The 72,089-nt window shown below is 36.8% G+C and overlaps 2 protein-coding genes across 2 annotated transcripts; both read left to right on the top strand.

Annotated features, from left to right (window-relative positions):
- Positions 1-20,807: 20,807 nt before the first annotated feature.
- Positions 20,808-27,513, top strand: LOC145306899 (uncharacterized). The gene is made up of 5 exons (XM_080149240.1): positions 20,808-20,904; positions 23,253-23,303; positions 24,503-24,581; positions 27,038-27,097; positions 27,407-27,513. Exons 1-5 carry the CDS (start codon positions 20,815-20,817, stop codon positions 27,511-27,513), a joined length of 387 nt encoding a protein of 128 aa, XP_080005366.1. The 5' UTR covers positions 20,808-20,814.
- Positions 27,514-28,316: 803 nt separating this feature from the next.
- LOC145307093 (beta-1,3-galactosyltransferase 1-like) lies at positions 28,317-66,591 on the top strand. The gene is made up of 12 exons (XM_080149428.1): positions 28,317-28,353; positions 29,688-29,767; positions 31,591-31,740; positions 33,013-33,095; positions 37,805-37,884; positions 58,241-58,332; positions 59,902-59,938; positions 60,503-60,541; positions 61,591-61,620; positions 63,348-63,424; positions 64,436-64,493; positions 64,936-66,591. Exons 1-12 carry the CDS (start codon positions 28,346-28,348, stop codon positions 64,997-64,999), a joined length of 798 nt encoding a protein of 265 aa, XP_080005554.1. The 5' UTR covers positions 28,317-28,345; the 3' UTR covers positions 65,000-66,591.
- The last annotated feature ends 5,498 nt before the right edge of the window (positions 66,592-72,089 follow it).

The raw sequence follows: 72,089 nt of genomic DNA, 5'->3' as shown, positions 1-72,089 counted from the left end.
TATTTAGGTTAGGTTAGGTTTTATCGGGCTAGGTGATTGCCCTGCAAGGTTAGGCAATTAGCCCCGCAGGGTTAGACCCCCCTTCAGGGGCTAGAAATAGGAGAAAAGCTATTGTGAAAAATACGAAGAATCGCTCCTGAAGGGGCGTTGCGAATGGGACTATACCCGATAAATGTCGTGTTAATCAAATGTTAGATCATCCTGTTTTACTAGTGACTAACAGAAATTATTTAATATTAACACAATATACATATCAACATTAATAAGTGATTATTAGATTGCATTAAAAAAAATATTGATAAGCTTTTAATAAAAACAAGGATGACAACATCCTAAAAGCAAAGCCCTGAAACTGTAGGACAAACAAACAATCAACACAAGTAGAGTGCCAGAACTGAATAAGTAGAATATTAATGCATAAGACTAAATATTAGTAGATTAGTAAATTAGTAAATTTAATTAAAACTTCTCAAATACAGGATACTGTTTAAGAACATACTTACATTTTTAGGACTTGATTATATAAATGCTTTGCTTATAATATTGTACCTTGTGGTAATAGGAATCAGTGTTCCAATAATCAGATGAATAGGATAAAAAAAAGAGCATGTTTTAAATAAACATTTTGGTAACGTTTATAGAGTTGCTACACTTTCTTAATCGTACCTAATTCTCATAGGAATCATCATGCAAAGTTTGATATCAATAGGACAAGTCTAACCTGTTTAGATCAAATTAAAGAGCTATTTGTTTTGGATGGATATACGAAAAAAGAACGGATGTACGGACCGATCCTAATTATAGAAAAGCTTTGATTTTAAAAAATGTTTATAATATAATTCAACTATCCAAGGACTAAAAGACGGCTAGGAGTGGTGTTGATCAGGGAGTAAGGGAGGGGACAATGGGCAATTAATTCAATTTAAGAGTTTTTAAAGAAAGGCCATGAAAACCAGAATAATCCCGAAAATATGGTGGAAATTGTAAAGTGATTGTTGATTAAATCTAGAAAACCATAAACTAAGAAAAAAGTTCCAAGAAAAAAAGCAATCATTTGAAAATAAGATTACCAGTATTACAGACTGACATAACCATTCTGTAATTAATTACTAGAAATATCTCCCTGGAACTCTTCAGATAACAGGGAAAGAGAAAAGAGATTTGGGGGCAAGTGATGTGAACACGGAAAAAAGGGGCAGGCAGGCGTGTAGCTGGATGGGCAAGTATATGACCCGCACCCCTTCCTGCCCCTTTTTATCCTGTTTATTTCCCCCACCCCCCTTCTCCATTTCCCTTTCTCGTCTACTTTTAAAAAGGAGGTGGGGATGAAGGGAGTGAAATATAGTATGGGAGGGGGGCCGTGTATTTATATTTGAACTACTTTCTGTCTGCAAAACTATATATATTCAAAACTAACATAGCGAGTAACGGCATTTCTTGCGCAAGTCCCCAAACTCAGTCAGAAACTGCTAAATTCTTGCACATTCCCTTTAAGCCAGTCCCCAAAGTCTGAGACTCCTAAAGATTGAATATTCGATCCATTGTCCCCTCCCTTACTCCCTGGGTGTTGATTACTTTATTTCAAACTAGCGGCTTCATCCCTAGAATCTTGACCCCCCCCCCCCGTAGTTGGGTACGATTTAGAAAGCGTAGCAACTCTATAATTATTACCAGAATGTCCCTACGTCTATTTTAAAGATGTGGATTTCTTTACTTTTTTAACAAATTAGTTTTACGTATCTAAATATCCAATTGACCTGATTGGTTTACAGATTCCTGGGACAACAAAGTACAATATTATAATCAAGTCCTAAAAATGTAAGCTTGTTCATAAACATTATCCTGTATCAAGGTTTTCAACAAATTTACTTACAATTTTGCTTCGACTTTTATTTATTTATATTCTGATTATTCAGTTCTGACACTATACAAGTATTAATGTCCGTTTGTCCTACTGTTTCAGAGCTTCGCTTTTATGGATTTTGTCATCCTTGTTTATAACAAAATTATTTTTTCTTGTACTTTAATTATTCCTCATGGTGCCTTCGAAAGTGCTTTGACTTTAGTGTCAGAACCTAAATTGGGACATAGTGCATTTCATTACCCTAGGTTAGGTAACTTCATTTCACTTTTCAATAAAATCTTAAATGCAGCGGTTTTTGAGAAAATTAGATTTAAAAATTTCAAGTTCAATTTTCACCCATTAGGAGTTACCGCATAATCATGACAAGAAAAGCAAAGATTATTTATTTAAAATTTTGAACAACTTTGCTTTTATAAAGTCAGTCATAAAACCTCTCTATATATGATTTATTTAAGGCTGAATTTCCGTGACCTTAGCAAAGCAATTGATAAAAATGACCATTAATTAACTTACTTCAGGAGTGGTTTTATGAAGAACTTTATAAAAGCAAAGTTGTTCAAAATTTTTAAAAAATAATCTTTGCTTTTCTTGTCATGATTATGCGGTAACTCCTAGTGGGTGAAAATTGAATTTGAAATTTTCAAATTTAATTTTCTGAAAAACCGCTGCATTTTAGATTTTATTGAAAAGTGAAATGAAGTTACCTAACCTAGGGTAATGCAATGCACTATGTCCCAATTTAGGTTCTGACACAAAAGTCAAAGCACCTTCATTTGCACTGTGTCCTAGGACAGTAAGGTACAAGGTTTATATACAATTTATTGTCTATTAGTATATCTACCTATCCATATAGATGAAGATTATGTTCAACAATGACGTCAACATGCTCAACAAGAGGTCTGAGATCAACATCAAGTGGAGACATAGGGACAAGTTCCTTATGATTGAACACCTGGCTGCTAATCATACCTGATACTGACGTCTCAACATAGTTTTAAAAAATCCTCAAAATTTTATTGAAAAAATCTGTAAATGCTATCTATCTATGTATCTAGATCTATATTTCTATTCTTATTTCTTTAACTTTATGGTCCGAAAAATATCACTTTTACAAATCCCATAAAAAAACGTTTTATAGGCATTAATTATTTTTATAGTTCTTACTGTTTAAAAATGAAGCTTTTATACATGTAATAAGGGTCAGTCCGTTAATTAGTTGTTAACTTGTCATTATTATTACTTACTGTTTTTAAAAATTCATTAAAATTTAAAGAAAAACAAAATGCAAGGTTTCGTGATTTTCAGATTGTATTAAAAAATTGGATATGGTTTGTTATATGGAGTTTCCATGGATTAGGGACGGAGAGGCAAGCAAGCGTACAAAATCTAGACGAACAAACATAGAATAGAGAAAGTCAAAACAGACGGACGAACAGAAGAAAAAACAGACAGACACAGACGGAAAAACAGACAGACAAACAGACAGATAGAGAGACAGACCGACAAACAGACAAACAAATAAGACAAAATAAACAGATAAACAGACAGACAAATTTACGGCAAACGAACAGACAGACAGTAACTAAGCTCCAAATACAAATGATATATTCAATGTTTATTTTCATGAAGACAGTTTTGTACGATTTAGGAAGCAGAGCAACTCTGTAATAATTAACAGAATATGTCAGTACATCCAACTAAAAATTTTTATTTTGAATACATTTATGTGGTATAATTATCCTATTTATTTCATTTCTGGAATACAGATTCCTATTACAACAAGGTAGAGTGTTATAAACATTGCATCTCTGTAATTAAGTCCTGAAAATATTAGTATGTCCTTAAACAGTATCCTGTATTCAAGTAGTTTTGGAACACATTCACTAACAATTTTGTTTAGACATATACATTTCTATTCTGCTTATTAAATTTTGACAATCTGCTTGATAATTTTTTGGGGGGTTGGGTCCCCCCCCCTCATTTTTCAATTTTACTTAAGAAACTTTCAATTTTTTTGATTTGGTTGGGGGTAATTTTTTCTAGGGGCGATTTCTCTTGGGAGGGTGGTGTTACCCTCCGTCAAAATAGTTATAAACCTTTCCCTGACCTATGAGAAGCTACCCTGTTAAGGAGAACCCGATCAGTTCAGCGGTTAGCGAGATCCTTTGGATTTGATAAGGAAAGAATATTTAAAATTAATGTTAAATATTTTTTCTTTTAAATTTATTTACCTTAGTTTAGAAATAGATCAACTATGTACAGTTGTGGTAATACGACACCCAGACGGACAGGCCGTTTACAGAGTTGCTTCGCTGTGACTTATGATAACAAACCCCCTGCACTAATCTTATTATATCACCATCTATCTCATGACCGCTGTTGACCCCGCACCCAGCGGTCAAACTGACCTGCCTAAATGTGGGGAGGGGACTCAAACATGCAACTATCACGAGTTCCTCACGCGCTTATATAACCGGGAGGCGTTGCCTCCCCTTTTACCACCGCTGCCCCCACAGCCTGTCTACCGTCGGGAGCTAAGCCCTAGCGCCCCACACCCCCTTCAAACCTAACCATTGTTATAATCTGTTGTATATATATAGTAAACATAACTTGTAAATATTATTCAGTTTAAATATATAATTTCTGTATGATTGAATCCTGCTTGTTTGTTTGGTAGAATAATTAAAGGCTAGGGCTCGTTGAATCCGAACTCGTTACCCCGTGGGCCGAGAACGCTCGGCTTACCAGAACTTGGTGTCAGCGTGTTTCAATCGAGCCTTACAGAAACTAGCCTATTCTACCTCTGATTGGACCCTTTGGCAAGTAAGGGGACAATCAGCCGCCAACTGACCCGTGAGACGGCCTTTTTAGGTCGAATTTCCATCATTTTGAACGCAATATGTGGGCCTCTGGCCTACGGCAAGCAGATTTAGCCTGCTAAAAGCGCCAGTTAAGACGCTTTTTCCGTGTCATGTAGGAGTAGCGCTAGGTGCGCAGCCACGGCAATCGGATAATTTAGCTCAGACGGCTACAGAACTGAGTCTAAATTGGCAAGTGTAGCTGGGACAAGCCCCAGGACACCCAGGCCAAATCTACGAGACAGACAGCTGGGTGCTGGTCTCCCTAAGAAGGCAATGTGTGGCTGCGAAGCTTCAGCACACAAGTAAGCCCTACCACTGCGACGGATAGCAGATTTTGAGCCACAGGCACGGCAGGACGGGACATTCCCTGCCGCTGCCTCCCAGGATTCGAACCCGAGGCGCTGCAGGACGGGCCATTCCCTGCCGCCATTTTCGGGATTCGAACCAGCGGCGCTGTAGGACGGGTCATTCCCTACCGCCGTCACCCCTCTGAACCTTGCAGGACGGACATTCCCTGCTGCCAGTGCTTCCAGAATCACACCTAGAGCTCCTAGTGATAACACCACATAAGTGTGTATAAATGTCAACCAAGTGATAAAAATAAATATAAAATTGTTGACCAAGTGATAATTAATAAGCTCTAGTGATTCGAAGCTACAGTCTAAGCCACCATGGTAAGCGATACCACCATAGCTGCGGTTCGGCCACCACCAAAGTTTCTGCCAACCCCAGCCGAACGAGAGGCCCCCTTGTCTCAAGGGCAGGACCTCCACTTCCCCTGCCATGTCAGGGTGAGGTTTCCTACCCCTGACCCTGCCCAGCATGTACAGGTTGATGCCATGATTGATTCTGGCAACCGTGTACCAGGGTCTGCTGTAATTTCTGAGCACCTCATGCACGCGATGGGCGTGCAACGCATGTTGATTCCGGACAACACCCAGATCCTGACTGCTAATGAGGAAGGCCAGCCCCTCCAGGTAATAGGAAAGTTAAAAGAGTTATATATGGCAGTCTCACACACTCTTATACTCCATCTATACCACGTGACTGTGGTCCGGAACCTCTCACACCCTCTGAACCTAGGAGGGTATTTTCTCAAGGAGTTCGGAACTAGGCTCTGTTTCGACATGCAACCACCTTGCTTGTGGGTGCGTGGGGAGTTTATCCCACTCCGTGGCGTCCCCATTGACCGGGAGACAGCCGAGAGAGAGCTAAGTTATGAGGGGCCCCTGCCAGGCCCCCTGCCTGAGCAGCCGCGTGTGGTTGAGAAAGGCACACACTGGGTGGACGCTGAGCTCAACGCACACAAGGGAGCTAACCTGCTAGCCATGGGGTTGCCCCCAGTGCCCAAGGTGCCGAGGGAGAGCCTGCCAACAACGTTTCCTGAGATTGCCAGCCCTCCAGAACCAATCTTCTCCGCCGACACCTTTATCAACGGCCAGCCGTGTCCACCTGGCCCCCTCTACCTGGGACCTCCAGCCAGTCCACCAGCCAAGCCCGAGTCCAGACCCGTCAAGTCGCGGTCTGATGTACCCGGAGCCACACTCAACTCTCAGGCCCCGGCCCCTCCCGGCGCCGTGCCCGTCAAGTCGCGGCCGGACGCCCACGGAGCCAAAGCTGGACCCAGCACTTTGGCCTCTCCCAGCGCCGAGCCCGTCAAATCGTGGCCGGACGCCCTCGGAGCCACGCCTGGCTCCGACACGTCAGCCCCTCCAGAAGCCGAGCCCGTCAAGTCGCGGCCGGTGGGTCCCGGAGCCAAAGCTGACCCCGCACCAGCCACGTATAGGCTAAGCGCTGTCACTCCAACTGATGGCCAGCCACCCCAGCTCCGCACAGCCAAGCGGGTGGTCCTGCCTGGCCGCGGGGTTATGGCGGTCCCTGTTGAGCTAGTAGGCCATCGCACCAAGGATGCCATCCAACTAGCTGCCCCAGAACAGAGGTTTGGGGAGGATCTTGTTATTCCAGAGGGCCTGTATGCCCACAGGCCTGGCTCTGCCACTGTGTTTAGAGTACTGGTGGTTAATGAAGGGGAGGTGCCCCTCTTGCTGGATGCTGGCCTCCCAGTGGCAGGGGAGCTGGTCAAACCTGACATTCTAGAGGTCTCTGATACGCCTCCCCCGCGTCTCCACTCGTTCCAAGAAAATGCTGAGCCTATAGACATGCAGGAGTTGTGGGAGGCCCTGGAGATGGAAGACAATGAGTTCCTACGCAGGGACCCCTTGCTCAAGAAGGAGGTCTGGACTATGTTGTCAGAATACAGGGACGTCTTCTCCAATTCTACCCCCGGCTGCACAGATGTGGTTGAGTTGCAGCTGCGCCTCAAGCCAGGGACCCAGCCGATCCGCCAGAGATTTAGGGATCTGAACCCGCGGCAAGAGGCTGAACTGGAGAAACAACTGGACACCTGGCTACAGGAGGGAGTTATAGAGCCGTCAGACTCCGCCTGGAGCAGCCCCCTGGTGCCCATCAAGAAGAAGGACGGGAGCACCCGCTGGGCCGTCGACTACAGAGCCCTCAACAAGTGTCTGGAACTGGACAGCTACCCCCTGCCTAGGATCCAGCAGTTGGTGGAACGAGCTGGCGGGCATCGTGTCTACAGTGCTTTAGACGCGGTGGCCGCATACTACACCATCCGTGTGTCCGAGGACAGCCGGCCCTGCACCGCCTTCACCACCCCCAAGGGCTTGTATCAATGGAAAAGGATGCCCTTTGGCCTGGCTACGGCACCGTCTGTCTATTCCAGGTTTATTGCAGGGGCCCTAAACCCACTAGGCACAGCCAACCTCCAGTCATACCTTGACGACGTCCTGACCTTCCACCAGGATACCTGGGCCCACCTGGCCAGGCTCCGAGAGGTCTTGGAAGCCCACCGCAGGGGAGGGATCCGCCTCAAGCCAGCCAAGACCAAGCTGTTCCGATCCAAGGTAGATTATCTGGGCCACACCCTCAGCCGTGAGGGGATAGCCATGCAAGAGGACTATATTGACCGTATCTTGGACTGGCCAGCCCCTAGCACCCCCAAGGATTTGCTGGCGCTGCTGGGGTTCTTTGGATACTACCGCCTGTTCATCCCAGAGTATGCAGACCTCACCTACGAGATGAATCGACAGAAGACGGCCAAGGCCCTAACCTGGACGCCTGAGATGGAAGCCCAGCTGCTGCAACTCAAGGACAAGTTCCGCAAGGCCCCCATCCGAGCGCCGCCCAGGTTTGATTTGCCAGCGGTGTTCCAGCTCACCACAGATTTCAGCAGCCGCGCCATCTCTGCCATACTGAGTCAATGTCAGGATGGCAAGGAGAGGCTGATTGCCGCCGTGGGGCGCAAGACAACCGACCCTGAGACGCGCTACCCGTCCTGGAAGGGAGAGATGGCCGCCATTATGTATGGGATCCGAAAATTCCACGGCATCTTGTCCTACCGCAGTTTCCAGATCAACACTGATTCCTCTGCCTTGCTACAGATGAAATCACTGAACACCTCCACAGGGATGGTGGCCTGCTGGCAGGAGGAACTAGCGGCCTTAGACTTTACCGTCTGCCACAGGCCTGGCACCCAGAATACCAACGCCGACGCCCTCAGCCGCCGGGAAGATGCCAACATGCCAACGGCTAGCGCCGAAGAATTAGCAGAGCAGGCTGAGTATATCCACAACCTTTGCCAGCTAGGGGAGTCCGCAGCTAGCCGGCCTCCTGCCGCCCGACTGGATCCAGCTAGAGTATTGGAGGCCCAGACACAGGACCCCCTCCTGCTCCATGTCCGCCAATGGGTGGCTGATGGCAAAGCCCCAACCAAGGCTGAGCTGCGTGGCAAGGAACGAGACGAGCAGCAGTACGCCAGCCGCTTCCCAGCCCTGGGGCTTGACGAGCATGGCTGCCTCACCACCACTGACCAGACTCTGACAGGAGAGAGGACAAGATACTTGCTGCCTTCGGCCCTCCAGCAGGACGCGTTCTTTCTAGCCCATGGGACCCCCATGGCTGGGCACTTTGGGATGGACGCAACTATCGCCCGCGTTGCCATGCACTTCTGGTGGCCCAACCTGGCCCGTGACGTCCGTCTGATGGTACAAACCTGCCCTGAGTGTGTCCAGAAAGTTACCAAGGAGAGGCTGAAGCAGGGGATCCACGTGCCCTCCCGCCAGGGGTATCCACAGCAAGTCCTATTCATCGACCTGATGGGGCCACTGCCAGAGACCCCAGCTGGGAACCGCTACATCCTCACCTGCCAAGATGGATTCAGCCGGTTTGTCAGCCTCTACGCCATCCCCAACAAGCGCACCCTCACGGTGGCTGAAGCCCTGTTGCACCGCCACCTGGCCACGTTCGGATGCCCCCTGAAGATCCATTCCGACAATGGAATGGAGTTTACCGGCCAGGTATTCCAGGAACTGGCCTCCAGGCTTGAGATTGGCCTGACACATCCACCACCCTACAACCCTCAGTCCAACCGAGTGAAAAGGTTTCATAGGACGCTCAACACAGGCATGCGCCTGTTCCTAGACAGAGACGATAACAACTGGGAGCCCCATCTGCCTGCCATCGCCTTCGCCTACAACACCAAGGCCTGCAGATCCACTGGCGTGACCCCGTTCCTGGCCTTCTTTGGGAGAGAGGCCAAACTTCCAGTGGACATGGTGCTACGGCTGCCAGAGACCGAATATGCGTCAGTTCCAGCCAACGTCCAAGCTATCCTGCAGCGCTACTATGCAGTGTATGATGCCATCCAGCAGAAGGAGGAGGGAGCCATCCGGAGGAGCGCGGCAGCTTACGAAGGCACGGCCAAGTATGAAGTTGGAGACTTGGTCTGGTACCTGGCCCCCCGCCTGGTGCCAGGGAAGGCAGCCAAGATTACCAAGAGATGGACTGGCCCCTGGAAAGTAGTGAGGCAAGCTACAGAAGTACATTATGTCATCAAACCTGCCTCCCCAGTCGCCAGGATCTCAGAAGTCACTGCGCATGTAGGCCGACTGCGCAAATACACTGGAGATGTGACTGCCCACCAGATCCCAGCAGACATCCAAGTTGATATGGACGGCGACGAGGATGCCACCGAGCTGCCAGTTGGAGCGGCGGCGCCCGCAGCTAGCGACCCAGGACAGTTCCCAGTACACCAGCCAGCCGCAGCCGCCCCACAGCCTAGCGGCCAGGATCGTGACCCAGTAGAAGAGAACCTGCAGGAGCCGCCAAACGAACCACCGCCGCCGCCGCCTGTTCCAGAGCCACCCAGAGATGCCATCTGGAATCCTGACGCGGACATGGAGAACCTGCCAGCCAGCAGCGAGCCTGTAGGAGAAGAACCAGCCACTGCGATGGAAGAGGCCGCCCCAGAAGACGAAGCTGAAGCCATGTGCCCCCTGTTGATGACAGCCATCCCCATCCGGGTAGGAGCTAGGAGACCAAGCAACCTGAACCAAGCAGGCGCCCCCATGGAGTTCTATGCACCCTCTGCCATCGTCATTCCCCCCTTAGGAACCACCAGAGTCAGCCTAGGCCTCCGTGTCCAGTTACCAGCTGAGGCCGAGATAATCCTGCAGACGAGGCAAAATTTCCAGCGGCGGGGCTTGGCCGTCGCCAACCCACGCCTAGAGGCCAACCAGGAGCTGACAATGCTGATATCCAACCACAGTCAGACCGAGCAACGAGTGTCCCGGGGAGCCTGTGTAGCCCGAGCTGTCCTCCATCGAGCTGTGCCCCAAGAAGAGCCTGTCCTGCGCCGGCATAGGCTGTCGTATCCCCAGGTTCAAGGCCTGGTGGCTCAGGAGCCACGCAACCCTTGAAGGGGAGGTTGTGGTAATACGACACCCAGACGGACAGGCCGTTTACAGAGTTGCTTCGCTGTGACTTATGATAACAAACCCCCTGCACTAATCTTATTATATCACCATCTATCTCATGACCGCTGTTGACCCCGCACCCAGCGGTCAAACTGACCTGCCTAAATGTGGGGAGGGGACTCAAACATGCAACTATCACGAGTTCCTCACGCGCTTATATAACCGGGAGGCGTTGCCTCCCCTTTTACCACCGCTGCCCCCACAGCCTGTCTACCGTCGGGAGCTAAGCCCTAGCGCCCCACACCCCCTTCAAACCTAACCATTGTTATAATCTGTTGTATATATATAGTAAACATAACTTGTAAATATTATTCAGTTTAAATATATAATTTCTGTATGATTGAATCCTGCTTGTTTGTTTGGTAGAATAATTAAAGGCTAGGGCTCGTTGAATCCGAACTCGTTACCCCGTGGGCCGAGAACGCTCGGCTTACCAGACAGTTTCCAAGATAAAATATTATCCAAAAACATCCCCCAAGCTACCCCAAGAAACAAAGTATTCTAAGAGTTTCAAACTTTAGAAAGGTAATAAAATATCATGAATTAAGTCGTAGATTTTTAACAAAATTTTTGAATATTTTTTTTAAAAATATTTAATTTTAAAAATTAGATTAGGTCCATTTTTAACAGATAGCTAATATCGCTTGATAAAACATGTTAAGTTGTCCTATCGATTTCAAACTTTACATAATGATTTCTGTAACAGTTAGGTTCGATTTTGAGAGCGTAGCAACCATTTAATTAGCAAAACAATGATATTGAAATTATCTATTATTTAACTACTTTGTAAAAACAGGTTTTTAAAAAAAAAAAAAAATCCCCCCAACTTTCTATGTTAAATTCTTCCAAAATTATTTTAAAGATTTTTCATAAAAAGTTTAGAAGATTTTTCTATCGAAAATAATTTGAAATAGAAATATCATTTGATATTTGGACTAACAATAAAACACTTTGAATTACTAATATTATTTGAACACTATAACCAAACATTTGAGAGAGAGAGAGACGGGACAATGGGCTGTTTATTAGTCCCAAAAGTTTTATAATAACGTTTTCTTATTTCTTAGCTAAACAACTTTAGTAAATTTTGATTGGTTGATTCATTACTTTGAGTGTTCAAACGTTTCAAGTTCAACCACTAATTTTAATCTACAGAAATCTAATTTTTCGATTATTGTCTTATCCCTTTAGATACCTGACCAAACATTGTACAGTTATGCCCATTGCATATTTTAATTTACAGGACATTTATATTAATATTAACAAACATACAGCTATGATGGCCTTTGCATACATAATAGAGCTACTCTTAAGAGATTTATTGTTCAAATCAGCCAATAGGGGAATACTAACGGTACATTCCAGACATCTCATGGATTAAAACATTTTCTCGTATTCATTTGAATCCGGTGGAAAGGAACCGGTTCTCATCCATACGAAAAAACTATGTCTAGCATCATATTATATCCAGCTTTCTACGAATATAAAAATGTACAATCATAAGATACTGTTCATTACGCGTAAAGCCGTTTATAATACGATGAAAGAAATAACTATTACAGATCTTGGTACGTAAGGGCATAATTTTTTCATTTCGTTCGCATTATGAGTCAGCTATAAATTGTCACATATCTTAGGAAAGGTGTTGCTACAAAAGACCAACTCTACAAAAGACCAACGCCTACAAAAGACCAACTCTACAAAAGACCAACGCCTACAAAAGACCAACCCTACAAAAGACCAACGCCTACAAAAGACCAACGCCTACAAAAGACCAACACCTACATAAGACCAACAACTACAAAAGGGTCAATTTTTTAAAAGCAAGGTTGTATCGGGTTCGAAACTATTCCGTTACGTAGCAAACACAGACTTTGGACAAACTGTCGGACGGAATTTTAAAATTCAGCCTGTGGACAAAGTTATTCAAGAAAGAAATTTCGGTTTTGAATTTTGTCCTTGTGTTTTAATCGCCATATTGGATATCATTAAAATTGGAAGATTTTTTCTTTAAAATTTAGAAGATTTTCAAGCCATTATTTGATTACATTGATACAAAAAAATAATTACAATTTTTTTCTTGTAATTGTGTCGCTTAAAATCTATTTAAAGCATACATTATATTCATTATATTTATTAATTTGATAAATACAAATATGATGCTACACCAGTTGCAGCTATAGACCTTCCAGCTCTACGATTTTTTGTAGGCGTTGGTCTTTTGTAGGCGTTGGTCTTTTGTAGGGTTGGTCTTTTGTAGGCGTTGGTCTTTTGTAGAACCGACTAGTTGGTCTTTTGTAGGCGTTGGTCTTTTGTAGAGTTGGTCTTTTGTAGCAACGCCTTAGGAAAAAGCTTATCTTGGGTAAATTAATTCGTGTTATAATGTCTTCCCTCGTATAATGTTAAACATATGACAAAACATAATTTAAGTTAGTTATAAAATTACCTGAAGTTAGCTTTATAAAAAATTATACCGTTAAAAGTTCGTCTGAATTTTCGTTGCCCGTATAAAATAGTCGCTTTGTCCCTAGCCTCTAGGGGGTGATGGAATTGTCAGAAAAATAGCCTAAAATCGACCCAAGGCATATAAAAACCTGCCCTAAAAAGAATTACTTATTCGGACCAGCCATTTTCCAGATCTTTAGCTACAAACAAAACACTTACTACATTATATTATAGGATGTAAGCAACAGTTTTTGTCTACAAAAAATTCCTTTTTCAGTTTGATTAAAAATGGGTGAGATGGATTATCTAGAAATATTATATCTATTGCATATATTATATTTATTATGGGACACTTTTTATTATTAACACATTTAAAAACACACACACATACACAAACTTATAAAATACACACATACCTACACACACACACACACACATACACACTCATACACATATACACTCACACACACACACACCACACACACACATACACAAACTTATAAAATACACTCATACAAATACACACATTGACACACACACACACTGACACACACACACACATACACATACACAAAATTATGAAATACACACATACACACACACACTCATACACACACACACACACACTCACACACACTCACACACAAACACACACACACACACACACACACACACACACACACACACAGACACACACACACACACACACACACACACACACACACACACACACACACACACACACACACACACGCACATACACTCATACAAACACACACACACACACACACACACACACACACACATACACATACACAAAATTAAAAAGTACACACATACAAACACACACTCATACACACACACACATACACACGCATACAAACACACAAACACACACACACAGACACACACGCACATACACTCATACAAACACACACACACACACTCACACGCCCTCAGCATGTTAGGTCAGAAAGCGGCCTAGTCCTGAAACACTTATTTTATATGTATTGTAAACAGGGAGGGAGGAGACATTGGACTGTAAATTACACTGGTACCCAATGTTAACCTAAAAACTTTGGGTACTTTTTAATTATAATTGGTTGTGTCCAAACTTTTCAACCAATAATAGGTGCAATTTTGTTTATCCTCATTGGAGATGTTTATCAATGTTATCGTCCATTGTCTTATCCCTTTAGATCCCTAAACATATATGGATACGTCTTCTGGTTGGCCTTGAGTTTTTGGGGCCAAAGTTATAAAAACAAAGTATATCAGCTGGGATCTAAAAGGATAAGACAATGGCAGATAAATTGATGTACAGCATCAATTATGGTAAACAAAATTACCCTTTCTGTAGATTAAGATTATTGGTTGAAAAGTTTGGATACTGCAAGGTGTAATCAACTGATGTACCCAAAAGTACCCAAAGTTTATATAAATAGGTTGGTTATAAAACTTTGGGTACTATAATAATTAACCATGAATCTTAATGGATAAGACAATGGACGGTAACTTGATGTAGAACCCAAATGATGAGAAACAAAGTTACCCCTTTTTTTTCTATAATACGCTTTAAAAAAGGTATTTTTTATGTTAAAAAAAAAAAAAAAATATTTGAAAAGTTGAGCTCTTCTTTTATTAATGTTGTCATCTTTTATTTCATGTCCAAAGCTTAAGATCTTGGTAACCGCTGAACCAATTGGGCCCTGCTCTTCAGGGAATATAGATACTGGTCCTGCGTTGGTTTTAAGATATCATGTTTGGGAGTTTGGACACCCCAACCCCCAAAACAAAGAAAAATTACCAATCCCACTTGTTTTTGTGGAGCAAAGCCCCTAGAGGCTGTGAGAGAAGCCCCTAGATGCTAGGGGCGACGCCACTTATTTTTATCCTTAAGGTGGGAGGGGGGGGGGGGAGTTTATTTAATTTCTACGCAAAATTTTTTATCAACTTGTTTTCAAAAACTTTGGCTCACATCTTAGGTAACGTTAGGCCATCTTAGCCAGGATTGAGACAAAAAATGTAAGAAATGTCTTTTTTTTACAGTTATAATTCTATTGACCCAGAGAGAGAGGGGACAATTGACTGTTTATTACACTAGTCCCCAAAGTTTTTATTATAACGTTTTCTTATTGGTTGGCTTTAGACAACAACTTTAGACTTTAGAGTCACAAGTGTTTAACTTATTTTAATCGATAGAAGGGTTATTTTGTGTATCATCATTATTATTGGTTGAAAGGTTTCGACACACCGTGTTTAGAATCAACCAATCCCTATTCAAAAAAAGTACCCAAAGTTTTAAAGCCACCGAATAAGAAAATGTGGTTATAAAACTTTGGGTACCAGTGTAATTTACAGTCCAATGTCCCCTCCCTCCCTGCAACATTTCCTATCTTCGATATCATATCCTACATATTCCTCCTGTTGTTATAAAACTTTGTGTACCAGTGTAATTTACAGTCCAATGTCCCCTCCCTCGCCAAAAAAAAAAACATTTTTTTTATTTCTGTATCGGACAAAATCTTTACAGATTGTATGGTTCTTTCTGCGCGATAAATGCGCGATAGACACACACACACACACACACACACGCGCGCGCGCGCGCGCGCAGAGCAATACCAACCAAAGAGAGAGGGGACTATGGGCTGTTTACTAAAATAGTCTTCAAAGTTTTATAATAACGTTTTCTCATTCGTTGGCTTAGAATAATGTTTATTAAGTTGAATTTTCAAACTTCTTAACCACTATTTGTAATCTACAGAAAGGTAAATTTAGTTGGGGATGTACATCAATTCAACGGCCATTGTCTTATCCCTTTATATCCCTGAACATCAACGCACAGAATGCGCATACCACCAATACCAACACTGCTGCACACACACACACACACACACACACACACACACACACTACTACTACTGAGTGTTATTTTTTTGCTGCTTTTAAGTTTTGGGCCTTTACTCTTTAGTCCTTTTTTAACCTTTGAAGCAGACTAAACTAAAAAGCTATAATATGTGGAAAAAAGTGAAACCTATCATATTAAGCACTAGCGGCTACGCCCCTAGAGACCTCTAGTGGAACTTTAAATGTTTTTTTTTTAAATGTTACCTTTCTATGTTGCGTTCAAGTCTCTGAATGAAAAAAAATCAAAATAGTTGTAAACCTTCCCGGGACCTATGAGAAGCTACTCTGTTAAAGAGAGCCCGATCGGTTCAGCGGTTAGCGAGATCCTACGGTACAAACACACAAATGCACAAACACACAGACAGACAAACAGACATCCTGTTACTTTAGTATAAGGATTATATATGTAAACACAACTTATTTTTTTAACATTTTACTTATGAAGTATAGTTATATATCCTTATACTAAAGTAACAGGATGTTTGTGTGTCTGTGTGTTTGTTTGTACCGAAGGATCTGGCTAACCGCTGATCGGGTTCTCCTTAACAGGGTAGCTACACATAGGTCCCGTGAAGGTTTATAACTATTTTGGGGGAGGGTACCCTCACCCTCCCAAGAGAAATAATAATAAATAGAAATTTTTATTTAAGTATAGAGACTCCTAAGTAACATTGCGAGGTATCGTATAAAGAGACTCTTACGCAACATATCGTAGAAACTTGAACGCAACAAATACTACACATTTAAAGTGCCACTAGAGGCTTCTAGGGGCGTAGCCGCTAGTTACTTATAAATATATCATCAGTTCCAATTAACACCCCACCTCCCCCCAAAAAAATCAGTGGTGGCATTTCCAGTGGTATTTAATTTTTTTAAATTACCTCTGTGGGCAACGCCCCTAGAGGCTTGGCGCAAAGCCGCTAGTGTGTTAAAAAATGTAGTAGGCGTTTTGTCTGAAACTTAAGATCTCAATAACTACTCAACTGATTTGGTTTCTCTATGTTAGGTAAGCTTCACGTAGATCACGTTTCAAAAAAATAACTAATAACGAAATGTCTGTTTGACGTTAAAATCATCGAATGTTAAAATTATTTTATAATTTTACGTTAATTTGCTCATTGGGGGATTTTTCTTTAAATTCAAGAGCATCATCTTCTTGTAATTGAATGCAATACTCTAACACCTACTATATTATATTTGGTTAAGTAACATCCAACAGACAACCAATCCTTTGATTGCACAATCTTTGTCGGGATGTCTTAACCGTGCACTCCATGCGTTGAATTTAAACTGAGACTAGCGGCTACGCCCCCTAGAGGCCTCTAGTGGCACTTTAAATATTTTTTTTTAATAATACGTAACCTTTATATGTAGCGTTCAAGTCTCTACGTAAAAAAAAATCATTTTTTGTGATTTCTCTTGGGAGGGGGTTCTACCCTCCCCCAAAATATTTATAAACCTTCCCGGGACCTATGAGAGTCTACTCTGTTAAGGAGAACCCGATCGGTTCAGCGGTTAGCGAGATCCTTCAGTACAAACAAACAGACAGACAAACATACATCCTGTTACTTGATTATAAGGATAAATTGAAATTATCCTTAAAAGTAACAAGATGTATGTGTGTCTGTCTGTGTGTACCGATAAGGTTCTCTGCTACAGTGAAGCTTCTCATATGTCCTGGAAGCTCAACCCTCCCAAGTGAAAAAAGCCACTAAAAAAACCTCATCCAAATTATTTTATAAGCGAAGCTTTTCTATAATTAGAGTCGTTTCGTACGTCCGTCCATAAATAAAAGCTCTTATTATTCATTTAGGTATGTTAGAATTGTCCTATCCATTTTAATCTTGGCATTGTAATTCCTGTACTTTATAAACATTTCAATCAAACAACTCCTACCCACCCAAATGTACATCAATTTATTGGCCTTTGTCTTATCCCTTTAAATCCCTAGTTTGAACCTAGTAATAGTGTCTAACTTTTTATCTTTGTGACGTAACAAAAATCCATCTCTTTTTTAGGAGCTTTCTTTCCCACCCCGCTTTCATCCTTCGATTTTTGTTACGTCACATAGATAAAAAGTTAGACACTATTACTAGGTTCCCTAGTTTCAACTTTCAATGTCTTTTGCAGGTATCTTTGACAAAGTAGCCTCCACTGTTATTAAAGGTCATGGCCCCAGCGCTCGGCCCCCTGGCCTGCCTAACCGCGGGCGCTCGACCTCATAGCCTATAACCTAACCTAACCTATGTATGAATGTTTAATGTACATTTAACTTCTAATTTTATTGAAATAGCATCAACTGTTAATACATAGGTGGTTTAGAATTTCGTGGATTTTACAAAAAGTAGTTGGTAGATTTTTACGATTTTTAATACTTTTTTTTATAATTCTTGGGTTCGGTTATATGGCTAGGGGGCAGAGCGCCCGCGGCTAGGCAGGCCAGGCGGCTGATTGCTGCGGCCATGATCATTATTGTCAGTTGAGGATACTTTTCTGAGTAGGCTACTTTTCTTAAGTAAATATTCCGAGGCTACTTTGTCCAAGATCCTTTGCAGAAATAAAGTATAGCCAACAAGCGAAGTAAGTCTAAAATAATGTTTGGGGGACAAATACAAATGTCGTCAATTTTACTAAGTGTTGCCCCCAGGTATTATACAGGTTTCGTGATTTTCATTCCAATTCATTTCGTTGTTGGTATAAGCTGTCTCTTACGTTTGTCTGTTTGTCTTATTTGTAAAGCTTTGCTTTTATTGATGTTGTCATCCTTGTTTGGGAAAAATTCAGGGAGGGAGGGGACATTAGGCTGTTTATTACACTAGTCCCCAAAGTTCTATAATAACGTTTTCTTATTCGTTGGCATAACAACTTTGGGGACTTTTATTGAATTTTGATTGGTTGGTTCATTAGGTTGAGTGTCCAAACGTTTATCTTTAGAAGAGGTAATTTTATGTATCATCATTGGGGATGTACATCAATTTAACGGCCATTGTCTTATCCCTTTAGATCCCTAGTTTCAATGTCTATTTGCAGGAATAAGGTATAGCCAACAAGGGAAGTAAATCTAAAATAATGTTTGGGGGGCAGATACAAAGGTCGTCAATTTTATTATGTGTTGCCCCCAAACGACAGAGCTTTGCTTTTATTGATGTTGTCATCCTTGTTTCTGTATCAATTGAGAAAAAAGGCAGGGAGAGAGGGGACATTTGGCTGTTCATTATTACACTAGTCCCCAAAGTTCTATAATAACGTTTTCTTATTCGTTGGCATAACAACTTTGGGGACTTTTATTGAATTATGATTGGTTGGTTGAGTGTTCAAACGTTATAATCGCTAATTTGTGTATTATTATTTGGGATGTACATCAATTTATCGGCCATTGTCTTATCCCTTTAGATCCCTGGGAAAATTGTTTGATTATTATTGACTTTTCTTTGCTGTTGATTAAGGGATCTAAAGGGATAAGACAACGAAAGATAACCCCTTCTGTAGATTTAAACTAGTGGTTTAAACGTTGGGACACTCAACCAAATGAACCAACCAATCAATATTCATTAAAAGCCCCCAAAGTTGTTAAGCCAACAAATAAGAAAATGTTATTATATGACTTTGGGGACTAGTGTAATAAACAGCTCTCTGTCCCTTCCCCTTTAATTCAGGAATCTTAAGGGATAAGACAATGAAAGATAACTTTATGTACATCTCCAATGATGATACACAAAATTATTCCTTTTGTAGATTACAAGAAGTGGTTTAAACGTTGGGACACTCAACTTAATTAAACATAAACAACTAATCAAAATTCATTAAAAGTCCCCAAAGTTGCTAAGCAAGGGATAAGACAATGAAAAATAACTTAATGTACATCTCCAATGATGATAAACTATATTATCCCTCCTGTAGATCAAAAATATGAAAGGTTTGAACATTTTAAGTTTGTAACCAACCAAATATATCTTAATCTAAAAGTTTTTGAGCCAACGAATAAGATAATGTGGTTATAAAACTTTGGGTACAATGGGCGATAATTTGATTTACATCCCTAATGGTGATATACAAAATTAACCCCTTAAATTATTGAAGTTTGGAACTAACGAATGCATAACAGGGTTTTAAAACTTTGGGTACCAGTATAATTTACAGTCCAATATCCCCTCCCTCCCTGGGTCCCAGTGTTACTTTTTTACAGCTAGCAGCTAGAAAAAGTAAAAATAAAGGGGGGGGGGGTTCCGTAAGATATTTTCTCGTATTCATTCGAATCCGGTGGATAGGAACCGGTTCTCATTCATACGAAAAAACTATGTCTAGCATCGTATTATATCCAGTTTTCTACGAATATAGAAATGTACGATCATAAGATTAAAACCAGTTTTTTAGCCGGTGCCTTCGGCACCACGGGGCTAAAAAAACTAGCTTTAATCTTATAATTGTACATTCTATATCCGCGGAAAGCCGTTTATAATACGATACGAGAAATACCTATTAAAGGCTTTTCCTTGAGGGGGTAGGAAAATTGGATTATGAAATGCACTGGTACCCAAAGTTTTAGAATCATATTAGCCTAACTGTTAGCTCAATAACTTTGGGTACTTATTTTTATTTTATTGTTGTGTCCAAACTTTTAAAACAATTATTGAAATCTACAGAAGGGGTAATTATGTTAATTATCATTAGGGGTGTATACTTATTTATAATGTATACTTATTTATCGTTCATTGTCTTATCCCTTTCTACGAAGTTATTAAGGTGCGGCTTTTTATGATATTTACAAAAGCGAAGCTATTCTATAATTAAGTCATTCCGCCCGAACGTCCAAAGTGAGCTTTATTTAACATCCTGTTACTTTTACATATAGAATAACTATGAAACTAGTGAATAACAAAATACATTTTCAGATAAAAATGTAATGGTACACAAATTTACAATGAGGATAAAATTGACATCAAGTTTGAAAAAGATAGAACAATTCATCCATCCACACAGAACGCTAATACTTGTAAGCTGAAGAATTTGAACGCAGTAATAGTGTCTGACTGATTATGACGTAACAAAAAAAATTAGCCAATGAGAGACCACTATAAATTTTACCATTGGTCGATAACGGCCTCTCATTGGCTAATTTTTTTTTGTTACGTCATAATCAGTCAGACACTATTACTGTGTTCAAGAATTTTATAAGGAGCTTTGACAAAATAGCCTAACCATATAACCTAAATTAAAGATTTTAAAAAGAAAATAAATAATAAAAAATGTACCAACATTTATTTTTAAATTCCCGAAATTCTAATTCTAAACAATTTCTAATATGGTGGATTTTACAAAAAGTTGTTGGGAAATATTTTACAATTTTAATTTCTTTTTATGATCATTATGAGGCTATTTTGTCCTAGAGGCTATTTTGTCCGAGGCTATTTTGTCCTAGAGGCTATTTTGTCCTAGAGGCTATTTTGTCCTAGAGGCTATTTTGTCCTAGAAGCTATTTTGTCCTAGAAGCTATTTTGTCCGAGGCTATTTTGTCCTTGAAGCTATTTTTGTCCTAGAAGCTATTTTGTCCTAGAAGCTATTTTTTCCTAGGCTATTTTGTCCTAGAAGCTATTTTGTCCGAGGCTATTTTGTCCTAGAAGCTATTTTGTCCTAGAAGCTATTTTGTTATTTTTTATAGGCAAAATTAGCCAGCTTATTGTAAGATTAAATAAACAAGGATGATAACATCAATAAAAGCAAAGATTAATATGGATTTTAAGGGATAAGACAATGCACGACAAATTGATGCCCATCCTCAATGATAATAAACAAAATTTGTTGAAACGTTTGAACCAACCAATCAAGTTTACCTAAATATTTAAGCACTAGCGGCTACGCCCCTAGAGGCCTTTAGTGGCACTTTAAATGTTTTTTTTTATATTTAAAATATGTCTATCTTGCATTTGACGTGTATGTTGGCGTTGAAATCTCTTTCTAAAATCGAGTACGTAACAAAAATTTCGTGTTTTTTTTTCTCTTGGGAGGGTAGTGGTACCCTCCCCCAAAATAGTTATAAACTTTCCCGGGACTTATGAGAATCTACCCTGTTAAGGAGAACCCAAAAGTTTCAGCGGTTAGCGAGATTCTTCGGTACAGATACACAGACACACAGACAAACATCCTGTTACTTTAGTATAAGGATTCAAATTAGAGAAGAAGTATATAAAACTTTGCGTACCAGTGTAATTAATGTTACCTACCTCCTTGTGTATCACTTTATAAAAGTAACAGGATGTCTATCTGTCTGTCTGTCTGTACCGAAAGATCTCTATAATTGCTTGTGAGATATGGTTATCCTTTACAGTAAAGATTCGGGCATAGTCCCTTTCGTGGCAACGCACCTTAAGGGGCGATTCTTCGTATTTTTCACAGTAGCTTTTCTCCTATTTCTAGCCCCTGCGGGGGCTCTAACCCTAAGGGGCCAATTGCCTAACACCGTGGGGCAATCACCTAACCAAATATAACCTAACCTAACCTAAAATAACCTATAAAAAGCCATTTTAACAATACAACGAATCGCCCCTTAAGGGGCGTTGCCACGAAAGGGACTATTCCAAAAGATTCTTATAGGTCATGAGAACTGGGAAGGTTTTAAACTATTTTGGGAGAGGGTATCTCCACCAACCCCATAGAAATACAGTAAAAATGGGGGTAGTAGCCGCTATTTACATTTATCATTTAAGAGGATTTGGCATCTCAGGGCTAAAAAACTGGTTTAAATCTTATAATTGTACATTTTTTCCATGGAAAACTGTTTAAAAAACGATGCGAGAAAAAACTATTATTTTACAGAACATATGAACAGCTTTCCGCGGATATAAAATGTACAAAGTCACGGGCTAAAAAACTGGTTTTAATTTTATAATTGTACATTTTATATCCGCGGAAAGCTGTTTAAAATACAATGCAAGAAATAACTATTATTTTACAGAAGATATGAACAGCTTTTCGCGGATATAAAATGTATAAAGCAAGGTCACGGGCTAAAAAAACTGGTTTTGATCTTATATCCGCGGAAAGCTGTTTAAAATACGAGCGAGAAATAACTATTATTATTAAAAAAGCTTCGGAATCTCAGGGCTAAAAAACTGGTTTTAATCTTATAATTGTACATTTTATATCCGCGGAAAGCTGTTTAAAACACAATGCGAGAAATAACTATTATTTTACAGAAGATATGAACAGCTTTCCGCGGATATAAAATGTACAAAGGAATGGTCACAGGCTAAAAAAACTGGTGTTAATCTTATAATTGTACATTTTATATCCGCGGAAAGGTGTTAAAATACAATGCGATAAATAACTATTATTTTTGTCTAGACTGGATATGTGGTTTTTATATTCCTTCTGACAATAATTGTGGTTCTCACGGTAAGATATATATTCTCACGGTAGGATATATTTAGTTTTCTCCAAGGATCTAAAGGGATAAGACAATGGCCGATAAATTGATGTACATTCCATTCCCCAATAATGAAATCCAAAATTTTCCCTTCTGTAGATTAAAATAAGTTGTTGAACAATTAAACACTCACTAAAGTCCCCAAAGTTGCTAAACAAACTAATAAGAAAACATTATTATAAAACTTTGGGGACTAGTGTAATAAACAGTCCATTGTCCCCTCTCTCTCTGATTTTTGTTGGTGATTTCACACAAAGACGCACTGAGAAAACGCTTAAAGTCGCTCAATGTGATGTCATAAAAACGAGTGATTATCCATCTCTTTTTTAGGGCTTTTCTTTCTCACTCCCGCATATCCCTCAAAAATCATACTGTAAGGCATATTCTCGTATTCATTCGAATCCGGTGGATAGGAACCGGTTCTCATTAATACAAAAAAAACTATGTCTAGCATCGTATTATATCCAGCTTTCTACGAATATAAAAATGTACAATTATAAGCCAAAGGCACGGGCTAAAATAAACTGGTTTTAATCTTATAATTGTACATTTTATATCCGCGGAAAGCTGTTTATAATACGATGCGAGAAATAACTATTTAAAATAAATGCTGTAATTTAGACTTTCTCGTATTAAATACGATAACAAGGATGACAACATCCATAAAAGCGAAGCATTGAAATGGTAGGACAAACAAACATTAACTCTTATAAAGTGTCAGAACTGAATTTACAAAATATAACATATTAGTTTTGACAAAATTATACGTAAATTTGTTGCAAAAATTTCTTAAATACAGAATACTGTTTAAGGACATACTGACATTTTTAGGACTTGATTATATAGATGCTTCGCACATAGCATTGTACCTTATTGTAATAGGAATCAGTACTCTAAAAATCAGATAAATTGGATGATTATATCACATAAAAATTGTTGTTAAAAAAATAAAAAATAAACGTGTGGATGTACGGACATTCTGGTAACGATTATAGAGTTGCTAAATCGTACCTAACTTCGACAGAAATCTTCATTCAAAGTTTAAAATCGATAGGACAATTCTAACATGCCTAAACTAATGAAAAAGATATCCGTTTCGCATAGACCTACAGACCGACCTTAATTATAGAAAAGCTTCGCTTTTTAAACTATTCTTGTTTTTGTTTAGAATATCCAACCTCCACATTATTACAAATCATTCTTATGGCTGAAAGAGAGAAATATGTCAAATTTTATTAGACATGAAGGTAAGAAATAGTCTGTCTGTCTGTTTGTATGTCTGTTTGTCTGTCTGTCTGTTTGTCTGTCTGTCTGTTTGTCTGTCTGTTTGTTTGTCTGTTTGTCTGTCTGTTTGTCTGTCTGTTTGTCTGTCTGTTTGTCTGTCTGTGTGTTTATCATTCTGTTTGTCTATCTGTCTGTATGTCTGTTTGTTTGTCTGTCTGTTTGTCTGTCTGTTGTTTGTCTGTCTGTTTGTCTGTCTGTTTGTCTGTCTGTTTGTCTGTCTGTTTGTCTGTTTGTTTGTCTGTTTGTTTGTCTGTCTGTTTGTCTGTCTGTTTGTCTGTCTGTTTGTCTGTCTGTTTGTCTGTCTGTTTGTCTGTCTGTTTGTCTGTCTGTTTGTCTGTCTGTGTGTTTATCATTCTGTGTGTCTGTCTGTCTGTCTGTTTGTTTGTCTGTCTGTTTGTCTGTCTGTTTGTTTGTCTGTCTGTTTGTCTGTATGTTTGTCTGTCTGTTTGTCTGTCTGTTTGTCTGTCTGTTCGTCTGTCTGTTTGTCTGTCTGTTTGTCTGTCTGTTTGTTTGTCTGTCTGTTTGTCTGTCTGTTTCTCTGTCTGCCTGTCTGTTTGTCTATTTGTCTGTTTGTTTGTCTGATTGTCTGTCTGTTCGTCTGTCTGTTTGTCTGTCTGTTTTTCTGTCTGTGTGTCTGTCTGTGTGTCTTTCTGTTTGTCTGTCTGTTTGTCTGTATGTTTGTCTGTCTCTTTGTCTGTCTGTTTGTCTGTCTGTTTGTCTGCCTGTTTGACTGTCTGTTTGTCTGTCTGTTTGTCTGTCTGTTTGTCTGTCTGTTTGTCTGTCTGTCAGTTTGTCTGTCTGTTTGTCTGTCTGTTTGTCTGTCTGTGTGTTTATCATTCTGTTTGTCTATCTGTCTGTATGTCTGTTTGTTTGTCTGTCTGTTTGTCTGTCTGTTGTTTGTCTGTCTGTTGTTTGTCTGTCTGTTTGTCTGTCTGTTTGTCTGTCTGTTTGTCTGTCTGTTTGTCTGTCTGTTTGTCTGTTTGTTTGTCTGTCTGTTTGTCTGTCTGTTTGTCTGTCTGTTTGTCTGTCTGTTTGTCTGTCTGTTTGTCTGTCTGTTTGTCTGTCTGTTTGTCTGTCTGTTTGTCTGTCTGTTTGTCTGTCTGTGTGTTTATCATTCTGTTTGTCTGTCTGTCTGTCTGTTTGTTTGTCTGTCTGTTTGTCTGTCTGTTTGTTTGTCTGTCTGTTTGTCTGTATGTTTGTCTGTCTGTTTGTCTGTCTGTTTGTCTGTCTGTTCGTCTGTCTGTTTTTCTGTCTGTTTGTCTGTCTGTTTGTTTGTCTGTCTGTTTGTTTGTCTGTCTGTTTGTCTGTCTGTTTGTCTGTCTGCCTGTCTGTTTGTCTATTTGTCTGTTTGTTTGTCTGATTGTCTGTCTCTTCGTCTGTCTGTTTGTCTGTCTGTTTTTCTGTCTGTGTATCTGTCTGTGTGTCTGTCTGTTTGTCTGTCTGTTTGTCTGTATGTTTGTCTGTCTCTTTGTCTGTCTGTTTGTCTGTCTGTTTGTCTGCCTGTTTGACTGTCTGTTTGTCTGTCTGTTTGTCTGTCTGTGTGTTTGTCTCTTTGTCTGTCTGTTTGTCTGTCTGTTTATCTGTCTGTTTGTCTGTCTGTTTGTCTGTCTGTTTGTCTGTCTGTTTGTCTGTCTGTTTGTCTGTCTGTTTGTCTGTATGTCTGTCTATCTGTCTATCTGTAAGTCTGTTTGTCTGTATGTATGTATGTAGTGTTACAGAGTGTCTTAAAAAACAGCCAAGTGACGTAATAAAAATGATGGGTTTAACCATCTCTTTTCTCTCACTTTTCTCATCTCCCTTATTTTTATGACGTACCATGGCTGATTTTTGAGACTCTTTTTCCCGCTACAATTTAATCTTTTCTTTTAACTAAAATTTAAATAGAGGGAGGCCGATTTTCCCCTCTCACATGGCTGCCAACACCCTCCCAAGAAAAATCACTCCTAAAAAAAGAATTTCTTTTTAAACTAACTTGATAAAGAGAGGGGGGTGACTTTCCCCTCCCTTCTAGGGGCGTATCAGCTTATCCACCAACCTCCCAAAAAATATCACTCATAAAAGGTATTTCTCTTACTTTTTCCTTTTAAAATTGAAAAAGAGGGGTCCTGTAGGGGTGTATCTGCTATCAGCTTATTGTGTCTGATTAGATTAGATTAAATTTATTGTTCTCGAGTGCATGTACATTGTACATACATAAAAAAAACAATAATAAATGAATTAAATGAATAATATGTACATTCATATATACAGTCAAATTTTATTGATATGGTTAATTTATATAAAATATTTCTTTCCAAATGGCAGTTTCATAAAAAGTAGGAAGTATGCAGTAATGTGTATTCACACATTGTTTTCATACAGGCCATATAAGTAAGACAAATCTGCTCTATTTATGGACATAATGGTTGACTTTTTTCAGAGGAAACCTTTTTCATGTCACCTGTAAGATGCAGCTTAAGATCCCCAACACAAATTTTAAGTAAGTTTTTTCTCGTATTCATTCAAAACCGATCAATATCCGGTGGATTAGAACCGGTTTTCATCAATACTAAAGAAATATGTCTAAGTCTTTAAGTTTCAAAGCTGTACTGGAAAATACATTATATAACAGACATACAGCCAGACAAAAAGACAGACACACAGACATACAGTCAGACATACAGACAGACAGACATACAGACAGACAAACAGACAGACATAAAGACAGACAGACAGTCAAACAGACAGACAAACAGACAGACAGACATACAGACAGACATACAAGATATTAATATTATTATTTTTTTAGTTTTGATATTCAGTTCCCCTCAAAATTTTGTAGCCCGAGAAGCCGTCAGAGAATCTTGGGCGTCGGCCCTCACACAGGGAGGGGGACATTTGCTTCTAATCATCTGATAATGAGAAGTTGGTACCTTAAGTTTTAAAATTGATACCCAAAGTTTTATAAAATGGTACCCAAAGTATTATGAAATGGTACCCAAAGTTTTATAAAATGGAATCCAAAGTTTTATAAAATGGTACCCAAAGTTTATTAAAAAGGTCCCCAAAGTTATAAAAACTGGTGCCTAAAGTTTTATAAACTGGTACCAAAAGTTTTATAAAATGGTACCCAAAGTACAAACAAGGATGACAACATCCATAAAAGCGAAGCTCTGAAACGGTAGGACTAACGAACATTAACACTTGTATAGTGTCAGAACTGAATAAGTAGAATGTAAATGTATAAGTGGAAACAAAATTGTAAGTAAATTTGTCGCAAAACTGCTTTTTTTTTTTTTTTTTTTTTTTTTTTTAAATACAGGATACTGTTTAATGACATTCTTACATTTTTGGGACTTGATTACAGAGATTAAATCATTGTAGAAAGTTGTAATAGGAATCAATATTCGAAAAAACAGATAAAAATGATACCTAATTATTTCACATAAAAATTATTTTCAAAAAAGTTAAAATGGACATACGGACATTCTGGTAATAATTATAGAGTTGCTACGCTTCCTAAATCGTACCTAACATGTATAGGAATCATTATGCAAAGTTTGAAATCGATACTTCAATTCTATCTTGTCAAAATTAAAGAAAATAGGACGTACGGACGGACCTACCTCAATTATAGAAAAGCTTCGCTTTTAAAAAAACAAAAGTAAAAGGTTTCGTGATTTCTATAATTCACATGATGCAAATATTACCCAATCATCAGAGTAATCAAATAAGAATAGTGTTCATCATGGGCAGGTAGGATTATTTTGTGAATTACAACAAAGTCTGTCTGTTCCTAAGGATCTCGGTAACAACTTTGCAATTAGGGTTTACTCTTCAGAAACTACTATACCTTCCTTTTGAGACAAAACCCATATTATCCTGTTGTGACGTCATAAATTTCGGGAAAGGGAAAGAAGAACCCCATTTCTCCCATCTCCTTTGCGGAGATTTTCTTCCCCTCTTACCCTCTCATATCCCAAAATTTATAACGTCACAACAGGACAACAATATTGGCTTTGTCCCTTTTGATTTTTGTCCTTTGATTGGGAAACCTCTTCTTTTCATATAAAGTAGTAAGCGTTTTTTTTGTCTGTACCGAAGGATCTCGCTAACCGCTGAACCAATATGTTTTTACTTTGTAGGGAAGAGTCATATCGGTCCAGGAAGGTTTTAAACTATTTTGGGGGAGGGTATCTTCACCCTACAAATAAAACTCAAATAGAAACTCCCACCCTAGTGCCCCTTAGTGCCCCTATAGGCCTCTAGGGTCGTAACTGATAGTGTTTACAAACAGACAGACACAATACTAGAAGGATATTTTAATCTACTTTAAAGTGAAGCTTTTCTTCAATAATTAGTATCTCTACATTTGTACGTAGGTGTGTCCGGACCTCACAGTTATCTATTAGTCATGTTAGAATTGTCCTATCGTATTCACACTATTGATGATTAATCCAGGTACGATTTGGAAATCGTACCAACTCTATAATCGTTACCAGAAAGTCCATTAAAAGCATGCTAGGACAACAAAATAAAATATTTCAGGCGAAGCATCCCTGTAATCAAATCCTAGATATAAATGCATTTCTTTTACTGTATCCTGAATTCAAGCAATTTTGTTAAGACTTAAAGATTAATATCTTTTGAGTTTAGCAATTTTTTATATTTGTTTGTTTTACCGTTTGATTTTACAGCATCGCTTTTATGGATGTTGTCATCCTTGTTTAGATGCCAGGGAGGGAGGGGACAATTGGCTGTTTATTACACTAGTCCCCAAAGGCTTATAATAACGCTTTCTTATTGGTTGGCCTAATAACTTTGGGGACTTTAGTGAATTTTGATTGGTTGGTTTATTAAGTTCAGGATTAAAACGTACTAACCACTTATTTTGAACCACAGTTGGGGTAATTTTGTATATCATCATTGAGACATACATTAATCTATTGGCAATTGTCTTATCCCTTTATATCCCTGTATTTTATAATTATTTGACGCTCCGTATTATAGACAGTTTTCCGCGGATATTATGCGGATAGTATGGCTAAGAACCAGTTCTAACCCATCGGATAACAATCGGTTTTGTTTAGATACACCCCGGACACAACAATCCCCTTCCACACTCCCCCAACAGATATTGAGGGAAACATTCTTGATAAAGATTTTGTAGGTAAGGCTTCTTGTATATCTGTCTGTCTGTTTGTCTGTTTGTTTGTCTGTTTGTTTGTCTGTCTGTCTATCTGTCTGTCTATCCATTTGTCTTTCTATCTGTCTATTTGTCTGTCTGTCTGTGTGTTTATCATTCTGTTTGTCTGTCTGTCTGTTTGTTTGTCTGTCTGTTTATCTGTCTGTTTGTCTGTTTGTTTGTCTGTCTGTTTGTCTGTCTGTTTGTCTGTCTGTTTGTCTGTCTGTTTGTCTGTCTGTTTGTCTGTCTGTTTGTCTGTCTGTTTGTCTGTCTGTTTGTCTGTCTGTTTGTCTGTATGTTTGTCTGTATGTTTGTCTGTATGTTTGTCTGTATGTTTGTCTGTTTGTCTGTTAGTCTGACTGTCTGCCTGTCTGTTTGTCTATTTGTCTGTTTGTTTGTCTGTTTGTCTGTCTGTTTGTTTGTTTGTCTTTTTTTATGTTTGTATGTTTGTCTGTCTGTCTGTCTGTTTGTCTGTCTGTTTGTCTGTCTATTTGTCTGTCTGTTTGTCTGTCTGTTTGTCTGTCTGTTTGCTTGTCTGTTTGTTTGTCTGTTTGTCAGTGTGTCTGTTTTTTTTTCTGTCTGACTGTATTTCAGTTTGTTTGCATGTCTGTTTGTCTGTTTGTATGTCTGTTTGTCTGCATGTCTGCCTGTCTAGCTGGCTGACCGTCTTTCTGTCTTTTCGTTTGTTTGTTTCTCTGTATGTCTGCATTTCTATTTGTCTGTCTGTATGTTTGTCTGCTTGTTTGTTCGTCTGTGTGTCTTTCTTTCTTTCTGTCTGTAATTCTTTCTTTGTGTCTGTCTTTTTGTTTGTTTGTCTGTTTATCTGTTTGTATGTTTGTCTGTTTGTTTGTCTCTCTGTTTGTCTGTCTATTTGTCTTTCTGTATGTCTGTCTGTCTGTTTGTCACTTTGTCTGTCTGTCTGTTTGTTTGTTTGTCTGTTTGTCTTTTCGTTTGTCTGTCTCTATGTCTGTATTTCTATTTGTCTCTCTGTATGTTTGTCTGTTTGTTTGTCTGTTTGTTTGTCTGTTTGTGTATATGTTTGTCTGTTTGTTGGTCTCTCTGTTTGTCTATATGTTTGTCTGTTTGTTTTATGACTGGTTGTCTGTCTTCCTGTCTGTCTGTCTCTCTGTATGTCCGTCTGTTTATTACACTGGTCCCCGAATTTTTAGTAGCGAAGCTACTCTATAATTCACAATGTCCGTCCGTCTGTCCGTCCGTAACTAATAAATTGGGGAAAACGTGATTTTCTCAGCTCCTATAAAAGATAGAGAGCTGAAATTTTTTGACAACATTCCCATCATTAAGGAGCACAATTGACTATAAAACTTTATTGGCGGACTGTTTTTTAGCAGGTTTTAGGCTATTTTTAATATTTTCCAAATTTTCCCCATATCTTTGGTGTTTATGGTCCGATTTTCAAAGTTTTTTCAGTTAAAGATATCAAAATTAAATTTCCCGTCATTTGAAGAAAACTACAATGACTGTCAGACTGCCTTTTTGCAGGATTTTGGCTATTTTTATATTTTTCACATTTTTCCCCATATCTTTGGTGTTTATGTTCCGATTTTCGAAATTTTTTCAGTTAAAGATATCAAAATTAAATTTCCTGTCGTTTGAAGAAGAATCAATGACAGTCAGACTGCCTTTTTGCAAGTTTTTGGCTATTTTTATATGTTTGACTTATTTCCCCATATCTTTGGTATTTTTGGTCAAATTTTAAATAAATACGAGAAAATTCATTATCTAAAATTATGAAAAAAATCTTCGAATATTTTTGAAAAAATCTACCAAATTCTTTATTTTTTTAGAAAATCGTCTGTATGTGGAATCTATACAGCATAATGACATCATTTTGGAGGACTTCATGGACACATATCTCAATTTAACATTAAAAACTGCCTTTGCTCTAAAATGGGCGGCGAAAAACTGCCGTAGAGCTAAATATGTGTTTAAGGTAGGTTTCTTATAATCAACGCTTTTCTATTTATAATTAGGGTCTGTATGTCCGTCTGTACGTCCGTAACGCAACAGATAGCTATTTACGTTAATGTAATCATGTTGAAATAGTCCTATCATTTTCAACCTAAGCATGATGATTCCTATAACAGTTAGGTACAATATAAAAAGCGTAGCAACTCTGTAATCATAACCAGAAAGTCCATACATCCGTTTTAATCAAGATGATTTTTTACTTTTTTGACAAGATTTTTTTATATTATTTAACTATCCCATTTATATGATTTTTCGAACAACGATTCCTATGACAATAAGATTAAATATTAAAAGCGAGTAATTTCTATAATAAAGTCATAAAAACGTAATTATGTCCGTTAACAGTATCATTTACTTAATCAATTTTGTAATTTTGTACAAGCCTTAATGTGTAAATGGAGAATATCGCTCAAAATAAAAGGCATGTGACGTCATAAAATGAGTGATTATCCATCTCTTTTTATAGGGTTTTTTATATCCCACTTTTCCTCTGATCTCCCTCATTTTTATGACGTCCCTATAAGCGACTTTACTTTTACTTTAATGGTCGTTTGTCATACAGTTTGAGAGCCTCGCTTTTATGGATGTTGTCATCCTTATTATATTAATATCTAGTTTGAAAATTACTGACCTTTGAACCGTGGGAGTCACATTAAATTTTACAAAACATGGGAAAATTTTATAAGCCATGGGAAGATTCTGTAGCTGTCTATAGTGCCTTAGCAAAATGGGGATAGATGTTACTGCTTTTGGCCTACCTATTATATTTACGTTAGGAAATACTCTATACCCCATCTCTTTTCTAGGGTGTTTCTTTCCCCCTTTCATTTCTCTTTCCCTCTACTATGACGTCATTAGAATAGGTAGGCCAAAAGTCGTGAGATGTATCCCATTTTTCTAGGGCACTAAACCACGCTACAAAATTCTTGGAACTGTGGGAAAATTTTTAAATAACATTGACAAATTTTATGAACCAGGGGGCTGTGAAAATTTGAATTACCATGAGAAAATTTTTCGATCCTTTGAAATATTTTATGAACCGTGGGAAAATTCTATAAACCATGGGAAAAATCTATGAATCGTGGAAAAATCTACAACCCTAGGGAAAACTCTATGAATCGTAAAAAAATCTACAACCCTAGGGTAAATTTTATTAACCACGTAGCTGTGGCAATTTCAATTACTATGGAAAAATTTTTTGAACCGTGGGAAAATTTAATTTTTTTATTCCTAGGTAGATGATAATGTTTATGTTAATCATGAAAATTTGATTTCACTGTTTGAAACTGTGCAGTTCTACAGAAAAGAAATTAATTACGAGGTAATATTAGTTTTAATCAACAAAATTACCCCTAATTTGAATAGAATTATGGACTTTGTCACGGATATAAAGGCATAAGACAATAGCTGATAAATTGATGTACATCCCCAATGATGATTCTCAAAATTACCCATTCTGTATATTGCAATAAGTGGTTGAAACGTTTGGACACTTAACTAATTGAACCAATAAAATTTCAATAGAAGTCCCCAAGGTTGTAAGCATACTAATAAGAAAACGTTATTATAAGACTTTGGGGACTACTGTTATATTATTTTTTAAATAACTAGCGGCTTCGCCCCTAGCCTCTAGGGGCTTTGCCACAAGAGATGACAACAACAAAAAATTCAAAAAAAAAATAAGAAGAATTAAAGAAATCTTCTACAAAAGAAATTTTCTACAAAAGAAATCTTCTACAAAAGAATTCTTCTTCAAAAGAATATTTCTACAAAAGAATTCTTCACCAAAAAAAAAAAAAAAAAAAAAAAAAAAAAAAATGGGGGGGATTTTTTTGTTTTTTGGGGGGTTGGGGGTGTCCCACCCCCCAAGAAAATAGCTTAAAACCACCGCAGGACCAATAGGTATATACCCTGAAGAGTAGAATCCATTCGGTTCAGTGGTTACCGAGATCTTAAGCTTCAGACGGACAGACGGACAGACGGACAGACAGACGGACAGACATCGTTCTACTTTGTATTATAGATATGGATATAATTATCAGTGAACTATGTCAGGTATCTAAAGGAATTAGACAATGGCTGATAAATTGATGTACATCACCAATGATGATGCACAAAGTTACCCATTCTTTATATTACAATTAGTAGTTGAAACGTTTGGACACTTAACTAATAGAACCATTAAAATTTCAATAAAAGTTCCCAAGCCTACTAATAAGAAAACGTTATTATAAGACTTTGGGGACTACTGTTATATTAGTTTTTAATCAACAAAATTACCCCTAATATAGATTTAATTATTAGTGGATCTGGGATCTCAAGGCATAAGACAATGGCCGATAAATTGATGTACATCACCAATGATGATGCACAAAGTTACCCATTCTTTATATTGCAATTATTGGTTGAATCGTTTGGACACTAACTAATTGAACCAATAAAAATTCAATAAAAGCCCCCAAGGTTGTAAGCCTACTAATAAGAAAACGTTATTATAAGACTTTGGGGACTACTGTTATAATATTTTTAATCAACAAAATAACCCTAATGTAAATAAAATTTTGGAGTTTGTCAAGGATTTCACGGCATAAGACAATGGCTGATAAATTAATATACATCCCCAATGATTATCCTCAAAATTACCCATTCTGTATATTGCAATTAGTGGTTGAAACGTTTGGAAACTTAACTAATTGAACCAACCAATAAGATTCCATAAAAGCCCCCAAGGTTGTAAGCATACTAATAAGAAAACGGTATTATAAGACTTTGGGGACTACTGTTATATTATTTTTAATCAACAAAATAACCCTAATGTAAATAAAATTTTGGAGTTTGTCAAGGATTTCACGGCATAAGACAGTGGCTGATAAATTAATGTACATCCCCAATGATGATTCTCAAAATTACCCATTCTGTATATTACAATTAGTAGTTGAAACATTTGGACACTAATTGAACCAGCTAATCAAAATTCAATAAAAGTCGCCATTGTTGTAAGCCGGCCTACTAATAAGAAACAATTATTATAAGAGTAAGACTTTGGGGACTAGTGTAATAAACAGCCCAATATTACCTTCCCTCCTAGGACTTTGCACATCCCAATCAAGATCAATCTTATCTCCCCCCCCCCCTGAATGATATAACGAGTGAGTAAATAAACTTAAGGTTAGGTACAGAGAGGTGGAGGGGGGGAGGGGTTTGCAGTCCAAAATTAATGATTGGAAACTTTGGATACGTTTATCAAATCTTGATTGGTTAGTTCAAACTATTTTATTAGTGTCTATACATTTAAACAAATAATTTTAGTCTACAGAAGGTGTAATTTTGTTCAACATCATTGGGGATGTACATCAAATTAATGTCCATTGTCTTGTCCCTTTAGTTCCATAACTATAAAATTAGGAAAAAATAAAAATTATTTTGATTTCCCGGAATCAAAAGGGATAAGACAATGGCTGATAAATTAATGTTCATCCCCAATGATGATACACAAAACTACCTCATCTATTAAAATCATATCAAATATTCTAATGTTTACTTTATTAAGTGTCTAAAAAATCAGCCATGTGACGGCATAAAAACGATGGAGATGAGATAAGAAGTGGGAAAGAAAGCCCCTAACAAAGAGATGGATAATCCCTCATTTTCATGACGTCACATGGCTTATTTTTTAGACACTCTGTAAAGTTACGTCATCGTATTTAATAAAATCTGTGACAAACCCCAAACTGTCCCAGTTTTGAGCAAGACGATTCCTGTGACGTCATATAAAAAGGGAAGGGGGGAAGAAAATCTCTTCCCTTTTCTCCCATCTCTTTTGAAGAGATTCCCCCCCCCCCTTCCCTTATTCTTTCCCGAAACGTATATGACGTAACTGGAATCGTCTTACTCAAAACTGGGACAGTTTGGGGTTTGTCACATTTGTTATTTATGTTTAAAAAAATTCTTTAAAATGAAATCAAAAATCTTCCAAAGTTGTTTAATAATTTAAATTAGCCGATTTTATTTTTTAGTTATAGGGGAAAGAGGGTGGGGACATTGGGCTGTTTATTACATTAGTCCTCAAAGTTTTATCATAACGTTTTTCTATTCGTTTGCTGAACAACTTTGGGGAAATTCATCGAATTTTGATTGGTTGGTTCATTAAGGTTCAGCCACTATTTGTAACTTACAGAATGGATAATTTTGTATATCATTATTGGGGATGTACATACATCAATTTATCAGCCATTTTCTTTAACAGTCGGCAAGTCAGTCATGCTAAAAAAGGTATATATATATATATATATATATGCCAGGGATCTAAAGGGATAAGACAATGGCCCATAAATTGATGTACATCACCATTGATGATACATAAAATTACTCAAAGTGTAGTTTACAATAAGTGGTTAAAACGTTGTGACACTCAACTTATAGAACCAAACAATTAAATTATAAATAAAAGTCCCCAAAATTGTTAAGCTAACGGATAAGAGAAGGTTATCAAATAACTTTGGGGACTAGTGTAATAAACAGTCCAATGTCCCCTCCCTCTCTTCTAGGCCACTGTACATCTGTTCGAAATCTAATTTTGTCCCGTTTGTCCATCCGTGACTTTTTTTGGGGTTGGGAACTGATGGATATTATCATCCCTGTTTTAAAAGCGAAGCTTTAATATAAATATAATTAGGGTTGGTTCGTCCGTACGTAACAGATAGCTCTTTTCGTTAATTTAGGCATGTTATAATTGTTCTATCGATTTCAAACTTTGCATGATGATTCCTATAGGAGTTAGGTAAGATTTAGAAAGCGAAGCAACTCTATAATCGTTACGAGAAAGTCCGTACGGGCATTTTAAACATGTTGCTTTTAAGTTTTTTAACATAAAATTTGTATGTGATAAAATTATCCGATTGGTCTGATATTAGTAATACTGATTCCTAGGACAACAAAAGCGAAGCATCTCTATAATAAAGTCCGATAACAATGTAAGTATTTCCTTAACCCTTACAGATCGGGCCCCAATTCCCACCTTAATAGATCGGGGGGGGGGGGGGGGTCATATTGACCCCCCCCTCTATCTCGGCTTCTGTTACAGATAAAGACGTAAAATTTTTTTCTGGTGGTTCATGTGTATTTTTAGAGAAAATTACTTTTTCTAGTCATAGCGTTCAGGCCGCTCCTTAGCCGCTTTTTAGCGGCCAGCCGCTAAATTTTAAAACAGCTGTAGAGCGGCCAATTTTGCAGCTAGGATGTCCAAATTTTAGGACGAACTTTTATTTTTTTTTATAACAAAAAAAATACTTTTTCTGATCATCGACGAAAAACGGCCAATAACGGAAACCGCCATTTTCGGCGGTTACGGCGGTAAAACGGCGGTTGGCGGCGCCAATTAATATTTTTATCTGTTTAATGTTGCTCAAGAATTTACCAAAAAAATTATAGGTCTCTAGCTGTAATAGAAGCCACGATATTCATGATATATGTCTGTATTAAAAGCCGGACAAAAATCGGTCATAAAGTCGGTCAAACGGTCATAACACCACTTTTCTCATAAGGTCATTGATATCTTGGTATTCACCGAAAAAAATTTAGGTTTCTACCTTATACACAAAAGTCATAATGTAGAAATTAAGATTTATTAATTTTTTTAAAATTTTGGTGCTACCCAACCGACTTTGACCGGACACCACGACCGACACAGACCATATATCTTAATAAAATCAACTCTTGCCGACGCATAATTACTAAACTTAAAAAGTCATGAAGTCACAGCTCTCCATCTTACCTACAAAAAAAATGACATTGAAAAAACTAGAGGAGGGGGTCAATATGACCCCCCCCCCCCGATCTGTAAGGGTTAAACAATATCCTGTATTTAAGCAGTTTTTCTGCAGATTTACTTACAATTTTGTTTCGTTTGACTCTTATACATTTTTATATTCTGATTATTTAGTTCTGACACTACACAAGTTAAATGTTCGTCTGTCCTACCGTTTCATAGCTTCGCTTTTATGGATGTTGTCATCCTTGTTTTTTTTGTAGACCCCCTATGGGCTGAATGTTACACGAACAATACCATATGCATTCCTGGGTCATGTCATGGATTCTATGTCTATTAACAGGTAAACAGACAGACAGACATACGGACAGACAGAAGGTCATATAGACCGATATACAGACAGATAGACAGATGGATAGACAGACAGAGAGAGAGAGACAGATAGACAGACTAATATACAGACAGAGAGAGAGACAAACAGACGGACGGAAAGATAGACGGAAGAATAGACGGACAGACAAACAGTCGGACAGACGGGAAGACAGACGGACAGATGGTCAGACAAACATACAGACAGACGGACAGACAGACAGACGGACAGACGGATAGAAAGATATACTTCCGGATAGACAGACAGATACAGATAGACAGAAAGAAATCCAGCCAGACATACAGAAAGACAGACAAAATGATTAAATCAATTAAATAGTTTTTGATTCAATTCCTGACTCTTTGATGTACAAACCCTGTTTGGCTGCCCAGTACCCAAATTTAACCTAACCTAACACGAAAATCTATCAAATACCACCACGTTTACATAAAAAAAGGAGAGGATGGGGTTATTATCTTTGTACAAGAAAACTGTGGTAGCACTGAAAATATAAGAGGAAAGAGCAGTGTGGAGATGCGATCCTCAATTTTCAAATTCTTTGAACGTACATATGAGACTTTTACAGAAATGCTTCGCATCCACAACTATCTATCTATGCTTGATATAAAATCAACACTATATAGATCATATTATGAACCTTTGATTGACACGTGCCCTGCAATTAACTAGTAGCACTCAGGGGCAAGACACAATTACTTTAGCTAGGCCCAAGGCATTATTTGTATCAATTTATGCATTCATAGGCCTGTCTCTACCTATATGACACCATATATGGGTAACGAAAGCCTATTCATGGTAATCTGTATGTGATTTGCTAATAGTATATGTTTATTAAAGATATTATGTTTATAGTTAATGTAATCATATAAACAACCAGTACATATATGTATGCCTACAACCATGCCTGATTTACGTCACATATTAACACACAGATATTTAATTGCACAGACAAACACTAAAATCCTGGTCCAGAGCTAATGTTATAGCATGTACCTCTTGAATTTATTCAGTTATTTACTAACTCTCCTACCATCAACTTCTCTTTCTGGCTTTAAAAGGTAATGACTTAGTTGTTTGGCATGCATTGTAGTTTAAATTTAGGCCCCTTAGTACTTAGCATGAATTGAGCTCAGGCCTTATGTTAGATTTCTAACACTTAGCACAATTCACTGCTTGGGACTTAGGGCACATTTCTGTCCTACTCTACTTATAATTTTAACACGTATCCTGTAAATATTTCCATACTTAACTTATGCACTTGTGATATAAATACACTCTATAAAAACATTTTCCTTCCTTAATACTTGATATACTTATATGATTCTGATCGAATATCAAAACCAACCATTTATTCTTAGGTTAAAGCAACATAATACTTCGCGTGGGTCTTTTGTTGAGCTTCCACCAGCTCAACCAAATTCGTATTATACTTGTGGGAATAGAGGGTTAAGCATTCTAAACAAGCGAACCGACGATGAGAATGTCTATGTGTATTGCATTAAAATTAGGTTTTAGTAGTACTCATAGAAGAGCGGTCTCCATACCTAAATATGGACAAACGCCCCATTCGCACACACAATGGTGCAACTTACCGGTTGTATCTTAGAAAAATTTTACTTCATAAATTTTTTTTTCTTTTTTTTCCTTACCGTACCCGAACCGCCTAAGGCAGGTATTTTTACCAAAATCGAATAATTGTAGCTATGGCAAAATCGGATTTACCAAAACCTGTGATACTATCTGAGAGCAAGGTTAGGACTATGAGGCGTTTGAAGAGATAGGGACTGAAAGGCACGACACAAATGCAATTGAGAGCCTCGTGTACGAGCAGTTGCACTAGCTGACACTCTAGAGGCCCTAGAGAATGCTAGCATATTTGTGGCCATTGGTCGCCGCCCTATAAGGACACTCGCACTGGTTGACACTCTAGAGGCCCTAGAGAATACCAGCACACCGGCACCTCCATGTCCGCCTCTCTTTAGTAAAACACTTGATTTGGAATAATCTATGATTGAGCTATGCGCAAAATTTTGATTTCTGGACTTAGTCAGAATTTTGAAATTTAGGAGTTGTGCTAGGTGGCGGAGTATATATATAAATCTTCGGACTTAGTATGATTTTTACTTATTCGAAAAGTCTCTAAGTGTTGAAATACTTGAATCTTTGATATTTAAACCAGAACTTATTAAGAATCAAGCATGGAGTAACTTTTCATTTATAAGCTATCAAAATACTATTTGTAAAGGACCATTTTGAACTGCCTTATTAAATGAAAACTTAGGAGCAAATCCTATAGAACACGGGAAACGCTGTTAGTTGGGATACATATTGTCTTTGGAGCCATGTTTCTGAAACAATATGCCGAAAGCAGTTAGTACTCTTGAGTCGTAGTAAAGGGCCAAAAGATTATTACAAACTTGTAGCATTTATACTCAAGTTAAACTGTACTAATACTTTGGTGCCGTTAGAACCGATTTTCTGAGATTTGCACTTACTTATACATGCCTAGGACTTATATTCTTAATGCAATTCTGATTTATATGCGGACGTATCAAAATAACTATCGCCTCTAAAATTTTGAGTTAAACAAAATATTTCAAAGTCTCAAGGATATTCTCAACATCGATCGGTTGGAATGATATAAGTGTAGACAAATTGCTGTATGCAATCAGAGAAATAACTCCAGAGACTTCCTAAGACTCTGAGCAAAATATTCCACTTTTGGACTTAGCACCGTTTCTATTTCTTTTGTTACAAAGAGAATCTCGAATTTCTGGACTTATAGTAATTTTTATGAAATTGGGAACTTGGTTGGAAATTTACCAAAATTCGGACTTGTAATAATTACGATTTTTCCAACTAGATTAATAAATTTCACTTTCCACACTTAAAAGAAAATTTTGTCTTAGAGTATTTTTGTCTTAGCCAAAATATTCCAATTATGGACTTAGAGAGATTCTATTTCTTTTGGTGAAGGATAATTCTAACACTCTAATACTTTATAATTTTAAAATCCTTAACTTAGCGAGATTTGCATTTAGTCAAAATATTCCAACAGTGAACTTAGAGTGTTTCTATTTCTTTTGACTTATAGGCAATCTCTAAAGTAGCATTGTGAATGAACTGTTAGGAAATTTCATCTCGGACAAAATATTCCACGTCTGGACTTAGAGTAATTCTATTTCTTTTGTCTCAAGAAAAATTCACCAATTTTGTACTTAGCATAATTTCATTGAAAGGTTATGGACTTAGTCAAAATTCACTAATTTTGTACTTAGCATAATTTCATTGAAAGGTTATGGAGTTAGTCAAAATTTACTAACTTTGTACTTAGTATAATTTCAATAAGAAAAAATTTTTTTTTGACTTGAGTCAAAATTTGCTAATTTTTGTACTTAAAGATATTTTTAGATTTTTTTTTTTCAAGCCAAAATTTATTGATTTTGTACTTAGAATAATTTCATTAGAAACTTTTTGGACTTAGTCAAAATTTTCCAACTTTGGACTTAGAGTGATTCTATTTTATTTTGACTTAGAAAGTTTTAATTCAATCTTAACTTAGAAAATTTTTTTTGTATGATTCCTTACAAACACGTACATAAATATAATAAACAGTTCACTCAACAATAAGTAGGACATGAAAACTAAATTTTTACTTGCTTTGCTAATGCTAACATTTCTATTTCATGTACCACCAGGATTCAGCAGTGAAAGTGAAGACAAGTTAATTACTAGTGATAGTGACCATTAGTGATATAAAAGTATAGTCAACAATATAGGCCCTATATGTACTGAATAGCACACTTTAAGAGACAAAGTTCTATACACCAAACGCAGCAGGAGGTTGCAGCAGCCTACCTTGGGAGAGTAGGACGTCTCTAAAAGAAGTAGCAGAAGTACTACGGAAAAGTACCCTACTGTCTTTAAATATCCGGAATCATAAACTTTTTATATCGAGAAACGTATGTTTACTTAGGCTTACTAGCACATAGACTATAACCAAGTAACATAAAAGTGTGTCTACATATAGCCCAGAGTTTTTATAACCTAACAAATTACTTTTAGATAAGTTAGAAAAAAAAAGTGCACTAAGATCAGTCAGATTAGTTTTCAGAAAAAAGTATAAGTATTGCTTAATTCAAAGTTGATAGGCTCCTTTGAAGTTTGATTGACAACCTCCACATTATAGGTTGGCCACCTAGTGTAGGATCTCACACTTCCTCAGAGTAAACTTGCACTTGAATATTGTAATACTACTAATTATAATTAGATTACATCCGGTCAGATAATTTTGAAAACAATCTTTACATATATAAATATAGGTATATCTAAATTGTATATCCCACTACAGTTATAAGAATTGAAGTCATAAGTGAAGCCCCAATTTTGCGCAAATTACGTTATAGGATTGGAAGGAAACCCCTAATACAACTATAAGTAAGAGGTGGCGAGATCTTTGACATTCAGGCAAAATTGTTGCAATATTATTAGAATATAGACGATCCTTTGGGAGTGAACCTTAGTAAGTTATATTCATAATAGCCTTACAGGAATAAGTAGATCGTAAGCTATAAACACATATCCTTGGAGTGAAGTAAGAGTTCAACAAGGATTATAAATTGCTGTTTCTTTTCTCGACAACCATAATTTGCTAGGAAAGTCGACTCCTGAGCAAACTAAAAGTTAATTTGTGATAGTATATAAGCATACCCAAATTAACTCCGCTGCAAACATTACTTAATTTAATAACCAATTTGAATAGCTAACTAGCTCAAATTGACTCCATAAATAAAACTATATAAAAGTTAAGTAGGAGTGTTTCTACAGTTGAGCCTAATTAAGGATAAGGGTGCATTAGCGCACATCTTTAGAATATCAATCAAAAGCTCACACGTACGTATATACGACGTAGAAACAACTATAGGTGAAGCATATATCATACCCATCTATAGCTAAACACAAGTTAAAGCAAAGAATTGTTAACTTAAACAGATTCTTGATTGTTTTAAACTATACCCATTATTTGTAATCCTCTCGAACTTCCGCTATTTTTATCATAAAAATAGTACAACATTCCACTGGCATCTAAAAGAACTTACAATTAGTTCTAAGACTTTACAACTATTATCATGTCATCTGCCCGCAAGCAAGGCCAGCAGGATGATGAAGCTGGTAAGGAAACCACTCCTTGTCGGGGACGCTCGACAACACCTGGTATGAACACCCCTTCAGCTAATACAGACATTAGAGACTCCGATGCTTATGAGGAAATACAAATATCCAATTTAGAAGATTCAGAACAAATTGACAAGAGGAATATGAGCCCTGAGGTGAATGCGATATCTCTGGCCTCACTATCAACACAAGCTAACTTATCAGACTCATGGAAAACTGTTTCCCACAGGCGGACAAAAGTAGCAGAACCAGCAGAAGAACTTCTACTCTCGCAGAAACTGAACACAATACAACTTGGTAGACCTAATACGAGTGGTTCACTTGAAGTTGGAAGGCATCTCTGCACAAACTGTACAACGAGTATAGAACACAAGAGAATCCACACCACCAACACTTCGAAATCTAAAGAGAGTAGAGCTAACTACAGAGACAGACAATTTGCCAAAATAGAGGCCATCTCAAATTATCATAGACGAAAATCCACCGTTAAAGAAATGGCTACAAAGTCACCCAATCCCAAACCTCATCACAGGGATAACAGGGACAGGCATTCCCAGAGGAATACCAAACGGGATTATCAGGCTTCTTATAGGTTATCACCTGGACGCTACTGTGTAGCATGTGGACAATATTCTCACGACATATCTGATGGATGTAGATTATTATGTGATGATACAGGGCGATTATACCCAACTGTATTGTATCAGCTTTCTGTACAAACTGTTATAAGACATATGGTAAAGAGTTATACCATTCCCGACACTTATGTCCTGGAAGGCCAGCCATGATGGAATTATACCATAGTGGTAAGGTGAGACCTAGTGGTGTCTTCAGGCAAACATATGAAGACTGGGCAAAAGCCAATGCTGAGGAATCATCTAGAGATTGTAACCTCAGTGGAATCACAGCTGCCACAGCAGAAATAGTTCCCAATGAGCCTAAAGATCAAGTAGGAGATAACATTACACCAGCAAAAGAGGAAGAAAGAAAATTGTACCTTCATTGCTCTGGTTGTATGCCAGAAGAAATAGATTGTAAATATGACTATGATGTACGCATGACAGCTTTACTTGACTCAGCAACAGATAAAAACATCATATCAGCCAGGTACTATAGCAAGTTGTTCGGCATAGTAATGAACGAGGATGAAAATCAGCTGGAAGAAAGTCATGATCTACCAGTTACACGTGCAGATCACAAGATCCCCGAACCCAGAGAAGTAACTCTCATGATTCGCCCCACATCATTCTCAAGCCGTCACTACCCAATTCCCTTCTCAATTGTAGCTGAAAACCATGAGGATGTCGCACCTATGATAATTGGACTAAATGGTATTAGAAGCCTACAGCTAACATGGACGCCTGTCACAGACAAATACCGGTTAGCACCGTGTTTGTATTCCATTCTTCACCCTGAAGGACCGCTGAGCAGTATCTTCTGTTCTGAATTTGAGCTCCAGCTCTGTACAGGAGTAGTTAAAAAGATCAAAGCTAAAGAAACCCAAGTGATAGTAATGAATATCAACCACTTTTTCAACCTAGCACCTGGAACACAAGTAATCCTCAGCGACGATCATATTTCAAACGAACATGCAGGAATCAAAATCTTACCTGGACAAACACAACTCATTATCAATGATGATGGACAACTCAGTGGCAGAGCTTTAATAATCAACAACTCCGATCACACTATCACCAACACAGTTATCACTGGTTACATAGAGTCCAGTGACCAATCTATTGTCAGAGAGGTAGTCGTTGATTTTGACTTCTCAGGATCATTCATATATGGACTACCTATGCTACCAGAAGTAGACGAATCTGATGACGAATTGGATCAACTTGCCATAGCACGAAACACGCCAGCTCTTAATTAGATCACTCTAGTTACTAGTAGCCAACCCAATAATACTCTTATACCAATCTGAAACACAAAATCAATTATTACATTGATTAACTTATTAAGCTGATAGATACACTTTAATTCATACAGCTATCAAACAGGGCACTCACATATCATGAGTGATCTTAATCTGATTATCATCTTAATGCTAAATAACACGCCAGTCTCATCACCTCCTGAATACAGTAACTTCATCGAATCCATAGATGATGATGTAAAAATTAGGTTAAGGTATATGATCAAGATTGAAAATTTCACACACTACTATTAAAAAAAAAAAGAGAGAGAAACTTGAATAATAATATAGCTAATATTTTATGGCATAATGCTAAAATCTTCATACATTCACGTGTAGACAAAAGAAAAGGTCCTGAACAATCAACAGTGCCAAAATACCACGGGGACTTTGTCTAAAAGACTATCATTACTTGTGAAGCAAACTTTACACTAAGACTCACCCTAAGACAGACAAGACCAAATTGTAGAACAAAAATATATATTAAGGACATGACCTAGATAGTACACTCCACCCCAGGAGCCCAGTATACTTAGGGAGTATCATTAAATTGATTGAACTATCTAAAAACGAAGTCAGAATTACTGAACATATATTTTGAATATTCTGAAGAAAGTTGTGGAGAATACGCACATAAAAGACAGAAAATTTAGTTTGAGAAAATTTCACTTACCTTGAAAAGTTGTAACTTTTCCTTGGTTCTAGTTTTACAGGTCTATTGCAGTACAAATTGAAACAAACATAGCAGTTTTCAAAAGATATATAGACTTACAGATTTTAAAAAAAAAAAAAAACTTTTTATGCGCATATTCACAACAATAGACATAAATGAACCAATAGCACATTCGAACTCACTTATACCTTCGGGTTGGATGAACTTTTGTCTCAATCCTAGCACAACGGTGATACTTAGAGGACACTATGAAAGTTTGGCAATTGGGCCAATTTTGGTAGAATTAACTAGCACATTGACATGTAAAATAACCCTGTCAAATAAAGCTAGTACCACCTCTAGCTTTTATGTAATAGTCTTATTATAAACTGCATTATTAGAACTCACAAACCACTTTTACCACCTGATCTAATCTTTATATAAGCATACAATACTATATCACGCCTGGTGATAAGATACCAAGCTTATCGTTGCCTTTGCAAGCAAAGGAAAACAGTATTGAATCGCTTGACTTTAAATTTCGATTATCTCGAAAACCCTATGAATTATAATTCCCAAGTAACCTTGCAGTTAACATTAAGTCTAAGAAACACATCTCGGATACTTAACCTATCAGCCTTTAATAATGCCTGAAACATGTATCCAAAACCATGCTGTGGCAAAAGTGCATCTAAATTGTATATAATTGTGATACAGACAAAAACTATCGATTAGGATCTGTACGAACAAAACTATATCTTTAATGCTCTTATTTAAGAACACAGCAACAGTATACATTGTGATATGCCACAATTTCAACCATCAATGATTTTATTTAAAAATCTAGTAATTAAGCAAAAAAAAAGAAAACCATTGCCTACCCTCAAAGAAAATTTCAATCAAACAAGATTAAGTTTTCTTTCTTGCATATGGTACTCAGACTTCTTTAAAACTTTAAACTTCAGAACTCTTTAAACTTCAGAACTATAATATAACCCAAATAACAATGCATCTTGTCAACAAATGATTAACAGATATATTACAATGCTAACCAAATTAGATTTGAACTGCTCTAACAACAACACAACTAATAATAATGCCATAAAATATTTAAATTATAAACCATATGAACTAATTATAGCTCATACTATAAGAAGGGAACACTATTGCTCTTCTTACGCAATATTATATGCTGTACGCAATTTTTGATGAAACAGGGATATTTAAAAGTTTAAATGATAAAACTCCCCTATATCTATTAAAAAAAAAAAAATGCCAAAACCTGTTTTAATTGCTAATTAAAGATAAGATTACAACTAAAAATCACAAAAAAAAATATATAAAGGTAAACTTACAGAAAATTCATGGAATTAACTAAATACTTTCCACGTGAGACCAATCCTAATATCACACATACCCTCTCACAGTATTAATAAATTGCAAGTGTTCAAAATAAACATGGTTGAAAGGAGATCTGATATAAATACAGACAAGTTAAATACCCTTTCAAAATCAAAGAGTTTCAAACCAATTGGCTAATATTTTGACACTTTCATAGAGAATACAAAAGAGTAATTATAAAGTCTTACAATAAAGTCATGGACTAAAAGACAATTAACTAAGCGAGACGCTTCCGCTTATAAGTTTGGCCAAAGCAAAATCTGCGACTAAAAATATGTGCAAAGTCATTCCTTTATGCACAAATAAGCAACATAATGACTACCATCATAACAAAATGCAAATTTAATTAATACAAAACCTATAATTCTGCACACGTACAGAATTCATATCTATAAAACATTAAACATAAATTATAATATCAAATTTCGAGAGATATAAATCAAATCCAATAACAATCACTTGCATTTCCGTTTACCCTGTAAACTCGGGAACAATATAATAGTATGTTATCCTAATCTGATAACAGAGATATCATAATTTATGTAGAATTTTCCCACTCAAGGTTATATATCCAGTGGTAAAATTTACGTCTTCTCTCTTGACAGGGGGAGACCAACCATATACAATACATGTCGACTAAATAAGTCGATCCCTTCAAAAATATTTATACACAAAAATATATAAAAGGAAAATTGTATATGTGTAAGTTTTGAATCTGTATAATCTAAACAGAGTCAAACGAGTAATACAAACTGTACAAATATACGCATGTCACTGCGTAACCCAATATATACAAAACTGAGTTAAAAGTTAAAATATCTAATACTTCTATGTAAATCACGCAAGCATAAAAACATTATTAGACAACCTATATATAAATGCCTTGAATTGAGATGAACTTGATCAGTTATTAAGCTTATAACCAATCTACATACAAAAAAAAATATGTCAAAAACTTTAATTATAGTTTGAAACCGGAAACGCCCACTCAGGATCTAGCAGTAGCGAAAGTGGGATAATAAATAGATTTTGGAAAAATAAGTCAGTTTATCATAGAACTCCAAGCAGTGAAGACCTTAACTATTAGTGTAAGTGTACCAGTCAGAAAAGTAACTTTTGATTGTGGATATAAGCATCTATTAAATAAACTTAACTGTTTAACAATGTATTCTAAGATAATATTAATAATACTAAGTATGTACTACTATAGTACAACAGCAGACACAATGACAGACTTGATACCCACTCACTATCAAAGTGGAGAATATATAGGCTACACAGCTGTAGCAATTCGATCCATTCAAGTTGATATATCTGTAGACAATACAGCGCCTGAAATAGCAATCTATGATGGCCTGAAGACTCAATTAGACATTAGCTACGATGGACGCACATTCACTTCAGCACAAACTAAACTTATAGGCAAGTTATATACCAAAAAGATTAAGGACTTGCTTAATGAAGTAATAAAACTTATCCGCAAAATCAAGGAAGCTATTGAAACAGTAACTCCTTTAATAAGTTCTAACCGCATTGAAGTGACTAATAACGTAAATAAGCTTTCTTATAAGCTAGATCATGATAAGTTTGACTTTACACAGTTATTGCTTGCGGAGATAGTACCACAAATTGTAAGTGGTATAATCCTTCATGCCAAAGCAGCTAACTTTGTGCAAACAGCAGAATACTCTTATGTTGATAGCTTGAGCAACTTAGCCATCATGAACTTAGAAGATCTTAAAGCAGACTTGAACTTCAGACTTACTCTAATTCAAGATCTTGCAAAGACAGACATCACAGACTCTATTAAAACTTTTGTAAGGCAAGAACTTAACTTGGACTATACTCATAATCTTGGATTGGAAGTCCAAAGTCGTTTAAGTGGTGGTACCACATCATTTACCACTATCCTATCCATGGAATTAAGTTCTGAGCCAATAAAAATCTACAGATACGCACCAATTCCTTTTGATGAGTGCTATATCGATTCCATTTATTATTTGGATAAAACCAAAAGAGTTTACAGACAATCTTACTATAACGCTTATCTACCGGTTGAAGCTGACCAGTGCCTTAAGGGACTACTTAGCGTTAATGAAACATTGATAACCAAGCACTGCCCTTTGGCAAAACAGACTTATCCCTACGCTCATGTGCAAGATGGAATTGTCTTTACTAGCTTGAGCGAGAATACTAATCGCAGTTTAGAGAATGCATCAATAACTATTACATCCACACCTTTTATTATAACAGGAGGATCATATAATCTCACATTGGGAGATACGATCGCACAGTTCGCATTAGGATATGACCGACAGACCACGGCACGAACTTTACCATTTGCGTCAGAAGCACTGTGCCCACCAAAACCTAAAGAACCATTGACCATTAGAACTATCTTCGCTCATATAGAAGAAATAGCTATATACGTGTCAATAACAATTATCATGGTCATAATATTAGACAGGATCACTACATTCCTAGTCAGACTCTTGAAAAGAATATTAAGAGTATTTCAGAGGAGTTTGCGTATACGCGGTAGAACGCTTGTCCCTCAACGACCAGATGCACATCATCATAACCTAACGGTAATCTACGGCAGGAGAGGTCACCCCGCCGCGACTACCGCTAGTTATCGACCTAGAAACTCAAACAGAATAGTTAGATAAATATATAAGTTAACATGATTCCTATGACTTAACTTCTAATGCATCCAGATGGAAAGACTAACGGACATTCCCAATGATATAAAAGATCTTGCCAAACGGAAAATATAATACTCTCGTAGTTACCTATACAATATTGTACTTGTATTCTTGTACGTCTCTTATAAAAATCTCCACGTTATTATTATATGAGTTATCTAAAAGGGTAATGATAGAAACGGTAAGAAAATAGACCACATATATAATAACTATAATACCAAAAGAACATAGTAGGTAATGTTAGTACTCATTTTAATTGTTATAAAATAAGCGAACGTTAAAACTAAGCTAGACGCTTCACAAAGGTAACAATTTAATTTAGTTATTATCACTACTAACGTGACAAACAAACAAGTAACGCTTATAGAGTAAGCTACGTAATTTTATACAACATATGTTAAACCAGTAATTAACAAATTATGTATGTTACTTAAAAATCTCTATATTTATTTTTAACAAAAGTAGATAATCTTTAGAAAAGGTATAAAAATTTGACAAATATTTCTCTTTGGTGAAAATTATAAAGTTAAGACAATTTCGAAAACAGAATATAAACTTTCATTTAACAAAAATCGTTGGAAAACAAAATTGTGATAATAAGAAAGATTTCTGACAAGTTTTAACAAATTTAGTTAATAATTTTTTTTGGACTTAAGCTGTATATTGGCACATAAGAAAAATTCCGAGATCTTTAAAAATAATTGAGCAATAAATGCAAAAACTTATATATATATATATAGGCACACAGCCTATCAACGACTCTACTTGAATTAGGAAAATTCTATTTGGTGGAAATAAAAAAATTTAGATTTAACTTTAATGACAGGCCTAAGAAAATTCTACCCCGAAACTTAAGTTTTACGGCTATTGTAGTAAGAATTAAAGGGATGTAAAGTTCTATAGTTTTGAAGAGAATGATATATATTCTAAACCTTAATAAGTTAAATAATCTTCCTTAATGAAATTACCCGATCAATGAAACTACTCTAATTGCTCAAATATTAAAATTTACAAACAGTCTTTACATATTTCTCTTATAAGTACTTGAATAAGCATATTTGAATAAGCTTTGTCTAACGTCAGTCCTTCAGTCTACTTAGATATTGGTTACAAAAAATATACGCTATTTACAGGTCCTCTATATATATCACAGCACAATTAAAATTCACGATTAATGCACAGGGATGGATATAAATGAAAGATCAGAGAAAAGGTACTGAGGCGCAAGTTCGATTAAATATCTATATACATAACCCTTAAAGCTAACAAGAATGAATAAATTGTGATATAAGGCTGAAAATTAAAATTGTAAATATAATATTGAGAAAAGAAATTTAGTTTAACTATGACGAAAGTAATTGAGATTACACGAAGTTTTAAATTAGGGGAAAAGAAAATACAACCTTATACCATTATTTCCTTACATACTAAGTCCCTTACAAGCTAACATGTAATGATATAACAAAAATAACAATGGTGTAAATTATTTGGTCTTGTACAGTATGAAAGTCATAACGTCTAATATTTTACTGAATAGTAATCACTATTTTGACTAGTTACATAAATTAAGAATTTTGTCACACGTGTCTGAGCAGTCTTTGTCTAATAAAATTTACAATGTCTATGACCAAGCTAACATTCGCCACTTCAACGCGTACGCTTAGGGCCGGCAGAACCCCGTCGCCGAGGGACACCTTCAGCATCGGACTCCTCTCTGCTGTTGTCCGACGAACGCGCAACTGAGGCCAGGCTAGCAGTCTCTGAGGCAGTCTCTGGTGGAAGAGATGGGGTGGGAGTCTCGACTGTAAGACGCAGCCGCTCTAAACCTCCAACCATTCTCTCTGGCAATGGGAACCGAATCTCACTACCCATGGAACCAAACTGGCTGGATGGTATATCGATCTCGAACACGTTCACCAGAGGAAGGGTATTTTCCGCTTCCTAAAATAGGGAAGTAAATATTAGTTAAAATAGAAAATCTTAACAAATAATCAGGGAGAAATATAATAATGGCTACCCATATAGATAATTGAGCAGCCTTGATACTTTTAGAAAATTTTTATTAATTTCGCTAAAGTCATGATGCTAACTAATGGAACGGGAATAGCACCATGATTAAAATAACTTCTTGTATATACGCATAGCTAAAGTCACCAACTTCTTTACCTCACGTCACGAAGTTTTGGCGACTAATAATATTAAACGAAGGTAGCAAACTGAAAGATCCGCTGCAGATGGGGAATCAATTCGACTCAAGCATAGGGATGAACTATAGCTGGATCCTTCTGCAGACCCTCCAGAATTGGGTGGGCTAAACCTTAGCATGTTTGTATAGTGTTCCTCCAGATTGACTGAGTTGGTCGCCTAAAATATAATAGATCTTTTAGTTTAATCGCAACGCCAACAACGAGTCTAGGAAAATCAGGAAATGAGAATGCCTAAAATCCTGTAAAGCTATATGATTAGGTAGCAATTCAACCCACTTTATACTAGAATTAAAATCTTAGATCGGTTCAAAAAAAAATGCTTATGCAACCATACATTTTAAGATTAATATTCTACCAATAAAAGAATTTTAGTTGCAAATACCTCTAGATACGTGTACACATATACAGCCTCTTTCTGAAAATTAATAGAAAACGAAAACATGGATACTTACATGTAAACGCTCTGTTTGATCAACAATCAACGGACGGAAGCCAGGACTTCCCGTCGAGGTTTCCAAGCCCACAGGCACATTTCTCCCAGTAATCCGATCCTCAGTGGCAGACAAACAGTGTACGGCAAACAGGCCAATTCTGGACCTTACTTCTGCTGGAGTCGATGGACTAGCAGAGGGAGCCTAAAACAAAAGGAAAACATTAAAGTCTTGATCTAACATTTAGACCCCAATGAGAAACGTACGGCACGAGCAAACTCTTAACTTTCCCAGAGGGAAATAATATTAGGTTGTTACTTAAGATTTTAGTAAATGTTAACTGGTATCTCAACTTAATTGCGGTAACCGAGCGGATTTCTCTGGCGACATAAAACGACGACAAACGGTGAGCGATATATATGGAAGAGCCGAAAGTCAACGTTGAGGAAGTGAGAATAGGACAGAACAACCCTGCCCCAACATGATGCTTTATTAGACAAATCGGGTGGCTAGAAAAAAAATTTATACAAAACAAAAAAAAAAGAAATATACAACAGAAGAAAACTCACCTGTGTATCCGACAGAATATCATCAATCTCAGAGGACGCGGCTTCATACATGGTGTCCGACGGCTCCGCAGTTGGCGACATAGCCCCAGCTCTAGTCCTGTTGGTCCTGTTACTGCAGTGGAGAAGCTCAATGGTCCTGACGCCTATGTTTCGGAGGCGCGTACATACATCTCTTATCCAGCGAGCCAGCGACCTGTCTGAGGTGTTGTCAATACGTGTAAGAGTCTCAAGCCCTACAGCGCCGAAGAAGACCACTATAAGAGCACATGAAAACAAGCCTAAACCCAACAACATGTTAATTAAGCCATCCATGTTGAAGGTGTCCAGACTCGTCTTCTGGTCTCTCCCCAACTCGGCAGACCCAGAATCACCTCCGGCAACATCGTCACCAATGTCACCGCAGGAGTTCTGCATCACCGAATTGAGGAGAGACCAGATGATTTGTATCGTTCTACTAAGCATCAGTGAGAGATGCTCGTTGCCGAACATCTCCCCTTGATCCCTTTCGGACTCTACAGTACTTGTACCCCCATAGTCATCGACATCAGCAAGGCTTGGCATCCCAGACTGGTCGCTGTACACTGAACTCGAGTCGTCTAAGGAGTTTTCAAGAAACGAGGAATTGGCAAGAGTGGCCGCAGCCGCCCTCATTGATTCCTCGAATCTTTCCTTAATATTCTGATGCGCGTCCAGGCTGTCAGGCACATACATTATGAGCGAATGTAAATTTAAAATAGAGGACTAGTGATTCTGAAAGGCAATATAGCAAAGTTGATTTTATGAAAAAGACTGTACACACGAATGTTTTTTGTATTTTAAGCAACTATGGTTGAACCTCCTAACCATTAAACTTTGATTTATCATCTAAAAGTAAAATTCTTTAAGTTAAAGAATATGTAATTAATTTTACATGATTCAACGCTTGAAAATAGCTATCGTTAAGCTATTCAAACATTAAAACTTTGTTTTATTAGATTCAATTAAGTTAAAGAATATGTAATTAATTTTACATGATTCAACGCTTAAAAATAGCTATCGCTGAGCTATCAAAAACATATTCATTATGATGTATCAAGAAATAAAAACTTATGTACTAGCTAAATCTGAATATCTTCAATGATGTTTTAAAAACACTTTCGATAAAGCTAGCTAAATATAATTTTTGTAAGCGACCATTTTTTTTTATAATATGGTTGAGTTACTCGTAACGTAAATAATCTATCAATTAGCGTCATTATAATTGAATTAAGTAAGAAGAAAATCTTATTTTAAAACCTATAGTAAAATTGTTTTAGAAGATTTGAATCAGGACTCAAATAAGTTTTGATTATAAAAAGGGAACGCTGTAATCAAAAGTTAAAACGAGTAGAATGATGGAATATATCTGTGTCATTATAAGTTTTGTTTACGATGAACGAATTTAACTTTTGCAGACGGAAAACGTAAACAAAACAAGGTACGTCAATTTACCTGCTGACTCAGATATGTCCTATCAAAACTACAAATATTATATATAATAAAATTGTCATATATTGAAGATGTACCCATATTGCTTCTAACCCACTTTCGTTTAAAAATACAGTGATAAAGGTCTTATCGACGAAGAAAATAATTGAGTCTTAAATAGTGGCTAACGAATGCAATAATGGGCATATCAACAATCTATAACATAAAAACATTCATATAAAACAAACGGGTTACTATATTTTATCACTTTTATATAAATTCTCTTGGAATTTAGCGGTAAAATTAAACACTCGAACGCAAGTTCCGCTCGCAAAGACAATTATTATATAAATGAGCATAATTACTGGGCCGCCAGCTTTTTATAACCTCGCTCAAATCCAACCCCTATCACTTTTGACCGCCCAAACATAAACAAAGGGTTGACAACTTATTGTTACGTAAAATTTAATTACGGACGTCGAACGATATATTTTATAAATATTAAGTTTAAAAGGTACACTTGATAGCGACGTAATGTAAGATATTAGTTTTTAAAATGACTAAAATTTATTCATGTTAAAAATAACATAAATACAGCTAATACCAACAATGGTATAAGCCATATGTACATATACAAAATATACAAACAAAGGGTTACCAACTATTGTTAGTAAAATCTTATATTTTTACATATATACGAGTAATGTAACCAAAGAAAATAATACGATATGTAAATACTAATTGTACTTATACATTTTTATATAAAATATTGTTTATATTCAGGAAACAGTTATATTTAACAGAAATAGAGATAACTAACCAATCCATTATAGGTCTATCTGTAACGAAAGAATTTCTAGAATATCCCAGGGATAAAAGGATTAATAAAAGATTATTAAAACTTCTTTTGTTTAGATTACCATAGCCAGGATACCCCAAGGAACCGGTTGGAGCACGCGCACTAACTCTTTTTAGGATCTACCATGGACCAGCCTGGAGATAACCTAGATGATCATGGAGTATTGGAGCCCTACCACCACCCTACCTTGGACGGATTGCAGTTGTGTTCCTGTCAACACCTTGACACTATAGACGAGAACAACAACATCATCACCACACCAGAGTACGATGGATTCTCAGAGAACCTATCCATCACCATCAGGAATTTCTTGTTAAATACAGCCCTGACTACCAGAGAAGATAGTAGAGTGGAGACCGATAGTGACACCAGCTCCAGCAGCACACTGTCCCTCTCTACCGATGACCTCAACCAACTCTACTATGACCTGGAAAATCACTCAATCACCTTGGACGAGAATGGAAACGAGGTAGCACAAGTGGACGCCCTTGGCTACATATCTACCTCACCCCCAACCTCAACCTACACTTCGAACGAGAGCACTTCACCACCTAGTTCATCATCAGAAGAAGCTGAACTATCCAGAACAACCAACGCAAAAACATTTATTGATGTGACAATGTTAGATAAAACTAAACCCCTCAAGAAAAGAATGTATTCTATTTGGGAGGTTTATCATCTTGTATACCCAGCTATGAAAATACGCAAATCATACTTTCTTAATGGAAAGCGTATTTAACTTAGCTTGGAATACATTTATAATTTATTATATATGCCTATACACTGGGACTACTAAATTTTTTCTTTTTCTCTTTTTTCTTTTTTAACAACTTACCCCCATTGGAGATGCGATCCTCAATTTTCAAATTCTTTGAACGTACATATGAGACTTTTACAGAAATGCTTCGCATCCACAACTATCTATCTATGCTTGATATAAAATCAACACTATATAGATCATATTATGAACCTTTGATTGACACGTGCCCTGCAATTAACTAGTAGCACTCAGGGGCAAGACACAATTACTTTAGCTAGGCCCAAGGCATTATTTGTATCAATTTATGCATTCATAGGCCTGTCTCTACCTATATGACACCATATATGGGTAACGAAAGCCTATTCATGGTAATCTGTATGTGATTTGCTAATAGTATATGTTTATTAAAGATATTATGTTTATAGTTAATGTAATCATATAAACAACCAGTACATATATGTATGCCTACAACCATGCCTGATTTACGTCACATATTAACACACAGATATTTAATTGCACAGACAAACACTAAAATCCTGGTCCAGAGCTAATGTTATAGCATGTACCTCTTGAATTTATTCAGTTATTTACTAACTCTCCTACCATCAACTTCTCTTTCTGGCTTTAAAAGGTAATGACTTAGTTGTTTGGCATGCATTGTAGTTTAAATTTAGGCCCCTTAGTACTTAGCATGAATTGAGCTCAGGCCTTATGTTAGATTTCTAACACTTAGCACAATTCACTGCTTGGGACTTAGGGCACATTTCTGTCCTACTCTACTTATAATTTTAACACGTATCCTGTAAATATTTCCATACTTAACTTATGCACTTGTGATATAAATACACTCTATAAAAACATTTTCCTTCCTTAATACTTGATATACTTATATGATTCTGATCGAATATCAAAACCAACCATTTATTCTTAGGTTAAAGCAACATAATACTTCGCGTGGGTCTTTTGTTGAGCTTCCACCAGCTCAACCAAATTCGTATTATACTTGTGGGAATAGAGGGTTAAGCATTCTAAACAAGCGAACCGACGATGAGAATGTCTATGTGTATTGCATTAAAATTAGGTTTTAGTAGTACTCATAGAAGAGCGGTCTCCATACCTAAATATGGACAAACGCCCCATTCGCACACACAAGTGGCTAAAGATAAGTTTTTTTTTCTTCAAAAATTACAAATTATATATTTGAATGCTACACTATATAGAAGCTTTTTTTAGTGCCTGTAACAAATGACGTCCTATTAAGATAGTCCATTATTCTAATATGACGTAATTTGGGATTTTTTGGCCAAAAATTTTAGATTTATACCCTTTTTATAGACACTACATTTAAATCTGAAAAATCCCGAATAAGGTAATAATAGAATAATGGACTATATTCTAATAAGTATAATACACCTGTGGATAATTTTTAAAAAGATAAGTCCAAAAACCGTTGGCTACCACACATTCAATTGTATAGCTATTTAGACTTTGAATACCGCTTAAAATGGTGTGCGGGTATGATCTGTACGTTCAGCCGTTTGGCAGCTAGCAGCCTTTAAAATTCATAGATTTTTGGCAATATTCGTTACCAGCAATATTTTAACGTGAACTGCAGTAGATCCTAAATTTTAAATCATCCAGAGTTGTATTATACTTATAAAAATCATGTGCAAGTTTCTGCTTTAGTCCCAGATAAAAATATACAAACTCGACCCACCCAGAATTGTAAATTTTTTTGATAATACACAAAATAATCCCTTCTTTTAATTATAATAAGTGGTTGAAACGTTTGAACTCTACTTAATGAATCAACCAATCTAATTTCACGAAAGTCCCCAAAATTGTTAAACAAACCATTAAGGATAGTTATTTCGCGCATTGTATTATAAACGGCTTTCCGCGGATATAGAATGTACAATTATATGATTAAAACCAGTTTTTTAGCCCCGAGGTGCCGAAGGCACGGGCTAAAAAACTGGTTTTAATCTTATGATTGTACATTTTTATATTCGTAGAAAGCTGGATATAATACGATGCTAGACATAGTTTTTTCGTATGGATGAGAACCGGTTCCTATCCACCGGATTCGAATGAATACCAGAAAACATTACTATAAAACTTTGGGGACTAGTGTAAATAAACAGCCCATTGTCCCCTCCCTGTCTGACATAATTGTCTTGTTCAGGGATGTAAACTCCAAGTATTTCATGCCGCCTGAATTTCTGCCTGGTTCTCTCATGCCAACATTCATACGGGGCCTCGCGTATGCTTTCACAGGTATGTAGTCTGGGGGATGTCCGTCAAATTACCGGATATCCGGCCGGATATTCTACCATGCCAACATTCATACGGGGCCTGGTGTATGCTTTTACAGGTCAGTAGTCTAGGGGTTGGGCCGGATACCATATGCCGGATATTCTACCATGCAAACATTTATATGGTGCCTGTCTTATGCTTTCACAGGTCAGTAGTCTAGGGTGGAGCCTGATTTATATTTAGCCGGATATCCAGCAAATTATCATATACTTCCGGTCGGATATTCTACCATGCCAACATTCATACGGGGCCTGGTGTATGCTTTCACAGGTATGTAGTCTAGTGGATATCCGGCAAATTTTCGGATATCCGACCAGGTTTTCTTCCATGCCAACATTCATACGGGGCCTGGCGTATGCTTTCACAGGTATGTAGTATAGGTGATATCCGGCAAATTACCGGATATCTGGCCAGGTTTTCTTCCATGCCAACATTCATATGGGGCCTGGCGTATGCATTCACAGGTATGTAGTCTAGGGGATACCCGGCAAATTACCGGATATCTGGCCAGGTTTTCTTCCATGCCAACATTCATACGGGGCCTGGCGTATGCATTCACAGGTATGTATTCTAAGGGGATGTTTGGCAAATTACCGGATATCCGGTCAGGTTTTCTTCCATGCCAACATTCATACGGGGCCTGGCGTATGCATTCACAGGTATGTAGTCTAGGGTTTGTCCGGTAAATTACCAGATATCCGGCTGAGTATTTTACCATGCCAACATTCATACGGTGCCTGGCGTATGCTTTCACAGGTCAGTAGTCTAGGGTTGGGCTGCATACATATTTGGCCGGATACCGGCTAATTACCGGATATCCGGCCGGGTATTCTACCATGCCAACATTTATACTGGGCCTGGCTTATTCTTTCACAGGCCAGTAGTCTAGGGTTGGGCCGGATACAATTTTGGCCGGATATCCGGCAAATTACCAGATATTTTCAGCCAGGTATTCTACTTTGCCAACATTCATACAGCGCCTGGCATATGCCTTCACAGGTATGTAGTCTAGGGGATGTCCAGCAAATTATCGGATATCCGGCCAGGTATTCTACTATATACCATTTATATGGGACCTGGCTTATGCTTTCACAGGTCAGTCAGTAGTCTAGGGTTGGGCTGGATATCCGGCAAATTACCGGATATCCGACCGGGTATTCTACCATGCCAACATTCATACGGGGCCTGGCGTATGCTTTCACAGGTATGTAGTCTAGGGTTGGGTCGGATACATTTTTGGCCAGATATCCGGAAAATTACTGAAGATGTCACAACTTTTGGCGCACCCATTCTATTGACGTCATAATAGAGGGGAATAGAAAGGGATTGGGGAAAGAAAGAAACTCCCTAGAAAAGAGAAGGGGTATAGGATATTTTCTGACGTTAATAGAATAGGTAATCCAAAAGCAAATTTTCAAAAATGAAAAAAAATTTCTAAGAGGATATTACCCCTAAAATTTAAAGTTCCTACTTCCTGTTTCGCCCCTAGAGGCCTCTATGAGTGTAGCTGATATTAATTATTATTTTCAGGAACCCTCATCCTACCTCTCTACTACTGTCTCGCAGGGTCAGAAACATATAATTTAATACCTATATGTGCGACAACTTTAGTTTAATACACTCTTCCAATTTTTAAAATTTACCAAAAGGCCTGCCTATTTGTTTCAAGATCCATGACAGATCTATGCAGGAAATAAATGTCTATAAATGAGCTCAAGTTTTCCAACGTCAAGTGTTTAAAACTCATAGTGCTTCAATAATCCATTGACCAGAACAATAAGACCCATTATTTTACTTTATTTCTTATTTTTTCATGTTGCTATTTGAATTACATTGAAGTATTTTATCTTTAATACAAAGTAGAACGATGTCTGTCTGTGTGTCTGTATGAAGTTTAAAATCTCAGCAACCACTGAACCGATTGGGTTCTACTCTTCAGGGAATATACGTTGGGACTTTAGTGAATTTTGATTGATTGATTTGTTAAATTTAGTGTTTAAACGTTTAAACCACTAATTCTAATCTACAGAGGGGATAATTTTGTTTATCATCATTGGGATGTACATCAATTTATCGGCCATTGTCTTATCCCTATAGATCCCTGATATAAATGTGTGTTTCTGTGAACTAGAGGTAGATATATACCTGGCGAAGATGTCATGCTCTCAGGAATAATTTCAAATTCAATTTCAAAAGGGTCATCTCAGAATACGCCTATGGCCTAAAATGCCTAACTCAGAAAATGCTTACCTTGTATTACACCTATCTCAGAAAATGCCTAACTCAAAAACACCTATCTCAGAAAATGCCTATTGCCTAACTCAAAAACATTTATCTAAGAAAGTGCATAGTTCCAAAATCTCAGGACACCTAGGGTTTTGATAGTCAAGAAAACCAAAGGCTTCAACTAACAAAACTGGTATCAATTTTAGGATTATCTTATTATTCGTAGAAAATTGCCAGTAATACGATGCTATACATAATTTTTCATTATGGATGAGACCGGTATTAATTCAGTAGATATTAATTAGTTTCGAAGCCATACTGAAATAGTTATTTATACCATTGTATTATAGACAGCTTTCCTCGGATATTAGAATGAAATATTATAGATTAAAACTTGCATTAATTCTATGGTTTTTATATTATTATTCGTAGAAAATTGTCTGTACATAATCTTATAGTATGGCGGAGACAGGTTTTAATCCAGTGGATATTAATCGGTTTTGAAGCATTACTAGAAAAGTTTTTACCCCTGTACGTCCCTTTTTTCATTAAATAAGGATGACAACATCCATAAAAGCGAAGCTCTGAAACGGTAGGACTAACGAATATTAACATTTGTAGAGTGTCAGAAATGAATAATCAGAATAAAAAAGTCGAGACAAATTAGTCAGTAAATGTGTCGATTATAGAGATGATTCAAGTATAGCAATGTACATTGTTGTCCTAGGAATCAGAATTAAAAAAATCAGACCAATCGGATAATTAAATCAGATAAAAATTTGTTGTTAAAAAAAGTTAAAAAGCAACAGGTTTAAAATGGACTTTATGGTAACGATAATAGAGTTGCTATGCTTTCTAAATAATACCTAACGACTACAGGAATCACCATGCAATTCTAACATGCTTAACTTAACGAAAAGAGCTAACTGTTACGGACGGACTGACGGACTGACTTCGCTTTTAAAAAGAATTAAATGAAAATTATTGAACAGGCATTTGTGGAACAAAACAATTGGGCCTCAGGTATGCATTTATATTTTCAATGTGGCTGGATACATGTATTTGGCCGGATATCCGGCTGATTTGTTATGCCGGATATTCGGTATCCGACCAAGCCCTAATTTTGTAAATGGAAAAAGTCGCTCATTGTGACGTCATAAAAATGCGGGAGATGAGAGGAGAAGTGGGAAAGGAACCCCCATTTTTATGACGTCACATGTCTTTTTTATATTAGCGACCCTTTCTAATTGTCAATATCTGCGTATAAAATAAATATATAAATCTGCATCGATCGTTAACTCCTAATCTGATATGGTTCTCCTTTACATTGTATCTTTTCAAAGGTCCAACAAAGTTTATATTGGGGGGAGGGTACTATCATGAAAAATATTTTTTTTCTAAAGAATGTGTCCTAACTTTTTTGATTTTTTTAACCCATTCGTGACGAGCTCCCAAAGTTTAAAGTATGATTCAATGGGGTTCAATAAAATAGATTGTTTCAATAATTACTCAACAGAATTTAAAAAGTAAGGTATAAAATTAAGATCTTACTATTTTTGTTCATAGTGGCAATTTTCTTTTTTTTTTTGTTGCGTTTTAGTAACTTAAAACCAACTTAATATCTTTTAAAAACTTTAAATTACTTCAAAAATAAGAGGTCTACAATACAAACTGATTGCATATCTAAATTCTATGGATCATTTTACATCTACTTCTTACTAAAAACACCGACTAGCTCTTTAAAAAAAACACAAAAGCTAGGACACTTTCTTTTGACACATTACAATCTTTCCTGATTTTGTATTACTTTTGCGGAACATGATTCCCGTTACGTCATATTTTTCTTTCCCGAAAAAGGGAAGGGGGGAAGAAAAAAAGAGATGGGAGAAAAGGGGGTTTTCCCCATCTCTTTTGAAGAGATTTTCTTCCCCCTTCCCTTTTTCGGGAATGAAAAATATGACGTAACTGAAATCATGTTCCGCAAAAGTAATACAAAATCGGGAAAGATTGTAATGTGTCGTTCTTTTTTTATAACAATGAATTAATTTTGACTGATCTAAAACTTTCCACGACATTTTTGATTAATTTCTGACAGGGGTAAGTGGGATAAATTTACTAGTAATACTTTTAATTTAACAAAAAATCTAAAAATATATTTTTGGCCGGATACCGTATATCCGGCTGATTTATAATGCCGGATATCCGGTTCTGGCCTGATATCTGGCCAACGTTCGATATCCGGTAATTTACCGGATATCCGGCGTTAAAAATCAGCCGGATATCATGTAACCGGATAGTTTTAATATCCAGTATCCGGCCGGATATTGAAAATGACCGGATATCCGGCCCAACCCTACAATGAACATATGTTCCTTCAAACCTAAAAAAGGGACAAACGTACTGCATGACAAACATATGGTTATACCCAGAGAGAGTTATGGGCTGTTTATTACACTAGTCCCCAAAGTTTTAAACAACGTTTTCTTATTTGTTGGCTTTACAACTTTGGGGACTGTGGGTGTATTTTAATTGGTTGGTTTATTAAGACAAGTGTTCAAACGTTCCAACCCCTAAATTAACACTGCAGCTGGGGTAATTTTGTGTATCATCATTTATTGGCCATTGTCTTATCCCTTTAGAGCCCTGACTTTGATAGTTATATATGTCTCCGTATTATAGACAGCTTTCCGCGGATATTATGCGGATAGTATTCTGAGAACCGGTTCTAATCCAGCGGAAATCTTGCTTAGGTTGACCCATCATCCGGGATTTTGGAGGGGGCCATTTAATCTGGAAACCTTTGATATGTGTCTGATCAAAGAAGCAGGTTAGTATTATTATTTTAATATTCGTGGAAAATTGTCTGTAATACGATCCTATACATGATTTTTGGTTCAAGTCTCTACGATACCTATCAAATGTTACGCTCAAGTCTCTACGATACCTAGCTTTGTTGCGTTGAAGTTAAATTTTATGTGATTTCTCTTGGGAGGGGGGTGGTACCCTCCCCCAAAATATTATAAACCTTTCCGGGACCCGATCGGTTTAGCGGTTAGCGAGATCCTTCAGTACAAACATACAAACACGCATACAGACAAACAGACATTCTTTTACTTTAGACTAATATTCAATTTTTATTTAACATGACAAAAGACATTAAATAACATTAAGTTGAATTTTTATAGCAAGCAAGGTATACAAAAGCCTTGGTCCAAAAGCAGGTGCACTCAATTACCATTCAAATTTAGGACAAATTTACGACGATAAAAGTCGTTCAATTAAATTGTAGGCAGCCCTTTATTTTACAGCCAGTCAAACAAAAATTATTGCCGATTGGTTCAGCGGTTAGCAAGATCCTTCGGTGCAGACAAACAGACATCCTGTTACTTTATTATAAGGTTTATTTTGGATATTATTACCTAATTTGGTCAGGACATCTTTCGAGTTCAATTTATAGTCTAGAGAACCCAAGGGCAGCCATCATCCGCTTGTAATGGGATGCAATACTCTAACACCCACTGATGGATATTAGGTTAAGTAACATTCATCAGACAACCAACCCTTTAATTGCACCACCTTTGTCTGAGAAGTCCTAACTGTGTATGGTAATGAGTTGCGAATATTTATAGGTCAGCGCATTCACTCCTACTCTAACTATTTATATCGCGCACCTGACATTGCAGCAGTAGGAACGATTTTTAATGTCTTTAGTTAGTTATGACGCGGTATCGGGCTGAGGTTCGAACCTATCACCTCCAAAACGATGAGCAGATGCGCTACGTTTTAAAAAAGCTCATTTTGGCTACTAATTAATATTTTTTTTCTTTCTATTTTTCAGTTGCTGTTCATGATTTCGACCCAGACGTTATTACAGAAATATTTGAGACTATTCAGGAAACAATAAATATTCTTTGCCACTTTTGGATGTTGTCATACGTGTTATAGTTATTTATCGCATCGTATTATAGACAGCTTTCTGCGATTAATAAAATGAAAATATTGATAAAATTAAAAGTCCAATTTTGTCGGCCCCATGGGGCCGAAAGCCCGATCTAACAAAACTGGTATTAATTTTATGAGTTTTATATTATTATTCGTGGAAAACGGTTGGTTATACAATGCTATAAATGTGATAGACAAAATTATCCTTTCTGTAGTTTACATTAGTGGTTGAAACATATGAACACTCAACCCTATGGACCAACCAACCAAAATTCAATAAAAGTCCCCAAAGTTATTGAGCAAACGTTACTATTAAACTTTGGGGACTAGTGTAATAAACAGCCCAATGTGCCCTACCTCCCTTCCTGGGTATTAAGAATATTTGTTGCGCCAGGACTCGAACACATGTCCCCAGCCCAACTCTCTGGTAGAACACAGCAAACCTGGAACTTTTGTGTAAAAACTATACTCTGCTGTACCACCAAGATCCTCCTAGTGGGTTCAGAAATAGGACGAATGGAATGTCGTCTTACAAGAAATAGGACGAATTAAATGTCGTCTTACAAAAAATAGGACGAATTAAATGTCGTCTTACAAGAAATAGGACGAATTAAATGTCGTCTTACAAGAAATAGGACGAATTAAATGTCGTCTTAAACCCTGTGATATCTTGAATTCGTCAACTTGTAACATACCATCCTTATAATAAAGTAACAAGATGTCTGTTTGTTTGTACCGAAGGATCTTGCTAACTGCTAAACACAGTTAACCTGGGACTTTTGTGTAAATAGTATACACTGCTGTGCAACCAAGATCCTCCTATTGGGCGCAGAAATAGGACAAATGAAATGTCGTCTTACACCCTGTGATATCTTGTATTCGTCAACTTGTAACATACTATCCTTATAATAAAGTAACAAGATGTCTGTTTGTTTGTACCGAAGGATCTTGCTAACTGCTAAACACAGTTAACCTGGAACTTTTGTGTAAATAATATACACTGCTGTACCACCAAGATCCTCCTATTGGGCGCAGAAATAGGACAAATGAAATGTCGTCTTACACCCTGTGATATCTTGTATTCGTCAACTTGTAACATACCATCCTATAATATAAAGTAATAAGCTTTTTTTGTCTGTAGCGAAATATCTAGCTAAACGCTAAACCTATATAGTTCTTCTTTACAGTGAAGCCTCTCATAGGCTCTGAGATGGTTTTAGTCTATTTATTTTTTTAAAAACATAAGTCTGGGTATGGTTTTAGGCTATTTTTCTGCCCTTTGAATATAGAGTCCCTAGATGCTAGGGTCGCAGCCGCTAGTACTTATAATAAAGTAACCTGATGTCTATTTGTCTGTTTGTTTATACCGAAGGATCTCGCTACCGCTAAACCACTCGGGTTCTCCTCAACAGGGTAGCTTCTCATAGGTCTCATAGATCCCGGGAGCTTTAAGTGTGAAATTTACATTGTCCGTCAGTCTGTTGGTCATGCATAAAAGATATTTAAAATATTTTTGTATTAATATATCAGAAAGGTTTCGTGATTTCTAAGAATTATAGCACATTTATCAACCGAATCGTCCTTCCATTTTTTTATTGATTTGCTACTTATGGATATTGTCAACCTTGTTTTATTTATTAAAGTCGACATAAACCATTACCATTGAATGCTACAGTTTTTGAAATGACGTAAAGTGGATTTTAACAACTTTTGAATTAATTTCTCGGTGGATAGGAACCGGTTCTCATCCATATGAAAAAACTATGTCTAGCATCGTATTATATCCAGCTTTCTACGAATATAAAATGTACAATCATAAGATTAAAACAAGTTTTTTTAGCCCCGAGGTGCTGATTGGAAAGCCGTTTATAATACGATGCGATAAATAACTAAAGGGTGTGCAAAAAAAAATGCGGACTTTTTAAAAATTGAAATTGTGCGGCTTGTGTTAATAGTAGAAAAATGTTATGCATAACGTTAGAACCGCTATGAACTCTATTTTTTGTGCTACGTATAGTTAGGGAGCTACGTGTTAAAATGTCCCAACTGATGTAAAACTTGACTTGCAAGTAAATTTTAAAATATAACTAAAAATTTGAGAAGATATTTTGCAAAAAGAGATGCCCACATTTTTAAATTTCAAATTGCGCGGCTTGTGTTAATAGTAAAAAAAATGTTACACATACCGTTAGAACCGCTATGGACTGTATTTTTTGGAAATATAAGAACGGTTCCTGTGCTACAAATAACCTAGGAGCCAGATGGTAAAATGAACCAAAATTTACTTGCAAGTCAAGTTTTGAGTCAGTTGGGACATTTTAACACGTGGCTCCTAAACTATGCGCAGCACAGGAATCGTTTTTATATTTCCTAAAAATTGACTTCTTAGCGGTTCTAACGCTATGCGTAGTATTTTTCTACTATTAACACAAGCCGCGCAATTTTAATTTTTAAAAAGTCCGCATTTTTTTTTGCACACCCTTTATTTGTATTAATATATCAGAAAGGTTTCATGATTTCTAAGAATTATAGCACATTTATCAACCGAATCGTCCTTCCATTTTTTTTATTGCTTTGCTACTTATGGATATTGTCATCCTTGTTTTATTTATTAAAGTCGACATAAACCATTACCAATGCAATGCTACAGTTTTTGAAATAAAGTAATAAGAGGACTTTTACGATTTTTAAAATAATCTATGTATGCTCCTATATGTATAGCTGCCTGTTCTTTGAATTTAAAAATCCTCGTATATTTTTTTAAATTATATTTTGTCTGTAAATTTAAATGTGTAACTTATTACAATAAAGTTTATTTATGTAACAAAACTTTTCATGTACTTGATTATAGAAATGCTTCCCTTATAATATTGTACCTTATTGTAATAGGAATCAGTACTCCAAATATCAGATCAAAGATTATATCACGTAAAACTTTGTTGTTAAATAAGTTAAAAATCAACATGTTTAAAATGGACGTACGGACATTATGGTAACGATTATAGAGTTGACCCGCTTTCTAAATCGTACCAAACTACTACAGGAATTAGCATGCACAGTTCGAAATTGATAGAACAATTCTAACATGCCTAAATTAACTAAAAAAGCTGTACGTTACGAACGGACGGACCAACCCTAATTATAGAAAAGTTTCGCTTTTAAAAACAAATAACCTCAGACCCTACTGGGACCTTTAGATGCGTTAAAGAATTAAGGCTATAACTAAGTGACTTTTGAAAAATATAACTGAGTGTTGATTTTGTTTTGGGTCATGTTAAGGAAACGCAGTTGCGGGTTTCGTCATATTTTCACAGTAGCTTTTCTCCTATTTATAGCCCCTGCGAGGGGTCTAACCCTGCGGGGCCAATTGTCTAAATCTGTAGTGCAATCACCTAACCGAACCTAACCTAAAATAACCTTTCAAAAGCTACTGTGAAAATACGACGATCCCGCAACTTCGTTTCCTTTACATGACCCATTTTATTTATCTCCATTGGTCGTTAGGCAAAAGTGTGGCAGTATTTTTGTCTTATTTTAGGATCCAGTATTTTCTGTATTTTATTTGTTCAGTATATCAGTATTTGTGTTGTTGTGGCAACGCTGAATAAGACAATAGCCGATAAATTAATGTACATCCCAAATGATGATACACAAAGATACTCCTTCTGTAGATTCAAATCAGTGGTTGAAACGTTTAAACATCCAACTCAATTAATCAGCCAATCAAAATTTATTAAAAGTTCCCATATAAATAACATTCACAAAAATTATTATGTAACAAAATAAGAGTTGCTACGCTTTCTAAATCTTTATAGAAATCAGGTAGCAAAGTTTGAAATCGATAGGACAATTCTAACATATTAAATCAACAAAAAGAGCTAACCGTTACACGACAAGAGCTAACCGTTACGGACGGACAGACTGACCGTTCTTAATTTTAGAAAAGCTTTGCTTTTTAAAAAGAGCTGTTTAATACCAGTTGTAGATTAATGAATTTATAGTTCAAAGAAAATCTTTACAACAAATTTCAGTCGTTTATATTAATTAACAGTCGAGAAAATCATGTTCATTCCTAAGCATAGCTAACAGATAGAAGATGGACTTACGGACATTTTGAAATATTTGATAGTTTCGACACTAAAATTAAATAAACAAGAGTGACAACATCCATAAAAGCGAAGCTATAAAATCAGAAAGAAGAATATTAAATCTTGTAGAGTGTCAGAACTTAATAATAAGCAGAATATTAAGCAAAATTTTACAAAAAAATGTTGCATTAAATATAGGATACATTAAAGGACATACATTTAACTTTATTGTTTGATCTTATAGATGCCTCTCTTATGATATTGTACCATTTTGTCTTAGGAATAATTATTTAAAAAAATAGATGTAAAGGATAATTATAATGAATAAGAAATAGTTTTAAAAAATAAGGATGACAACATCCATAAAAGCGAAGCTCTGAAACGTTATGACATCATTATCTCTTGTAGAGTGTCAGAACTTAATATACAAAATATGAATATAAGTTTTTACAAAATTAGACGTAAATTTGTTGCAAAACTTATCAAATACAGGATTCTGTACAAGGACATACTGACATTTTTAGGACTTGATTATAGAGATGCTTCGCTCAAAATATGTACCTTATTGTAATATGAATTAGTAATCCAAAAATTAGATCAATCGGATGATTTTATCACATAAAAACTTGTTATTAAAAATTTTTAAAAATCCACATATTTAAAATGGACGTAAGGACATTCTGGTTACGATCATAGAGTTGCTAGGCTTTCTAAATCGTACCTATCCGTTATAAGAATCATCATGCAAAGTTTGAAATTGATAGCACAATTCTAACATGTATAAATTAATGCAAAGAGCTATTTGCTACGTACGAACGGACGTACGGACCGACCCTAATTGTAGAAAAGCTTATGTTAAATTATATATTAAGCACATTTAATTTAAAAATATTTATTTCATAAAAAAATAAAGATATACAAAAAATATAGTTATTTATCGCATCGTATTATAAACAGCTTTCCACGGTTTTAAAAAGAAAATTCTAAGTTTGAAAGTTTTGTTAGCCCCAAAGGATCGAAGGCTTGGGCTAATGAAACTGGTATAAATTTTTTATTTTATATTAGTATTTGTGGAAAATTGTCTGTAATACGATGCATTAAATGATGCAATAAGATATTTCGAAAGTTGAAGGTCCATTTTTATTTTATATTTGTTTCTTGTGTTTGAAGGGGATCTAAAGGGATCTAAAGGGATAAGACAATGGCCGATAAATTGATGATCATCCCCAATGACGATACAAAAAAATAACCCTTCTGTAGATTACAATTAGTTGTTGAAACGTTTGGACACTCAACTAAATGAACCAACCAATTAAAATTCAATTAAAGTCCCCAAGGTTGAGTTGAGCCAACTAATAAGAAAACCTTATTATAAAACTTTGGGGACCAGTGTAATAAACAGTCCAATGTCCACTCCCTCACTGGGTGCTTAACCTCTTGTTGGCTAGGTGACGTTTAAAACAACATCCAACAGACAACCAACTCTTCGATTGTATAACCTTTGTCTTAAAGTCCTAACTGTGCATGGCATTGAGTTGCGCCTGTTTTGGACCACGGCATTCCCCTACTCTAACTATTAATGTCACGCACCTGACAAAGCCGCAGTAGGAACCACTTTTAACGTCTTTAGTTTTGACGCGGTGTTGAGCCGAGACTCGATCCCATCACATCCCCGACGACGAGATTTTGCACCAGATTTTCATGTACTCTGATAAAATGACTCTCGCAGCTGGCTAAAATAACCATACTCTCCATACACCCCCTTTACAATAACCCCTCTTCTCCTACTGGATGAACGAACTGGCTTATACCAAAAACAAATTTAATTTTAAAAAATCACGTGATTTTCAGCTGTTGTTGGGGGGCAACACAAGATAAAATTTACGAATTTTTATATGCCCCCCAAAAATATAATTTTACATTTATTTCGCTTATTGGCTATACCTTATTCCTGCATATAAGCAAGCTAAATTGACAAAAAAAATTATCCACATATATCCTTTATCCATTTTTTGAAGGTCCATGTCGTTTTTTTTGTTTGAAGACAGTTGCATCATTCCACCGCTCAAATTAGTTGTGAAGGTATTCTTATTTCAAGCCCTTCCCAACCATTTTGAACTGTAGAAGAAAGCAAAAAAAACGCACTAAATTTTCATAGATTTTCTCTTTTTTTTTCGTGGATTTTTTAAATTAAAATTTTTAATTTGATGTATTTAGGTTCCAATGATCTAAAGGGATAAGACAATGGCCAATAAATAAATGTACATCCCCAATAAAGATACACAAAATTACCTATTATGTTGATTACAAATATTGGTTAAAACGTTTGGACACTCAAATTAATTAACCAACCAATCAAAATTCAAAACGAATAAGAAACCCTAATATAAAATTTTAGGGACTAGTGTAATTATTAGACCAATGTCCTTTAAAAAGCTCATTTAAATTTTATGAAACCTACATTATCCCCCCCCCCTTTCAGCCCTCTTTTTAAAAAAATAAATAGAAAATATGGGAAAGCGGTTAGTTATTTTTCTTATGCCTATCATAGTTTGGGGGACCCTTTAGATCTGTGTATATGTAAATGTTGTCTAGTAAATTTATGTACATCCCCAATGATGATACACAAAATTACCCCTTCTTAAACATTAAGAGCCTTGTATGTAGATATAATCTGGTAAATTGATGTACATCCCCAATGATGATACACAAAATTACCCCTTCTTAAATCTTTAGTGCTGTGCATGTAAATGTTATCTAGTAAATTGATGTACATTCCCAATGATGATACACAAAATTACCCCTTCTCAAACCTTTAGAGCTGTGTGTATGTAGATGTTATTTGGTAATTTGATGTACAACCACAATGATGGTACACAAAATTACCCCTTCTCAAACCTTTATAGCTGTATATGTAGATGTTATCTGGTAAATTAATGTACATCCCCAATGATGATACACAAAATAACCCCTTCTTGAGAGCTGTGTATATGTAGATGTTATCTCTGCTGCTAGTTGGCCACAACTGACTTGCTACAGATATCATATTAATTAAGAAGATTATTGCGCCAGAATTAAAGGATTAGGAAAACTACGGAAAAACGGACAGACATGTCAGTTGAAAAAAGCTACTTATTAATTATCATTGCCAGTGGCTGCGCCCCTAGGGCGATATGGAAGGGCAGAAAAATAGCCGAAAACTACAGCATATTTATAAAAATAGCTTAAAACCATCCGGGGACCTAAAAGAAGCTTCACCGTAAAGATGAACCTTATCGGTTAAGTTGTAAGCGAGATCCTTCGCTACAGACAAAAAAGCTTACTACTTTATATTATTCTTATAATAGTGTAATAAGATTTTTGACTGTCTGTACCAAATGACCTTACTAACCGCTAAACTGATATGGTTCTCCTTTACAATGAAGCTTCTCATAGGTCCTGGGATGGTTTATAACTATTTTG

Source organism: Acartia tonsa, chromosome 15 (genome assembly GCF_053477335.1).
Source record: "Acartia tonsa isolate MP-2025a chromosome 15, ASM5347733v1, whole genome shotgun sequence".
NCBI lineage: Eukaryota > Metazoa > Arthropoda > Copepoda > Calanoida > Acartiidae > Acartia > Acartia tonsa.
This window is presented reverse-complemented; position numbering and strand designations above follow the sequence as displayed.

What these genes read in the sequence shown, in the direction of transcription:
- LOC145306899 (XM_080149240.1), top strand. Translation starts at nt 20,815, where the DNA reads ATGGTACACAAATTTACAATGAGGATAAAATTGACATCAAGTTTGAAA. An exon ending in CAATAATTGTGGTTCTCACG is followed by an intron (nt 23,304 to 24,502) that starts GTAAGATATATA and finishes GTTTTTGTTTAG; the next exon opens with AATATCCAACCTCCACATTA. An exon ending in AAATTTTATTAGACATGAAG is followed by an intron (nt 24,582 to 27,037) that starts GTAAGAAATAGT and finishes GACTTTTTTCAG; the next exon opens with AGGAAACCTTTTTCATGTCA.
- LOC145307093 (XM_080149428.1), top strand. An exon ending in CTCTACTACTGTCTCGCAGG is followed by an intron (nt 59,939 to 60,502) that starts GTCAGAAACATA and finishes TCTGTGAACTAG; the next exon opens with AGGTAGATATATACCTGGCG. An exon ending in GTGTCTGATCAAAGAAGCAG is followed by an intron (nt 63,425 to 64,435) that starts GTTAGTATTATT and finishes TCTATTTTTCAG; the next exon opens with TTGCTGTTCATGATTTCGAC.